Source organism: Balaenoptera musculus, chromosome 3 (assembly GCF_009873245.2).
Source record: "Balaenoptera musculus isolate JJ_BM4_2016_0621 chromosome 3, mBalMus1.pri.v3, whole genome shotgun sequence".
NCBI classification, from domain to species: Eukaryota; Metazoa; Chordata; class Mammalia; order Artiodactyla; family Balaenopteridae; genus Balaenoptera; species Balaenoptera musculus.
Window position 1 is genome coordinate 126513128 of NC_045787.1, and position 72089 is coordinate 126585216.

A 72089-nucleotide genomic window follows, 5' to 3' on the forward strand; every position below is an offset into this window, starting at 1 on the left:
GAAGACACCATTGGACTGGAGGTTCTGGTGCCTGGATGTAGGGCCAGGCTCAGGGCTTGTCTATCTCTGGTAAGGAGGAAACCAGAATTACCTCACAATGGAGGCTGCCCGGCCAATGAGGTGCTGATGAATCGTAGGATGCAGGTGTGGCCCAACAGAGGGTAATCTGGTTGCCGCCTTCCCTGGGTGGGGGTGGAGTGGCTTGGTTTTTAAATTGATGTGTAGTTGATTTACAATATTATATTAGTTCCAGGTGTACAACATAGTGATTCAAAATTTCTATAGATTAGCCTCTAAAGTTATTATAAAATAATGGCCATATTTCCCTGTGCTGTACAGTATATTATTTTATACATAGTAGCTGGTACCTCTTAATCCCCTACCCCTGTCTCATCCCTCCCCTTTCCCCTCTCCCCACTGGTATCCACTAGTTTGTTCCCTGTATCTGTGAGTCTCTTTCCTCACAGTTTGTTACATTCATTCGTTTGTTTTATTTTTTAGATTCCACATATAAGTGATAACATACAGAATTTGTCTTTCTCTGTCTGACTTATTGCACTAAGCATAATACCCTCCAGGTCCATCCATGCTATTGCAAATTGCAAATTTTCATTCTCTTTTATGACTAATAGTCCATTGTATATATATACACCACATCTTCTTTGTCCATTCATCTGCTGATGTGCACTTAGGTTGCTTCCATATCTTGGTATTTGTAAATAATGCTGCTATGAACGTTGGGGTGTATGTATTTTTTCGAATTAGTGTTTTTGTTTTCTTCAGATATATACCCAGGAGTGGAATTGCTGGATCATATGGTAATTCTGCTTTTAGTTTTTTGAGGAAGCTCCGTACTGTCTTCTATAGTGGCTGCACCAATTTACATCCCCACCAACAGTGTACAAAGGTTCCCTTTTCTCCACACCCTCCCAACACTTGATATTTGTGGTCTTATTGATGATAGCCATTCTGACAGGTGTGAGGTGATATCTCATTGTGGTTTTTTAAAAAATATATTTATTTATTTATTTATTTGGTTGCACTGGGTCTTAGTTGCAGCAGGTGGGCTCCTTAATTGTGACTCGTGGGCTCCTTAGTTGTGGTGCGTGAGCTCCTTAATTGTGGCACACAAACTCTTAGTTGTGGCATGCATGTGGGATCTAGTTCCCTGACCAGGGATCGAACCTGGGCTCCCTGCATTGGGAGCGTGGAGTCTTATCCACTGCGCCCCCAGGGAAGTCCCTGATTGTGGTTTTGATTTGCATTTCTCTGATGATTAGCAATGTTGAACATCTTTTCATGTGCCTGCTGGCCATCTGTATGTCTTCTTTGGAAAAATAAAGATGTATATTTTTAATGGCTATTAATTTTTTGCCTTTAAATATCTAATTTTTAATTCTTACTAGAATCCTGGGTTTGCCACTTACTAGCTGTGTGGCATGGCCAAGTCATTTAACCTTTCTGTGCCTTATTTTCCTCATCTGTAAAATGAGTATGATAGTAATACCAATGTCAGAGCATTGTTAGGAAGATTAAATGAATTAACATGTGTACAGCATTTAGAACAGTGCTCAGCATCTGGTAAGCACCAATAAGTTAGTACTGTTGCTAATACATTTTCTAAATGGTTAGCTAGTTTTTCCAACACCATATATTGAATAATCTATCTTTTCCTCATTTTATTTGAAAGGTTTCCCTCATATTAATCAAATTTCTCTGTAGGCTTGGATCTGTTTTTTTGCATTCTCCTTTTCCATTGGTTAGTCTTTTCTAATGCTAGTACCAAATTATTTTAATTATATAGTATATTTAATATCTGATAAGAAAGGGCCACTCTACCTTTTTCATGATTTTATTCCCCCCACCATTAATCCTTCTAGATAACTTTAAGAATCTTCTAACCCCCTCAACACCCCGCTGAAATCTAGTTGGGCATTTTTATTGTGATTAAGTTAGAGTGATAGATTATATTGGGCAAAATGGTCATATTTACAATCTGAGTTTTCCCATCTGAAGCATGCATTATGACTCTATTTATGCAAATCTTAATTTATGACTCAGTAGACTTTTTCTTCACATAGATGCAGCACATTTTAAAAGTTTGTTTCTAGGTGCTTTTGTTTCCTATTGCTACGTGTAGGATTTCTAATAACTCCCCTTTTATTTATTTTTATTATTATTATTATTATTGAATTGAGGTAACTGATTTATAACATTACATGTTTCATGTGTACAATATTAAATTTCTACTTCTCTATACACTACAGTATGTTCACCACCATAAGTTTAGTTTCCATCCTTCAACATACAGTTGACGCCCTTTACCCATTTTGCCCTCCCCCTTCCCTCCCCCTCTGGAAACTACTGCTCTGTTCTCTATATCTATGTGTTTGTTTTTGTCCAGTTTGGTTTGTTCATTTATTTTGTTTTTGTTTATAAGTTTTTAATATTCCACATATAAGTGAAATCATAGGGTATTTGTCTTTGACTTATTTCTTTTTAATTAATTAATTAATTTTTGGCTGTGTTGGGTCTTCATTGCTGTGCCCAGGCTTTCTCTAGTTGCGGAGAGTGGGGGCTACTCTTCGTTGTGGTGCATGAGCTTCTCATTGCGGTGGCTTCTCTTGTTGCGGAGCACAGGCTCTAGGCACGTGGGTTTCAGTAGTTGTGGCACGTGGGCTCCGTAGTTGTGGCTCGCGGGCTCTGGAGTGCAGTTGTGGCTCATGGGCTTAGTTGCTCCACGGCATGTGGGATCTTCCTGGACCAGGGCTTGAACCCTGTCCCTTGCATGGGCAAGCAGATTCTTAACCACTGCGCCACCAGGGAAGTCCCTGTCTGACTTATTTCACTTCACATAATATCCTCAAGTTCCATCCATATTGTCACAAATGGCAAGATTTTATCTTTTTTGGTGGCTTAGTAGTATTCCGTTGTATATATATACCGCTTATTCTTTATCCACTCAGTTTCCATATCTTGGCTCTTGTAAATAGTAACACAGTGAACACAGGGGTTCGTTTATCTTTTCCAATTGGTGTTTTTACGTTATTTGGATAAATGCCCAGAAGTGGGATAGATGGATCATATGGTAGGTCTGTTCTTGGAGAATCTGAAGAATCTTGGAGAATTCTGAAGAATCTGCATACTGTTTTCCATAGTGGCTGCACCAATTTACATTCCCACCAATAGCACACAAGAGTTTCCTTTTCTCTACTTCTTCACCAGCACTTGTTTCTTGTCCTTTTGATAACAGTCATTCTTACCAGTGTGAAGTGATATCTCATTGTGGTTTTGATTTGTATTTTCCTTATAACTAGTGATGTTGAGCATCTTTCCATGTGCCTATTGGTCATTTGTATGTCTTCTTTGGAAAAATGTCTATCCAGCTCCTCTGCCCATTTTTTAAATGGGTTGTTTGGGTTTTGTTGTTGTTGTTGAGTTGTATGAGTTCTTTATATATTTTGGATATTAATCCCTTATTGAATATATCATTTCCAAGTATTTTCTCCCATTCAGTTGGTTGTCTTTTCCTTTTATTGATTGTTTCCTTTGTCGTGCAGAAGCTTTTTAGTTTTATGTAGTCCCATTTATTTATTTATTTATTTTTAAATTTATTATTTATTTATTATTTATTTTTGGCTGTGTTGGGTCTTTGTTTCTGTGTGAGGGCTTTCCCTAGTTGTGGCAAGCGGGGGCCACTCTTCATCGGGGTGCGTGGGCCTCTCACTATCGCGGCCTCTCTTGTTGCGGGGCACAGGCTCCAGACGCGCAGGCTCAGTAGTTGTGGCTCACGGGCCTAGTTGCTCCGAGGCATGTGGGATCTTCCCAGACCAGGGCTCGAACCTGTGTCCCCTGCATTGGAAGGCAGCTTCTCAACCACTGCGCCACCAGGGAAGCCCAGTCCCATTTATTTTTGCTTTTGTTTCCCTTGCCTGAAGAGATGTATCTAGAAAGATATTGCTAAGACTGATGTCAAGGAGTGTACTGCCTATGTTTTCTTCTAGGAGTTTTATGGTTTCATGTCTTATATTCAAGTCTTTAATGCACTTTGAGTTGATTTTTGGGTATGGTGTAAGATAATGGTCTAGTTTCATTTCTTTGCATGTGACTATTTATTGAACACTATTTATTGAAGAGATTATCCTTTCTCTATTGTATGTTTTTTGCTCCTTTGCTGTAAATTAATTGTCGATGTATGTGTGAGTTTATTTCTGGGCTCTCAATTCTGTTTCATTGATCTATGTATCTGTTTTTCTGCCAATACCATGCTGTTTTGATTACTATAGCTTTGTCATATAGTTTGAAATTAGGGAGTGTGATACCTCCAGCTTTGTTCTTTTTTTTCAGGATGGCTTTGGCTATTCAGAGTGTTTTGTGGTTCCATATAAATTTTAGAATTTTTTCCTTTTCTGTGAAAAATGTTGAAATTTTTATAGAGATTGCTTTGAATATGTAGATTGCTTTAGGTAATATGGACATTTTATCAATGTTAATTCTTCCAATCCATGAGCATGGAATATTTTTCCATTTATTTGTGTTTTCAATTTCTTTTAATAATGTGTGATAGTTTTCAACGTACAGGTCTTTCACCTCCTTGGCTAAATTTATTCCTAGGTATTTTATTCTTTTTGTTGAGATTGAAAATGGGATTGTTTTCTTAATTTCGCTTTCTGTTAGCTCTTTGTTAGTGTATACAAATGCAACAGATTTTTGTATATTGGTTTTGTATCCTGCAACTTTACTGTATTTATTATTTCTAATAGTTTTTGGTTGAGCCTTTAGGTTTTCTATATATAAAATCATATCATCTGCTGGGCTTCCCTGGTGGCACAGTGGTTAAGAATCCGCCTGCCAATGCAGGGGACACAGGTTCGGACCCAGTCCGGAAAGATTCCACATGCCGCAGAGCAACTAAGCCCGTGCTCCACAACTACTGAGCCTGCACTCTAGAGCCCGCAAGCCACAACTACTGAACCCTCATGCCACAACTACTGAAGCCTGCACGCCTAGAGCCCACGTTCTGCAACAAGAGAAGCCACCGCAATGAGAAGCCTGCACACCTCAACGAAGAGTAGCCCCCACTCGCCGCAACTAGAGAAAGCCCACGCGCAGCAATGAAGACCCAACACAGCCAAAAATAAATCATAAAAAAAAAATCATGTCATCTGCAATTAGTGACAGTTTTACTTCTTCATTTCCAATTTGGGTGCCTTTTTTCTTGCCTAGTTGCTCTGGTTAGGACTTCCAATCCTCTGTTGAATAAGAGTGGTGTGAGTGCGAGTCCTTGTCTTGTTCCTGATCTTAGAGGGATAGCTTTCAGGTTTTTACCATTGAGTATGATGTTAGCTGTGGGGTTGTCATATACGGCTTTTATTATGTTTAGGTACGTCTCTTCTCTATCCACCTTAATTGAGAATTTTTATCATAAATAGGTGTAGTCTTGTCAAATGCTTTTTCTGCATCTATTGAGATGATCATATGGTTTTTATCCTCCATTTTGTTAATGTGGTGTAGCATGTTGATTGATTTGCAGGCATTCAGCCATCCTTGCATCCCTGGAATAAATCCCACTTGATTATGGTGTATAATCCTTTTGATATATAGTTATTATGTGTCTTGGAGAAGGTCTTTTTGCATTGAAGTAATTAGGTTTTCTCTTTACTTCATGGACTTGTATATCCAATTCCTTCCCCATGTTTGGGAAGTTCTCAGCTATTTTTTCTTTAATAAACTCTCTGCTCCCTTCTCCTCCTGAGATACCCGTTATCCTAATATTACCTTCCCTAAAAGCATCGGAGAGCTCTCATAGAATTTCCTCATTTTAGATATCTTATTTCTCTTTCTTCTTCTACTGGTATCATTACTAGATTTCTATCTTCGAGCTCTCTGACGTTCTCTTCCATAAGGTCTGCTCTATTTCCAGTGCTTTCTAATGCATTTTTCATCTCATTTACTGAGTTCCTCAGCTCCAGAATTTGTTTGGTTCTTTTTCAGAGTTTCAATCCCTTTGGTAAAGTATTCCTTCTGTTCATTAATTTTATTCCTGAGCTCATTTAACTACCTTTCCGTGTTTTCTTGTAGCTCATTGAGTTTCTTCATGACAGCTACTTTGAACTCGCTATCAGTTAAATTGCAATATTCCATCACTTGTCTATGAAGAATTCTCTCTCTCTCTCTCTCTCTCTCTTTTTTTGGTGGTATAATGTTACCATGGTTCTTCATGGGTCTTGATGAATTGTCCCTCTATCAGCACATTTGAAGTTAACGACAGGTTAGAAGTTAGAGTCCTTTCTTTTGTTTTCAGGTAGGTGGCGCCATAACACAAGGTTTTGGTTTCTTACCTGAGCTGCCCCTGGTTACATTTGAGAGTTGGCACTTTCCAGCCTCTGTCTCTGTAAGAGGTGTGGCTCCGTGCCTTTGTTATTGCTTCTTGTGCCTCTGGCGTCCTTGCTGCCTTGCTTCTGCCAGAGCCACTGTTGTCACCCGGATGGTTGGCTCTTCCCTAGCATCTGTGATCCCGAGTTGCAGGCTCTGCTGCCGTGGTGGGAGGGGAACGGTGGGGGGGTGGTGAGCTGGGGTCCTGCAGGTGCCTCTACTGGGTCTGGTGTTGTAAGGTTCAAGGGCTCCCCACTGCAGATGAAGGGGGCAGGCTGGGGTCATGTGTGCCTCAGTGGCTCGAGGGACAGGGTCCCAGGCCCCACTGCCACTGCTGCCCAGTTACCTGTGGCCGCAGGCACAGCTGTGGTCAGGAGGCCGGAGTTGTGTGCTCCACCTCCCCTTCTGCTCTTGGGTTCTCTGAAGCTGCGGCTTAGCTGCCACGGTCAGAGGGCTGGGATTACAGGCACCAACTCTGCTGGTCCCTCAGTTCTGCCTCTTCTATGTGTTTCAGTCTACCCACCTTCAGGTATACAGATGTTTAGAATTCTCTAGTGTCCTGGTGTGTTGGGCAGGGGTGCCTTTGTTGAGTTGTGGATGTTTGGTTGTAGATTGAAGGGGGAGAGAGAGAGGTAGCTCTTCACTCTATGTTGCTGATATCATTCCACTCATTTTTTTTGAGGACAATTAGTATGTAGGAAAGATAATGATTTTGCAGATTATTTTTAAATTTATTTATTTATTTATTTATTTTTGGCTGTGTTGGGTCTTCGTTGCTGCATGCGGGCTTTCTCTAGTTGCATTAAGGGGGGCTACTCTTCATTGTGGTGCGCGGGCGTCTCATTGTGGTGGCTTCTCTTATTGTGGAGCACGGGCTCTAGGCACGTGGGCTTCAGTAGTTGTGGCATGTGGGCTCAGTAGTTATGGCTCACGGGCTCTAGAGCGCAGACTCAGTAGTTGTGGTGCATGGGCTTAGTTGCTCCGCAGCATGTGGGATCTTCCCGGACCAGGGCTCGAACCAGTGTCCCCTGCATTGGCAGGTGGATTCTTAACAACTGTGCCACCAGGGAAGTCCCAAAGATGCTTGTATTTATGTTTATATTTGGTCATGGTTTTTCTGTGTGCTTTGTCAGATTTTGGTAGCAGAATCAGGATATCTTTGTATAAAAAGTAGGGAAGACTTTCTTCTCTCTCTAGGCCTGAAAAGAGTTTAAATAGCATCAGGCAGACATGAAGGGTGGCAAGGACATCCTGCTTTGCTCCTGATTCACCATACAGTCTCCAGAAACCCCCTCCTCGGTTCACAGCTGATTTATTACTTATAAAGGGAGGCTGTGGGGTTTCTAATTTTTAAAAATGTGTAATCCACTGGACACATTTTTCCCATTTTTACTTTAACCACCATCATTCAAAGGTCTCTCCTGGGCTCTACAAAGCAGTGAGGAGTGTTGGTGTGGAAAGTCTTCAGTCCTGAACCCATTTGTCACTACATGTTTGATTGTCAGCAAGTTACTCAGTATCTCTAGGCCTATTTCCTTATCTGAAAATGAGAACAATGACACTACATACCTCATGGTTTCATTGTAAGGATTAAATGAGATAATCACATGCAAAACACTTAAAAAGTGCTCACTGAGGGATGGAATGATTTTCTCTGATGCTTGATTCAAAAGCAAGCTCCCAAAGTTAAAGAATCAGTAGGGGGGTAGGGAGGGGGAAGCCTCTGTGTGTGTGTGTGTGTAAAAACCCAGTATCGAAGAATTAAAAAATTTTAATATCCCCAATGCTCACACAATTCTAATAGTTGTTATCTTTAGTGTTGCTGACAATTACTAATAAGTCTCCCCAGATTGCTTTTATTGCTTATATCCATGTTGCTAAATTTTTATTTTCTTTCCAAGATTTAACTTTAGCCAGACTGCTGTAAATGATAAGATTAACCTGATCATCTTACACAGTAGGGACTTGTCCTTGGAGAATGAGAGTGACCATTTTTTAGTAACAGAGAAAATAATCTTAAACTTAGCAATGTTGGGTGGGGTGACAGTTGAGCCAGGTGGAGGAGACAGGTTCAGAGAGAGGAAGACCACTTTGCCAAGGCTCTGAACCAATCAGTGGAAGTCCTTTGGGTCTTTTACATTTCTGATGTAGAAATGATGACTCAGCTCTCTGGCCAGGTAGGCTGTGGACCACTGCAGAGGCTATGAGTGTCCCATCTCCCAGCAGGTACTCTGCAGACTATGGGATCTGAGTGTGGAGCTTGTGTTCATGAAGTACCTTCTGGAATCCAGCAGGTAGAAAGTAACACACAAAAACAGGAGACCAGGACTTGGGAATTGGGGCAGACACGCCCCTCACCCCTCCGTAACTTCCCTAGGCTGCAAAGGGAGGATGATGGATAAAAATAAGCAGGACAGGGCTTTTTAAAATGGTATCTTAAAACTGAGGCTGAAACAAGCATGGGTCACTTTCCAACACCACAGAGTGTAATAAGAAACATCCTTACCCCCCACTGAACTACAGATCTGCCTACAACATCTCATTTATCTATATGCCTTTCCCCAGTTTTAGTGATTTTAGGGAGAAGGGAGGGAGCCGTCACCACCAAGAAGGGTGAAGTGTTGTGTTGGGTTGAGGGGCCCCTGGCTGTCAGCCAAGGTCAGACATGACAAAAGGCACGGGAATGTCAAGGCAGCAGGACTGAGTGGAAGAAGGGTCAGATTCAGTGTTGGGAGACCCAAGTTCTACTCAAAATCCAGCTCTAATGGTGCCACCGGTGGAAAGTCAGGTGGAAAGACATGCTCAGTACTCCAGAGCAGTTAGTGTCCCCCTGCCCTCAAAAGGACCTATGATGGTATTAACTTAGTTGATGACCTGTCATTATTCCCCAGTGGAGAGCAGACTAGCTGGAGGACGGAGATTCTTTTCTCACTCATTAGTGTATCCCCTTTAGAGTAATGTATCAGTTAGCTTTTGCTGCATAAAAACTTCCGCATCTTATGGCTTAAAACTAAAAGCATTTATTATTTCTCATAATTCTGTGGATCATCTGAGCAATATTTATGGTCCGGGCCAGCTTGACTGGGGCTGTATATAGTCTAGGATACTTCACTCACGTGTCTCGAAGTCGGCAGGCTGGCTGTTCTGGGAGATGGGGCTCAACTGGGATGATTCATTTCTGCTCCACGTGATCTCTCCTCCTCCAGTAGGCTAGCCCTGGCTTCTTCACTTGGTGCTCTTATCTCCACAGAGCATCACGATGAAAGTTCCAATGCATTAGCCATCACGAAACCTCTGCTTGCATCACATTTACTATGTCCCATTGGCCAAAGCAAGTTACAAGGCCAAGACAAGATTCAAGGGGTAGAGATATAGATTTCACTTCTTGATGCGAGCTGCAACGTCACATTGTCAAGAGGAATTTGTCGCCATTTTTGCAAACTATTACAAGAACTTTGAACTATGCTTGGTGCGTGGTAGGTAAGAAAGAATGCTTGTTGCAAGAATCAAGAGGTTAAAGAAAAAAAAAGAATCAAGAGATAAATAATGAAATAATCATTGTCCATCCCCACCCTACCCCCCACCCCCTGCCATTGGCACATCCATTTCTGTGACAGCTGTCCTTTGTTGAGATCTTTGAACTGGGCCAAAACTTTATCCAGTTGTTTAGAAAGTTTATTGCCCTTGACTTAAATATGGTGGTTCCTTTCTGTCTGAGAGTTGCAGCTCACCATGGACCTGTGGATCCTATCCATCTTGACGCTGGAGCTGTGCACACCTTGCTGGATTATGGATTATGTCCCCACTCTTAATCTTTGCTCTTTAAACAGATCTGGAAAAGAGGACACCCTTTGCCTACCAAATCACCATCAGCCTTAGCTGGCGGCACCTCCTTCTGTCAGTTGCTGCCTGTTGGATGCCCCCTGGTGGCTTCCTCTTGCATAGCCCCACTCAAGGTGTGAAATTGATCGTGTGAATTGACAAAAAGCTGGGTGGAATCAAGAGCCTTCAGAGAGAGAGCTCCTTCTGAGAGAGCTCTCAGTAGAGTGGAAAGCTAGGGATGGAAAGAAAATAAATTAAAAAAAAATTTTTAAATTACCATCTAGACCTTGTAGCTGGTGAGTCCGTGCTTGTTTCACTGTGACTTGACCCAGAGAAAGGTAAAGCAGCAAAATATAGATAATGCATATAAAAGAGATTTATATCTTTAAATGTCAGGTGCTGGTGGGTAAGAAGCAGTACCATTTTCACTGAATAAAAATGGTGGAGTTGGAAAAGGTGAGAGGGTCTTCTGACTGGATCAGCTCGTCCAGGGCCTGGTAGGTCCCCATCACAAAGCCCACGAAGCCCAGGATGCTGATCAGGGCATCCTTGATGATGGTGATGGGACTCATGCCCTCTGAGTAGTAGGTGGTGATCTCCAGGAGGGGTGGGATGATGAGGGCCAGCGCACTGCCGCTCAGGGAGCCCACCAGAGAGAGGACCAGGTCCAGGCGGGGGATGAGGATGGCCAAGATGCCTGCAGGAGATGACACGGGATAGATGGCTCTTCCCAGGCTTAGCCAAAATTTTAAAGTTTATTTTAAAAATCTTTTTCTTAAAACATATACCAGTTGTTTCTCATACATTCAGTTACATAAAGAAAAAGTTGAAACTCCTGTAATACCCCCAATCACATTCACTAGAGGTTTATACATTAAAATTTTGGTGTGTCTCCTTTCAATCATTTTCAACCAATTATTGTTCAAATATATACATTCATATTGTTGGGGAGAAAAACCTTCTCTCTTCCCATTTAGGTTCAAGTGTTTGGGGGCCTGCAAATTTAACTGACAATTAGGCAATTAACAGGAGGAAAGACAAAGTTTATTTAGGGCTAGGGAGCCTTCAGATGAATTGGCTCTCCAAACAACGATAGGGGTTTATATACCCACTTCAGAAGGGGAACTGGATGGGGGAGAAATAGCTTCCATGCAAGAACAAGTGGAAGGTATGACATTCTCTGATAATTTAAGTAATTACTCAGTCTGTGATGATGGTTAGTCTTCTTTCTGATTGAAAATCTCCCAGAAAGGGGATTTATGGTGCCTGTATTTTTCAGAAGTTCCTGCTTAATTCAGCAAAGGAAGTTTAGATAAGGTTTTGCGCCCCCTGCGGCTGCTTGTTCTAATGCTTTTAGCCTAAGATAATTTTTATGCCACAGAAGTACATTTCGAACCTCTACATGTTCAATGATTAAGCTCTTACTTAATAAATAACACTAAATAACAGTGCTGGGAACTGTCCAGCTGTTTGGAATGTGTCAATGTACAAAATAGACAAAAAAACCCCTTACCTTCGTGGAACTAACATTAATAAGTAACATGACTGCAAGAACCTCTTACTTGCAAACAATTAGAATGTGAAATTATTTATAGAAAGGGGTCTTCGGTGGGAACAAGATCACAGAGTCCCTTTAAAGGAGTATCTTCTCCAGGTTTTATATACATGTCAGAAAACATCTAACAAAGAAATACTAAAAGTTAAAATAAAGATTTTGAAATTATATATATATATCTATAATATATACATATATGTGATATAATTATATAATTATAATATATAATTATAATATGTAATATATATAATATATAATTATATATTAAAATTTTTATATATAATTATATATTATTTATATATATATATTGTTTTTTTTGTAGGCTGTTTTATAGGCCTGGGCTTTTACATTTTTTATTTTACTTGATGGACAATTTTCCTAGTTACAAAGAAAGCCCAGAAGGCTCCCCCAGGTCTCCTAGGATGGAGTGTGGTATAACAGAACAAAACAGGACTGGAAGGCAGGATTCTGGTTTCTCCCTGTGTGGCCTTGGGTAAGTCTCCACCCGTTTCTCAGCTTTTTTCCTCATCTGCCAAATGGGGATGGTAGCTATCCTTTTAGGTATTATGGTTCATACTCCAAATGGTGTTAAAGTTTTAAATGAGTTAATTCGTGTAAAGCACTCAGAAAAGTTATTTTTGTTATTATTTCATTATTACTTTATTATTATTACTTGTTTGCAGGTAACTGTTTGCATATGTACTGATTGCGGCAATGCATGCAGAAGCTTAAGGAATTGTTATCTTCATATCTGGGGCAAATTCATTGATCTTTCTGGAGTCTCTAATATTCTGAAGGGTAGTGTCCCTGCCTCCTAGGACAAACTGGGAACAAATAACTTCAAAGGAAGAAAATCAGTGTCCCATGATTTATATGGGCTGGTCTAGCACAGCAAGAATCACAATTAAAAGGAGCCTTAGGGACAGCTGGGCCATGGCAAACACAACGCAGGAATCTCTATCATCTTCGCCTCCACTAAAATACTTACAGAAAGGGGCACCCTGGATCATAGGGCCTGAAGCACAAGGAGGGCTGCCGAGGGGGTGAGTGGGGACAGCTGAAGACAACAGGTGAATACCAGCCCATTGGAGGCCAAGGAGCTGCTGCCAATGGGGATGTGACCCTAGGTTTGCCAAATCATTTTATTTTTCCCCCAAACATTAGAAACCTGCATTTGTATGTGAGATCTCTCCCACATTTTTAATGTTGGCCCAAATTTATACAACATTATGAGGGTGAAACAACATACCTCTGACGCCAGATTAGACTCACTGGCCACCATTTTCAACCTCTGTCCTGGAGGTGAAGGGTGATGGGCCTGGACTTGCGTTCAAATCCCACCTCTGGCACTTCCTGCCCAATTACTTATCACTCTCTGCTTCAGCTTTCTCATTACAAAGTAAGGTTTATCACAGTCCTACCTCATAAGAGTTGCTGCAAGGACTGAATAAAATACTATGAAATATGGAACAGAAAGAGCTTAGCACAGTGGCTGGCACGTAGTAGGTGTTTAATAAAAGTCAGTTCTTATTGTGATTATTATTTGATAAGTTGTCACTCCCTCAAGCTGGACACCAGTAAATCTGTCTGATTAGGTACATGTAAGAATTAAGTTGTCCCTAAAGCATAAATGAAATGAATTACTACTTGGAAAGCCTTAGAATGGACCCTGAAACACAGTTAGTATGCAATCAATGCTGGTTATCATGACTATTGTCTACCATCTGGCTGATTCCTGATAGCCCTCAGGAAAACAGCAACGAGGTGCTCTGCCTCCTACTCACATGTCAGGCTGACCATGGAGAAGCGGATGAACAAGTCCAGAGGCAGCGCCCAGCGCTTTGACACCTGGGAGGTGGCGAAGGGAATGATGATTTCTGCAGGGACGTAGAACTGCAGGGCGTAGGTGCACAGGATGCCAATTATGTAGAGGATCTTGACCGACTGGTACAGCCTGCAGGACAAACCAGAGCAGTGCTCTCAAGGTCAACGTGCTCTGACACCTGGCCTCCTTGTTTTTTTGTTTTTGCTTTTTTTTTTTTTTGGCCTCTCTGCAAGGCATGTGGCATCTTAGTTCCCTGACCAGGGATTGAAAGCCCCCTACATTGGAAGTGTGGAGTCTTAACCACTGGACTGCCAGGGAAGTCCCTGGCCTCCTTGTACATTAACCTCTGACCTTGGAACAGTCCCGTAGGCAAATGTTTCCTTGTCTGAAATTGACGGGGAGGGACCTTCTATGAGAGGAAGTCACAGCAGAGCACGCAGTGGAAATAGAGTGAAGCATCACAGATTCAAATGGAAACAGTTCAGAGGGTCATCGCTACATAAAAAGGTATGGGTATATATAACACCTTCATAAACCATCATCACTTGATGCTGAATTTTAGATTTAGGAAAGAGAGGCTCAGGCCCAGTACCTTGCTCAGGGAGATACAAGTGATAAGTGGTGAAGACCAAAAAACCTGGGTCTAAAAGATCTGGTCTTTTGTAATCTCTTTTATTAGGAATTCTCTGGATCCCCCAAATCACCTGGCATATAACAGGCTCTCAACAAATGCTTCCAGGTGGTTGAATGAACTGCAGAATCCCAAATCCTTGAGGGAAGAGGTAGTCTACACAGAGGATTGTGTGAGGGTTGGGGAATAAAAGGAGAGGCAGGGTTACTTGCAGGCCTCAGACTGGGGGCAGGAGAGCATGTGACGGGGGATGCTGAGTTTTATCGATGCCTTTTTTGACCAATGGAGATAAGGCTTTTTTCGTTTAGCCCACTAATGTGGTAGATGCATCTGGCATGTTAAATAAACCTGTATGACTATGTCTGTGTATATTTAGTCCATTCCTTAAAAAGGCAAACGTCCACATTTCTGTGTTTCTTGCTCACAATAGTTCTGCTGCCTGGAACACCCTCTCTATTCCCTTTCCATCTGTGCAAACCCCACCTATTTTTTGAAATTCCCATCTTTTGAGGAGGTACTACATTCCAGATGCTTTTGGGCATGCCCAACTTAATCCACGTGATAACTCTGCTTTTTAGAAGAGGAAACTGAACATTAGAGAAGTTAAATAAACCATCCACGACCATGAGCTAGGAGTTGGTGTAACTGGGTCTTGGATCCAGTGGTGCTGTCGTTGTCCTTGTTTGGACGGAGTCGTCTCATTGGACAGGAAGATTCCCTGTTCTCCCATTCCAATGTACTTTCTTTCCTTGGAAGTCCCCACATCCTCTCTACTATTCTGGAGGGCTTCTTTTTCTGTTCTATGTTGTATTTGTGTACATACACTATCCATTCCCCATTCCCATTGGACCATGGGCTGAGGAAGAGAGTGAAGCACAAAATCATAGTCTACTCACATCAGCACCCTCCACACCATGTGTCTAGACTGGCATCTGCGTGTAATTGGGATGCAGTAAATGCTTGATGAATGATATTGATCAACTTGGGAAAGGAGCCCCATTTAGACAAATTAAGCCTCCAAGTGACCCTTAAAAAGACAGGCACCTGGTAATTAATGACATGCCTCAGTGTGGGAGAAAGTGCTGCACAATGTGATAGGGGTTCATGTCTATTTAAATATTCAGTGTTGAAGTCTGGGTCAGCTAATGGTTGTATGAATTGGTCATTTGATATAAACATTCTCCAGATTCTAATGGTCTTCCCCAATTGGTTCTTGTTTTACTACTTTTTCATCCTAGCTACTCTGCAAGACTTGGTAGTGCAGCCTTAGTAAATGTAATTGGAGCCACCCACCGGCTCCACTCTCTGCCTCTTGCCCTTCTCTGTGCCCCTCCTTTCTCTCCTTAGGTGACCAAGGACTCTGACTTCTCCCCTCTCTTCCTAAATCATGTCCTTCCTCATACTAAGCTATCAAGGCCTCACTCAACATGGGAGGCTGTTGTTGAAGAAGAGCTCCCTGGACAGAGAATCCAGAGCCCAGGGTTCCAGCGTCAGGTCTGCTTCTCCCTGTGGAGACCCTCCAGACCTCAGTTTACCTTCTGCGGAAAGGAGGAGAAAGTAACCTATATATTCCTGTTCCCACTGGCCCTGAGTCCCTACCGCCTGAGAGCGCATAGAGTTACCAGCAGTTGGGCAGGTTAAGGGTTATGCTGGCCTTGATGTCATTTCCGAACCGCAGGTAGCCCAGAGTCCCGATGCTGATGTAGAGGGCAGTAACGATGGACATTCCCAAAGACAGGATGACTGGGAAGCGGCGGGCATCCTTCATCTTGTTTTCCAGAGGCAGAACCTACAGAAACGCCACAATGTAAGAAGAGAGGAGGAGAAAGAGGAACACAAGCATAAAGAAGAAAGGCATGCCACTTCCGGGGGTATGTACACAAAAGAATCGGAAGCAGGAACATGCACAGATATTTGTATACCTACGTTCATAGCAGCATTATTCACAGTAGCCAAAAGTTGGAGGCAACCCGAGTGTCCACCGATGAAGGAACGGATAAACAAAATGTGGTCCATACATACAATGGAACATTATTCAGCCTTTAAAAGAAGGAAATATGCCCCAACATGGATGACTCTTGAAGACATTAAGCTAAATGAAGTAAGCCAGTCACAAAATGACAGATACTATGTGATTCTACTTATGTGAGGTAACTGGAGTAGTCACATTCAGAGTCAGAAAGTAGACTGGTGATTCCCATGGGCTGGGGGGAGGAATAAATGGGGAATTATTGTTTAATGGGTACTCAGTTTTGGTTTTGCAAGATGAAAAGAGATGGATGGTGATGATCTTTGTACAACAATATGAATGTACTCTATGTCACTGAACTGTACACTTAAAACTGGTTAAGATGGTAAATTTTATGTTAGGTATATTTCACCACAATTAAAGAAAAAAAAAAAAGAGGGACTTCCTGGTGGTCCAGTGGGTAAGACTCTGCGCTCCTCACGCAGGGGGCCCGGATACGATCCCTGGTCGGGGAACTAGATCCCACATGCATGCTGCAACTAAGAGTCTGCATGCGGCAACTAAGAAGTCCACATGCCGCAATGAAGATCCTGCGTGCTGCAACTAAGACCCAGCGCAGCCAAAATAAGTGAATAAATAATTAAAAAAAAAAAAAGAGAGAGAAAAGAAAGGAAAGGAAGGCCTGGAGTCACAAGATGATCCCTGGACCGTTCAGAGCTGGAAGCACCCTGCAGGTTGACCAGACCAAGGAGCTCAACTCCCTGGGGCGGCCCGATCTGGCCAGCAGGTGCATTTTGTTTGGCCAGCCTTTCAGACAACTGAATATGAATGCCTTTAAGCACAACATTCTTTCTCCACCTACGAGGCCCACCTCTCCCTCTCACGCTGACATATGCCTGGCTTCTCCACCCACGTTGTCTTCCAAAAGCACTTGAGTTTGAGGCTCCCAATTCTAGTGCACTTGCCCCTCTCTGTACAGATGGGAAGGCCAAGACTCAGGTTATGCAGTGGGCTGGCAGCAGCACTGGGACTAGAGCGCCCTGGCTCCCCAGAGGCACATTTCCCCACATACCATGTTCTCAGGATCCTTCTTCCCCAGATGCATACCTGGCTCTAAGAGAATCCAAACTGAGGCCAGCCTGCCTCTTGGGCCTGTTGGGCATTCCAAGGTCTCTTCTATCTTTGGTAGCAACTCTTTGGCCTCATCTCGTAATTTCCTCCTCAGACTTCTACTGACCGAGGGCCCACCTTCACCTTCCCCTTCCCCTTCTCCTTGATCCAGCCATGTGCTAAGCACACTTCATGCACCATTAGGGTGATCTGTGCCTCAGTTTCCTGATCTGAAAACTTACCTGTTAGAATCTTTTGGAGAATTATATGAGCATTGAAATGGCACACAGTAAGGACTTAGTAAATGTTAACTACAATTATTTTGTAATACTGCGAAGACCACAACTCTATGAAGCTGGTACTTGTGTAATTCTTATTTTATAACAAGGCTCTGAAGATGATATAACTTACACCAAGCTATACAGCTTGGAAGTGGCAGAGGAAGGCTGCAAACCAGGGCTGTCCTCCAAAGTCCAAGTACTTACTTCTACCCGATCTTGCCTAAACTCGCACAGCCCTGGGCTTGTTTATTACTCAGTGAGAACTTAGCACCTATTCCTTTGTATTGTTAAATCCTTCTTTGTCCTGTATGCACCTCCCCTCCCTCCCCATGCAAATGGCAGACGCTTGAGGGGAGTGCGTGTCTGGGACTTTCCACTTTCTTCTGGGTTAGGTGCACATTCCTAGATGCAGCAGGAGCTTGGGAAAATGTCCAGGGGATTAGGTGAAGAGCAATCCAATGTGAGCTCTTCTACCTTGCAATACATTTTTGTTGCATAAATTCCCCAGGCTAAAGATGATCTTTTTACAAGGCCAGGTCATACTAAGTACAGTAAGTTCCCTACATAAGAACAAGTTTCATTCTGAGAGCGCGTTCATAAGTCCAATTTGTTCATAGGTCCAACAAAGTTAGCCTAGGTACCCAACTAACACAATCGGCTATATAGTGCTGTACTATAATAAGTTTATAATACTCTTCACACAAATAATACATAAAAAACACACAAAAAATAAACATTTTTAATCTTACAGTACAGTACCTTGAAAAGTACAGTAGTACAGTACAGTACAACAGCTGGCATACAGGGGCTGGCATCGAGTAAACAGGCAAGAAGAGTTACTGACTGGAGGAGGGACAGGAGGTGGGAGATGTAGAGCTGAAGTATCGTCAGCAATAGGAGACAGAGGGCAAGCTGCACAGTTTCACTCCTTATGTTTGCATCTTTGAAAGTTCCCAACTTGAAGGTTTGTATGTAGGGGATTTACCGTAACTGGCTTTCTCGCTCCGCTCCCCGCGCCTCCCCACAATCAATCAAAGAGATTAAATGGCCATTCACATAAAGTGGGAAGGTCTCTGGCTTGGGAGTGAGTAGTACCAGCTGTAGCAGTTCCCAGCTGGTGACACAGCTCAAGACCCTGCCCTTCTTTGGGGTTAGGCTCCTCTTCTGTAAAATTAGAGACTGGAATAGAAGGTTTCTAAAGGTAATTTGAACTCTGATACTAATAATCATTAGCACATAGTAGATGTTCATAAACACTTACTGAACACGTAGAATCCTCATTTTATAGTTGAAGAATTAAGGTTCAGAGATTAGCCTGTGACTAAACTAAGATTCCAGCACATTCTGCCTCCAAAGTCATTTGCTCAACCACTGTACTCTTCTTTTTGCCATGACTGTTCAAAATTCTAAATATAAAGTGCTTCCGGGTCCATTAAGATGGTGTAAGCACATTGCGCCATATCTCTTTCACTAATTAAAACTAAAAGCCCTGGACAGAATACATAAAGCAACTATCCATGGACTCTGAAAAGTATATAATAGAAGGTGAATTGCTCAAAACCAGTAAAAATGACCATCATGGTAGTGAGTTTCCTGATTTTTTTTCTTCTTGTATCTCCTAGTTTAGACTCAAGGAGAGCCCAAATCCTAGAACTATGTAGTGGATACAGACAGAAAAAACTCAAAAAGAAACCCTCTTTCTGGCCAGTGGGACCTAAAATAGGGGACCCTGTGGGACAGAGAGCATGGAGAGAATCCCTATTATTCTGTTTCCTTTTTTACTCTCCAGGTCATACTCCCTAAGGCAAGTCTCAGTCACAAAGCAGCAATCTGTTGTATCAGGGACTGTGGTGGTTACTTAGGCACCTAAAAATCTGAGACAAGACAAACTCCTTCTCTTGGAGCAGAGGAACAGGGAAAGAGGGCTGTGGGAGTCCAAAAAGTAAAGGGGGAATCAGATTGGCTACATAATTTGTGGGGCCCAGTGCAAAATGACAACGCAAGGCCACTTGGTCAAAGATCAAGAAATTCAAGATGATGAACACAGGGCATTAAACCAAGTGTGAAATCCTTTTAAAGGCAGGGGCTCATGTGACCACACAGGTTACATGCCCATGAAGCCAGACCTGGAAGGAACCCCTATTGCTCTTTTCTTCTCTTTTTACTCTCAGTGCTCACCCTCGAGTTAGGCCCAGTCACAAGAAGTGTATAGGAGTATAGGGAGGCTAAAACCCTGGCTTTGTAGCCAGAGGACCAGAAAAAGAAGCTGCTGGGTGAATGTGCAGCACACTGGTGAGTGTGCAGGAAAACACGGAAAGGAGGGAGCCAGAGAAAGTGATTCCCTTCATCCCTGTGAATGAAGTCTGGGCTTAGCCCTGAGCTGTACATGTATGGAACTGATGTGAAGCATCAAACTAAAGGCTTTGAGAACTATTGTGTAGACAGACCACCGTCTGGCCCCTGGGTAGCATATAAGCAAGGTGAAGCCAAACATCACTTCAAAGTCTTTGAAAACTAATCTCATATTAAAACCAAGGTCTACTGAAGGGAGATCGGGACTTGTAGTTTGAATCTAATCGGATTGACTGCTTGCTAAAGTAAAAAAGTCAACATTCTCCAGAGGATTTTAACAGGCTCCAGAGTCTCATAAAATAATATTCAAAATGTGTAGGATACAGTCTAAAATTAATCAACATACAAAGAGCCAGGAAAATCTCAACACTTCTCAAGGGAAAAGACAACAGATGCCAACCCTAAGATGACTAAAATTATGGAAATATCAGACAAAGACTTTAAAGCAACTGTTATAACCATCCTCTGTGAAGTAAGGGAGAACACTGTTGAAACAAATGGACAGATATAAGTTCTCGGCAACGAAGCTGAAGGAATAAGAACCAAAGAACCAAATGGAAATTTTAGAACTGAAAAACCCCACTGGAGAGGCCCAATGTAAATGACAGAACACAGTCAGTGAACTTGAAAATAGATCAATAGGAACTATTGAATCTGAACATAAAAGAGAAAAAAACGATTTTAAAAAATGAATAGGGCCTCAGAAAATAGTGGGACATATATCAAAGTGTCTAACATTCAGGTCACTGGAGTCCCAGAAGGGGAAGAAAAAGAGATTGGTACAGAAAAAACTTTTTGAAAAAAGAAAACTTCCCAAATTGTAAAAGACATATATTTACAGATTCAAGAAATTAAGTGAATTTCGAACAGGACAAATTCAAAGAAAACTAATCCAGACAATACAATACAACTGCTGAAAACCAAAGATTTTTAGAAAAGTATCTTGAAAGTAACCAGATAAAAAACAACATCACATATAGGGGAACAATGATTCAAATAACTGCAGATTTCTCACCAGAACCATTGAGGGCAAAAGGAAGGGATACCATATTTTCAAAGTGCTAAAAATAGACTGCCAACCTAGAATTCTATATTGTGCAAAAACATCCTTCAGGAATAAAGGCAAAAAATAAAGATATTCTGAGATTAAAAAAAATGAAAAAAATTTGTCACCAGTCTAAAAGAAATAATGATGGAGTTTCTTCCTGTTGAAGGGAATGATGCCAGAGGGAAACTTGTGATTTCAGGAATAAGGAATGAGCAACAGAAATGGTAGTTACCTGGATAGATACATTAGACTATTTTTCCCTTAGTAAGTTTATCAAAAGGGCCATGTGGCACTACTGAAAGCAAAAATTATAACATTTTTCTGATGGTGTTTTGATATATTTAGATGTATTGGGTTGGCCGAAAAGTTTGAGTTTTTCCTTAAAAATCCCGAACGAACTTTTTGGCCAATGCAGTAATACATATGGGCATTACAACAAAAAGGGGGGAAAGAAAAAAAACTCTACAACTATAAGATTTCTATAGTTTACTAGAAATGATAAAATATTAACTGTAAGTAAACTGTGAAAAGTTATATATGTATACTGTAATCCCTAGAGCAACCATGAAAAGTATTATAGAAAGATATACAGATACAGATACAACCTCCGATGGGCAAACTAAAGTAGAATACTAAACAGTATTCAAAGAATCCAAAAGGAGGCAAAAAGAGAAAACGGGAAAGCAAAAGGAAGGGTAGAACAGAAAACAAATAATAAAATGCAGACCTAAGAAACATAATAACTGCATTAACTGCAAATGGTCTCACCACACCAATTAAAGGACAAAGATTGTGGTTGCCAGGGCTGGGAGCAGAGGGGAATGGAGACTGACTGCTTAATGGGCATAGGGTCTCTTTTTGGGATGATGAAAATGTTTCGGAATTAGATAGTGGTGATGAATGCACAATATTGTGAAGGCAATGAAAACCACTGAATTATATATTTTAAAATGGTTAAAATGGTGAATTTTATCTCGATAGAAAAATTAAAAGGATGGAAAAAAATGTATCACACAAATACTAATTAGGACAAAGTTGGAGCTCTAATATTACATGATTTTAAGGTAAAGCTTGTGTTATCAAGATATTTTGGTATTCGTGAAAGGAAAGACACATTGATCAATGAATCAGTATAGGAAGTCCAGAAACTGACCCATATTCATATATCGATTAGCTTTTTACAAAGATGCAAAGGTAATTCAATGGAGAGTAGACAGTCTTTTCAACAAATGATGAAGGAATAATTGGCATCCTTAAAAAAATTGAACTTCAACCTATAAACACTTTTAACAAAAATTAACTCAGAATGTATCATAGATCTAAATGTACAATGAAAACAAAACATTTAGAAGAAAATACGGGAGAAAAGTCTTTGTGACTTTGGAGTAGGCAAAGTGTTTTAGATAAAACACCAAAAGTAGGAGCCATAAATGAAAAATTTTGATATGTTGAACTTCATCAAAATTAAAACTTTTTCTCTATGAAAGACAATGTTAAGAGAATGAAAAGACAAGCTACAGACTAGAGAAAATATTTGCAAATTACACATCTAATAAAGGATTTGCATTTGGCATATATAAAGAATTTTTAAAACTCAGCAATGAAAGACAACAACTCAGTTCTTTAAAAATTCGCAGATTTGGGGCTTCCCTGGTGGCGCAGTGGTTGAGAGTCTGCCTGCCGGTGCAGGGGACACGGGTTCGAGCCCTGGTCTGGGAAGATCCCACATGCCGTGGAGCACCTAGGCCCGTGAGCCACAATTACTGAGCCTGCGCGTCTGGAGCCTGTGCTCCGCAGCAAGAGAGGCCGCGATAGTGAGAGGCCCGCGCACCGCGATGAAGAGTGGCCCCCACTTGCGGCAACTAGAGAAAGCCCTCGCACAGAAGCGAAGACCCAACACACCCAAAAATAAATTTAAAAAAAAAAATTAGCAGATTTGAACACTTATACCAAAGACGATACACAGATGTCATATAAGCCCATAAAAAGATGCTCAAAATCATTGGTCATTAGTAAAATACAAATTAAATCACAATCAAATAGCACTACACACCTATTAGAATGGCTAAAATTTAAAAAAACACTAAAAACACAGATAAGAACTAGCAAAGATGCAAAGGAATTCTAACACTCATACATCCAGTGGGAATGCAAAATGGTATAGCAATTCTGGAAAACTGTTGGGCAATTTTCTATAAAGTTAAACATACATTAACATGTCACCTAACAAACCTACTCCTGGAGAAATGAAAACGTATGTTCACACAAAACCCTGTACACAAATGCTTACAGTAGCATTACTCATAATCGTCAGAAACTAGAAACAACCTAAATGTCCTTAAACAGGTGATGGTTAAACAAACCGTGGTACTGCTCACACAGTGGATGCTCAGCGGTAGAAAGCAGCAAGCTCCTGATGCATGCAACCACGTGGATGGCCGTACATGCAGCTAAGTGAAAGAAGCCAAGCTTAAGAGGTTACATACCGTATGATCCCATGTGGATGGCATTCTGGAAAAAGTGAAACAATAGAGACAGAGAACAGAAGGCGGATGCCAGGGGTTAGTGGGAGTGGGGGGAAGTTGACTACAAGAAGGGCAGCACAAGGGAGCTTTTTATGGTGGGGGAATTGTTCTGTGTTCTGATTGTGGTGCATCTATGACTCTGCACTTCTCAAAACTTAAAGGGATGTACACCAAATAAAAGTGAATTGTACTGTATATAAATTAAAAGTAAACTTAAAAAGCATAGAGGTACAAGAGGTACAAACTACTACTTGCAAAATAAATGAGTCACAGGTATGAAATGTACAGTACAGGGAAAACAGTCAATAACTATGTAATATCTTTGTATTGTGACATTTATCGTAACTAGACTTACCATGGTGATCATTTTGAAAGCCATAGAAATATTGAATTACTATGTTGTAAGTAACAGGAACTAACATAGTGCTGTAGGTCAATTATAAATATAATTAACACTATTCTATATATGAAAATTAAGTAAATCCTGAGTTTTCATCACAAGGAAAAAAATTTTTTTCTATTTCTTTAATTATGTATCTGTATGAGATCATGGATGTTCACTAAACTTACTGTGATAATCATTTCATGACATATGTAAGTCAGCTCATTATGCTGTACACCTTAAACTTATACAGTGTTGTAAGTCAATTATACCTCAATAAAACTGGAAGAAAAAAATTATACACAGCACTATCCTTCCTCAAGTGTGGCAGTAGAGACTATATAATAATCCATTGCAAATAAACTGTACTTTTCAGTTTAAAACTCCTTTATGTTTCATAAAAGTCCTGTAATTTAAGTTGTACACCTCCATTTATCTTGATTTTTAAAGATTAATAAATACATGTTGATATGAAGATAAATGTTTAACAAATGTACTGGGACAGGAATAAAACTCTCCTGACTGCTCTAACCTCTCTGCTATAACCTACTTTCTCCTGCTGGTCCAAAGTGAGGTCAGAGGTTAGTTTCTCCAGCTGACCCAAGTGAGGTCAGGGGTTAGTTTCTCCCGTGCACACAGAACCCAGAGCTCCCAGCTCCTGTTCAGAAGGCCACCCACAGCACCTTGCAAAGTCTACCCCAATTGAAACCTTACCACACCAATGCTTTCAAATGAAAAAACGGCTGTTCCAAAGAAGAGCGAGTAGGTCTTCCAATTTGCTACCAGTGGCAAGTGGCTGGGGTCTGGAATTCCCTATGGGGGAGAGAAATGTGGTAAAGACATTTTCTCTCAAAGCATGTTTGGGCTCCCTTAAGAGAAGAGTATTCTGAGAGTAAAGCTGAATTATAAAAAAAATTGAATATCAAGAAATTCAGAAAACTTCAAAAGGAAGTAGGCAACAATCAGAGTTGATTTTAACACTTCCCAATACCAAAGAGCCAGAGGAAAGAAAGATTAAGGTATTATCAAAGTACTGAAGGATCAGGGATCTCACAGAGGGAGTCTGGTTTATCAGAATCCTCCAGAAGAAAATCTTACACACCACAGTTTAGTACTAGCCTAAAGTGCCCAAGAACACTTTGAATGTACCAGTGGTTATAGATGTTGGAAATTACTGTGACTATAGTTACAGTGATATTCTAGGGAGCCCAAAGTAATTAGTTAAATATGAAAGTCCCCTTTTCTTCTTCAATGAGCTGTAAATAGAAGGAGAAGAAAGTGTGTGGAATAAATATTTTATGTACCCTGTGACCTAGTATGTGAAAATAATGACAGAACAATTTCTCTAACTGAGCAACCTCTGGAATAGTCCAAAAATAAATCAGAGGTAGCTATTTCATTGGGGAATTCAATTTTGTAGAATCTATCAATATTGCCTTAAGACTTATCTGTGGTTATCCTAAAATATTTGGCTAATCTGTTATTTTTACTAAATTCCATGGACAAAATAACGTTTTTTTCTTGTGACTTCTGAAAGAGGAAAACATCTTGAAAGGTATTAGGCATGCCAAGGGTCTTCTGGATTTAAATTTCTATGTAGCCTTGTCCATTATAAAATGAAAATTAGAAAGGAGAGAAAAGTGGGAAACTGAGGGAAAATGAATATCCATACTCAACTTCAAAGATGTGTGATTTACACCATGATAGATTTGTTTGTGGTCTTTCAAGACTTTCTATTTATACCTCTGTGACTAAATATTAGGTGTTGTTGTTGTTTTCTCTTGAGTCCCCTAGGGGTAATTTTGCAATTACTTGGAATTATAGCTTAGAGGATGTAAGACTAGTTCAATAAGGTTTAGCTGTGGTAGAAAATCCTGCTTTTTATCTGCCTTTTGCTGCTATCCAGCCATTACAGGAATGGTCTATAGTTAACCAATCAAGATATTTTCCTTGCAAAGCATAATTTTTTTCTAAAACCAGGATTTGACATAAAACGAGTATTGGAGAAGGAACATCAAAGAGAAGATACCCAGAAAAATGAGAGTGCACAGAGACATCTTTGTGGAAGAAATGCTACAGTAAAGTGGGTTCTAAGCTGACGAGGGGAGTGCATACCTATCTACCCTCAGGGCTGGCCCCAGGTGTCAGTCTGTCATTGATAAAAGGCTCTGCCCACTAGAGGAGTGAGGAGTGTGGTGTGCTAACCTGGATGATGGACTGGGCGATGATGATCAAGCTGACCAGCATGGTGATGTTGGCCAACAGGGAGAAGATGGTCAGAACCCTGAGGTTCCGGATGAGGACTATCAGCACCAGGAGGGGCAGGAAGGCGAGCATGTAGAGTCGAGAGTCCACGGTGGGCGTCAGGATCACTGTCCCGTTGTAATGGCAGTTGTTGGTTGTGCTATTAACCGCTTCCACTACCTGGGAGAGGAATGGGAAAAGCAAGGGGAGATTCGATGAATCTTCTGGCCACATGATTAGCTCAGTGCCTGGCCCATAATCAGACTCCCTCACAAAGAGCTAGCATGTCTCACGTGCCAGGGTCTCAGAGTGAGTGAGAGTGACTTTAGGACTTCTTACTGCACATCTTCTGCACCATACTTCCTCAACAGAAGCTGCAGAAATAACTTTAATAAAAAACAAACTTAATAAACATAAATACCTAAACTTAGAGTGGCTATTTGTTAGCTTTTGGCAACGCAGAATCCATTCCTCCTGAGTTTGATTTATTTTTGGTGCATTCTCTCCCACATGAATACAACCTTGGTGGACTGTAAATCACAATCATGTGGCAGAGCCAAAGCACTGCCTTTGACTCAAGCAGAGGCACTCACATCTCTCCCTGGAATATGAATCTAAATAACAAGCAAAATGACACAAGGCAGACCTAGAAAAGGGTAAACAGTAATTATGAGAGGGAATCCCTGAGAAGACTGCTCATCAGTTCTATCGACATCCCCCTAGCTGCCCTGGTTCCTGTTCCTGTCCTTTTCTGAGACCCATTTTTTTTTTTTTTTTAGTTTTCTCTGTCATTTTGGAAGTTAGCTAATATTCTTCCACTAAACTCATTCTCTGCTTAAGTTCCACTGAATCTGTTTCTTTTGCTTATAACCAAAAAAGCTCATCACTTACTGTTTCTTAATTGGACCAACACTGACATTTTGAGTGAGAGAACTCTTCCTTGTGAGCATTTGACCATTCATTGCAGGACATTTAGCATCTCTGGACGCCACCCAGTAAAAGGTATTAGCATCCCCCCGTCATTGCGACAAACAAGGAACACCCCCTGCACACTGTACAAATACCTCCCAGCAAAGTGGGGGTAGGAGGGAGGGTACCACCCTCCTTTGGAATCAGCATGACTTAATGGCTACAGTCTTATTGTGCAAGCAACACAGTCCACTGCAGAACAATTAGAAACTAGATTTAAGCAAGAAGAAAATGTAAAATCAATGATAATCTCAGTACCTATGGGTAGCCATGGTAATGCCTTGCAATATATTCATCTGTACATTTTCTATGCAGTATCACAAATTACATGTATTACACACATCCTTTTTATTTTACAAGACTGAAATTATAGTATACACTCTTATTTTGAAATCTCCTTTCCGGGACTTCCCTGGTGGTGCAGTGGTTAAGTATCTGCCTGCCAATGCAGGGGACATGGGTTCGATCCCTGGTCCGGGAAGATACCACATGCCATAGAGCAACTAAGCCCGTGTGCCACAAATACTGAGCCTGCGCTCTAAAGCCTGCGAGCCACAACTACTGAGCCCGTGTGCCACAACTACTGAAGTCTGTGCGCCTAGAGCCCTGCTCTGCCACAAGAGAAGCCTCCACAATGAGAAGCCTGCGCACTGCAATGAAGAGTAGCCCCCCGCTCACTGCAACTTGAGAAAGCCCATGCACAGCAACGAAAACCCAACACAGCCAAAAATAAATAAATTAATTAATTAAAAAAAAAAGAAATCTCCTTTTCATTTAACACATCATGAATACTTAAATAAATCATTAAGTCTTGTTATTTTCTGATTCCTCACTACAGTAGGAAAAATACTTGGAACATTAGCCAGGTATTCAAGGCCTTCCATAAATGGACCCATTCAACTGTGAAAGCTCTTCCTCTCCCAAGGCCCACACCTTCTTCTACAACCACTTGTATTGTCTCTCCTGAGCAAGTCCTGTACATTCCTGCCTTCAGGTGTTTATTCCTCCTCCCACCTTGGCTGCCACTACTTCTCCAACCTGCCCTTCAATGCCCAGCTCAGGTGCATCTCCTCAAGGGAGCCTTCTCTTGCTCCAATGATCTCTCCTGCTCCCATACATTTCTGCCCCTTAGCTCACAATTAAGCATCCCCAACCTCAGGGTGTTAGTGGAGTTCTGACCCAACACCAACATATTATATTGATATTTAGCTTTTTATATGTCTTAGAGCACATCCCACTTAGTCTGAAAACTCCTTGAGATAATGCTTAGCTTGTCTCTAGACAGATGATTGATAAAGTTCTGCTAATGTCAGATTGATTTCCAAGCAGCAATCTGGCAATTAAGAGCCTTCAAATCAAATTCCTTGACCCAGTAATTTTACTTAAAAAATACATATACTAAAGTAATAAAGGGTTGTACAAAGACTTGTACAGATTATAGTAGAAAAACAGATTATAGTAGAAAAACAGAAAATATCAGATGATAAAAGACTAAGTCATCTGTACGATGGAAAATTCTAAAACTATTAAAAATTACACTAAAAAATTGAAGGACATTGAAAAATGCTAATCAGTTAATACTCATTTAAAACAATCCATGAGTGGTTGGATTAAGAATAATTTTGTTTTATTTTGAGAAGCAGTATAGCATAGTGTTTAAAAACTTGAGCTGTGATGTTAAAAAGGCCTGTGTTTTTAACCTTTGTTCTGTGACCATATTTACATACATTATAGAGTTCATAACATCAGTTTTCTCATCTGCAAGATGGGAATAACCATAGTACCTACTCTGATAAGACCATGGAGAGAATTAAATGAGGGAAAGCTTATAAAATGATCAGCACTGTACCTGACACATAATAGAAGCTAATTCTGAATTCTCACTATTTTTTTCCTTCTTTTAAATTTTTTTTTTACATTTCCAAATTTCTGGTAGTACTATAAACAGAAAAAGAGCCCTGAAGAATAGTTTTCTTTTTTAAGCTTATTGATTAAGGATAGCCTCTGTTATTACCCACATTACTTTGCTCAAATTGCTCCAAGATAACTATTGGGTTAGATCAGAAGAATTTCTCGGGGACAAAAAACTGTTAAACCAAGGAGATTAAACAGCTAAAGGTAGATAAAGATGGCCCAGAGATTAGGTATCATTCAAAAAGACCTATATCAGTTTAAGAAGAGTTAAGGATGATTACGTACCAAGGCAGGACGATTGACAAAATCCAAGGTTACTTCCAGCTCAATTTTAAAGACCAACCTTGAGGACAGGTCCAGTTTTAGAGACAACTCTTGGACAAAGGGTACTGTGGATAAAGTAATCACTTACAGAAATCTGCAGATATGTGAACTGGGGGAAGCCTGGGTTCTTTGATAACACTCAGTTTAACTTTCTTCATTGTATGATGAGGACACTAGGGCCCAAAGAGAAGAAGCTATTTGTTGAACAACTAGAAAAAGAGGACCCTCCTTTTCCATGTTCTTTTCCCTCCCACCTTCTCTAGAAGACTCTACCTGTTTTAAATTATCAGCCAGAAACACAATGTACACGCAGCAGAAGCCCATCTGGGTGACTATAAGAAAGAAGCTCACCATACGCCTGAGGAGAGAGAGAAAAATAAAAAAAACTTGTTATAAAAGAAGAGCTGGCTTGTCATTTCCGTTTCTGTTCCCAGGGGTTGGTGACCCTCGACCAGCACCCTCGGTCCTGCTACCACAATCAACAATGGGGCAGTAGAAGGGACGTAACAATAGTTCTTTGAAAAACATGTTTCTCAACCACCTCCACACTCTCAACTCAGCAGTGGTAAAATTCTTCATCCTCAGGAACCTTGCCCCATACCCAGCTCTGTGTTGATACTAATTGATGTAAGGCAGTAGGCACAACTTATTAGCAATCATTAAAATTTTTTCCTACCATGTACCAGACACCGTATTAGGCACTGAAGATACACAGACAAATAACACGTGTTCTTTTCCTCTAGTGGTTTAGAGACTAGTGGGTGAGATGGATAAAAAATAATATGGCGGGACTTCCCTGGTGGCGCAGTGGTTAAGAATCCACCTGCCAATGCAGGGGACATGGGTTCGATTCCTGGTCCGGGAAGATCCCACATGCCGTGGAGCAACTAATCCCACGTGCCACAACTACTGAGCCTGTGCTCTAGAGCCTGTGAGCCACAACTACTGAAGCCTGCACACCTAGAGCCCGTGCTCTGCAACAAGAGAAGCCACCGCAATGAGAAGCCCGTGCACTGCAACAAAGAGTAGCTCCCGCTCGCCGCAACTAGAGAAAGCCCGCATGCAGCAACGAAGACCCAGTGCTGCCAGAAATAAATTAATTAAAAAAATAATAATATGGCACTAAGGGCCATGGTAAAAAGGGCATTTTACCCGAATTAAAGAGCAGACAGCCTTCTTAGAAAAAACCAATACCTGAGCGGGAGTCCCCTGGGAAGAGGAAGAAAGAGAGTGAGAGAAGAAAAAAAGGAATAAAGAGGAGGGGCAGATGGCGAAGAAGTAGTGAGGAAAAAGCATTTCAGCAGAGGGATTAGGCAGATTTCTCTAGCTGCCATGTGGAGAGTCCACTGGAGGGGGCAAGACTGAGGATGGGAAGACCAGATAATGGAGGTGAAAGATGGCAGCCACCTGGACAAAGACGTAGCTGTTAGGGTGAGAGAACTGAAAGCATTTTAAGAGATACTAGGGAACTAGAACTTACAGAACCTGGTGACCACCTACATCTAGGGGAAGGAAAAAGGAAATGACTTAAGGTGAGTGACAAGTTTTTGGCTTGGACAACAAAATGAACTGGGAAACTCAGAAGGAAGAACAGGTTTTAGGGGAAGGGGAAGAAATGGCACATTCAGTACCTGAATTGTTGAGCTTGAGGTTCCTACAGGAGACATTGAGGAGACAACCACATACTGGGGTCTGGAAATGTTGATTTGTCAGTGATGGATAAAGCCTTGAGAAGGCAAATTAGTGTTGGAAAGTGTGCAGAGTGAGAAGAGAAGGCAGCGTTCCAAACCCTAGAGAACACCAACATTTAAAGGGAGGATAGAAACGAAGAAGCCTGCAGAGTAATGACCAGAGAGGTAGGTAGGAAACTAGGATGAAAAAGGGTTTAATAGAAGCCAAGTGAAGAGAGAATGTTTGAAGAAGAAAACAGTCAATTGTACCCACTGCTGCTGAGAGGTTCTCCAGGGCAAAGAAGGTGCAACAGGGAGGTCTTTTAGGACACTGGTGGAAAGGACTTCAGTAGAAGTACAGGACAGGAAAGCCAGGTGACCCATGAAGGAGGTGTGAATGGGGTGTATGGATGTAAAATTAGAGGGTGGGCTATTCTTTCATAAAGCTAGAGTGTGAGTTCCAGTCTTGAAGGTGCCCATTTTGTTCATCGTTGTAAACCCACTGCCTAAAGCACTTCCTGACACACTGCAGGTATTCAGTATATATCTGTTGAATAATCAGATAATGAATATGAGATAGAGGACGATATAAGGTCCAGGAGGCTTTATTAATTTATTTTATTGTTTTAAGATGGAGATACATGAACACATTTCAGTGTTGAGAGGAAGAGCCCATAGTTCAAAAAAGAAGTTCAAGTTATAGGAGAGGAGACAATTAGTGGAGTGAAATTCCTAAATAGAGCAGGAAGATCTACCTTACATGCCCAACAATAAGTAGAAGGATCTGACGGGTTGCGACAGGCAAAAGCCACCTCTTGAGTCACACAATTGGGAAAATACTGGAAGTCATCCCATAGCCTTACTAGTCTGCTCATAGGCTGAATTTATTAATTCAGTATGTGAATGGGCTTTGGGTCAAGAGACATGCCAGACCCATGATGCTCGTGGGCAAGGCACACCTCAGGCAGTGCAGTTTGGGGTATCACAGTTCAAGAGAGACTTTGATAATCTAGAGGTGAGTAGAAAAGAGTAGACAGACAGGGTGGGGAGAGGTGGGAAAACAAAGACAAAAGAGTAGATTTAGTCCCAAGTACCAGGAGACAGGCGTTGACTGTTTCCATCATCTCCAAAAGCAAAAAAGTGGAGGTTGCAGGAGGTAGACTTCAGCTCACCAAGGAACCCTCAACGTCTTGGTCTTTTTCTCTCTTTTCTTCTCACTATATACTCTCTCCCTAAGAGACCTCTTCTGTCCCCTGGCATCATAGCTGATGACTTCAGTGTCTCCTGCATGAAGACAGGTTCAAACCTATACATATAACTACCCACTTGACATCTCTGCTTGAATATGCAAAACACAAGTCATCAGAAGCCTGAGTCAACCTTGACTCTTTCTTTCCTCTCCCCACAACCCTGGGATCCAAATCATGACCAAATTCACTTTTCTCCATCCCCACTGCCACCAGCTTGGACCCAGCCATCACTGTCACCTGCCTGGACATTGTCAACAGCCTCTTCATGGGTCTAACTCTATTCTTGCTCCCTTACAATTTCTTCTCCTTACAGAAGCCAGACAGATCTTCAGACAATGCGAATATGATTAAAACAGGAAAGCCGCTGATTAAAACCCTCCAATGGTTTCCTGGTTGCTTTTAAGAAAAGAACAAGACCTTGAAGAGGGTCTAAAATGTACACCTTGTTTGGGCCCTTGGATCCTTCTTCAGCATCATCTCCCTATCTGCCCTCAAGCTACCTGGTCGTTCTTTACCCTGAAACTGTCACATACTCCCTCTTGCTTCAGGACCTTCATAGCTTGCTCCTCTTCCTGGAAGGCCCTTCAGGCTCCTGCCCACTTTTCCCTAGGTAATTCCTCATTCCTAAGAATGCCTTCCTTCAGAACTCATCTCAACTGTTCCATCCTAGGAAGCGTACCTGAACCTACGTACATCTCCTTACCTGCTTGGTAGCAACTAGTGCTTCTTTCCTTCATGGTACTTATCCCAGTGGCTATTAAGTAACTGTGTCCTAAACTGTTTAAGGTCTGTGTTTCCCATTGGACTATGGATTCTGCACGGGCAAAGCTTTGTTTGCCTTGTTGCCCACAGTATTTCTAGGGCCTGGTACATAGTCGCAACTAGATAAATGTGGTTTAATAAAAAAGTGAATGATATTCAAGTTGCATAGCAAAGGAATGAGAACCCTGTATATACAAGGAGCGGGGCTGGATCAGGAAGACTGCCATTGAATCCCTTTCATGTGAAGTCCAGTGTTCTGTGTTACACGAGCCAACTTTCCAGGGAAGAGAGCATCCCTGACAGCTGCACGTCCTCCCTACTTTGGGCAAAGCAAGACCAAGGTACCTTCCCCAGTGGGCGTGGTTCCGGAGCCAGGTGCTGGGGCTGCCTTCTAGTCCGTGCATCACCGTGTCCCCGTAGTCCATAAAGGGCTTGTTCAGTCTGCAGGAGAGACTGCATACAGTTACCAAGAGGCAGTTTAAATTAAGATAATATACTGAAAAGTCAGGAGACGCATAGCAAGACAGAACCCAGCTAGAATGGAAAGAACACTGGGGCAGAAACCCAAGTTCTAGTTCAGGTTTTGACACCTGGTGGTATTTCCTTGGTGGCTTGTTTTCCTTACATGTCAAGTGGGACGGTGACTATATAACATGGGTAATAATACACACCTTGCATGGGTACAGTAGTTCTCATATCCTTGATCCCACTGGATCCTCATGACAATTCTCTGAGGCAGGGTTAGGCATGGATTGTTTATGCCCAATTTATAGATGAGCCAAACAGATAAGCACAATGGCCTGATTGAGATCACCTAATGAGTCATGTGGTAGAGCTTCATTTAGCTCCCTGCCCCAAATGCTTTTCTCTTTTTCTTGGCCTTGTTGGAAGAAATTAAGAAGTGAACTCTTGTTATATGTGGGATGCTTCTGGGATGTCCCTGAGAACCAAGTACCAAAGGAAGTGACAAGAGGACGGTGTTTTCCTCACCTGTGGCAGAAGCGCTGGGCGCACCTGACCAGGATGTGCATACAGTGGCAGGAGATGAAGCCCATGGCCAGCAAACTGAGAGGGCCCATCTGGAGGAAGGGCCAAGGGGCAAGGGAAGAGAGAAGAGAATGAACTTGTGAATAACTCGGCCAGGAGAGATTTGGTAGTGCAGATATTATTCCGAACTCCAAGAATTTTCTAGCAAACTGGTTTGCAAACCCTTTTTAGCAGTAACAGCGATTCTTTCTTTTCTTTTTTCTTTCTTGAAGTATACTTGACTTACAATGTTATCTATTCTTGCAAATATGCTCTCAAGTCGTACTCCGGGAAAGTGCAAAAGGCAGTCACAGTGGGGTACGGTGGAAGGAGTAAGGGCTCAGAACTGTGGTCCTCAGTGGCCTCTGAGGTGCCCCTGGGAGCTAGTGCTCTACAGAGCACAGCTGGAAAACCAGTCATAGTCCAACCCTTGCATTCCACAGGGGAGGAAGCTGAGGCCTGCACAGTGGACAACTGGCTTGCTGAGGCCACTCAAAGCCTGTGGCAGGGCCAGAACTCAAACCTAGGCTAGATATCTAGACTCCAAGTCTGGACCAAGCTGCCTTTCAGAAAGATTGCTCACTGTAGGCCACTATAAACCTTTAGAGGCTGTCCTTGTACCTCCTTGCTACCATCCAGTTGTATTGGCCCCACCTGTGGCAGCCCCTCTTACCAGGATGCCTGCATTCTTCGTAGCCAGGGGTAGTCCCAGGATCCCTGTGCCTAGGTTACCTTTCACCAGGTGAACCAAGGTCTGGAATGCTCTAAAGGAGAGGAAAAAGACATGAGCATGTGGGTGTGCAGAGGTGAGGAGATCCAACAGGCATTCTGTCCCAGCGTGCCCACACCAGAGTTGAGCTGGATAGGTGGGCTCCTGGTTGTCTCTTAGTCTCCACGGCCTTTGCTGGCACTCTGGGTCTCATGTAGGGTGACCAACCATCCCAGTTTGCCCAGAACTGTCCTGGTTTTATCAGCTAACACTCAATATATGCCATTAGAACACTTACTATATAACAGACATTATGCTAAGGATTACATGTATTATTCTCATTTAATCCTCTTGTCAAGACAAGGAAGTAGGTTATTGCCCTTATTTTGCAGATGAGGAAACTGAGGAATAGAGATTTTTAAAAATGACTTATCTAAGGATATATTGCGGAGCCAGAATTTGAACCCAGAACTGCCTCAGAGTCTTTGTTCTTCATCCCACTTCTACTGGACTGCCTCCCGGAAAGGAGCCCAGAGAGATGGGTTAAAGGGACAGCCCCATTTCATAATTGAGGGAAGTAAGGCTCAGAGAGGGCAGCAAACAGCCCAAGGTCATAATACTGGTAGCAGATATAGGACTGAACTCAGAGAAAAGGAGAAAGGGCAGGCAGCAAAGAGAAATCATTGTGACTTCTGAATGAAGAGGCCAAATGACTTGGTCCCCAGATGGGGTCTGTTGGGACAGGGTTATTTAGGGTTTGGGCTCCAGAGGGATTTTTTTTTCCCTCAGGCCAGGACATCAAACTGGGGAATGGCAAGTCTCCTCCTACCTCCGGCAAAAACAAAACACAACACTCAGACTTTTAAGACAGATGTGAAGGTGGTCCAGAAGACAAGGTCTAAGCCACCCGGGGTGAAGTTCTAGGGAGGTATCCTCTCTGGCGGTGAGTTAACAAAACAACCTATTTTTACACCTCTTTGTACCTGGACGAGGTTAAACTAAGATGAGTATCGGGTTAACATTTATAACTTGAGAAACCTTGGAAATTCCCCAGGAGAGCCTTCCAAGTGAAGAGACTTACTGTGAAGAACAGCAGAGGTATTATGGAAGGAGCCTGGTCTCTGGGGTTGGACAAACCAGGGATTAAAACCCAAGGCTGCACTTCCCTGGTGGTCCAGTGGTTAAGACTCCACGCCTCTACTTCGGGAGCATGGGTTTGATCTACTACTTAACTAGCTGTGTTATCTTGGGCAACATGTCCACTTTGCTGAGCCTCTATGAATGTTAGGAGGAATATTTTTGGAAGAACTGCCCCAAACATTCAGGGATTAATATAAATGTTCTTTATATTAATCCCTGAATCCTCTAGCTTCCTGAGGATCTGCCATTTGTTAAGGGTTAAAGGGAAAAACTGTGGGAGAAAGAGGGTGGAGAGTCTCTGCGTCCCCTTCTCTCTCCCTGTAGGTGTCAACATCGCTGATTGAGCACTGCACCTCACGGCCCTCCAATCCAATGATGGGCTTGTTTTGCAACTAGGGTCAAAGGGTCACTTGGAAATTTCTAACTAAAGGACTTAGGACATCAGAATTTAACTTTGGGTGACTAAGACAACTTAATAATGTGGTGAGTTGTGCAAAGCACTGGGCTGGGAGGCAGGAGATCTGGGTTCTAGCCTTAACTCCTTTGGTGACTTCGGAACGTCACTGTAGTCACAGTAGTCGGCTTACGGGCACTAAGCTTGGGGGCTTCCTGCACAAATCGCCTTTGCAGCCACCCTGGGGAGGAGCCAACTGTTATTTCACAGGGGAGAAATTAGAGTACTAAGTTCTATCACTTGCTCAGGCTGGTAAGTAGCTGAAGTGGGAATTCAAACCCCGGTGAGCTAACTCCATAGGTACCATGCTTACCCAACCTGTTTATTACCTCCCTCCAAGCCAGGAGCTAGTTCTGACTTGCTTTCTTCTCTGATTCTTAAGTAGCTAAAATTGCCATCAAACCATATCTTATTGGGTTGGCCAAAAAGTTCGTTTGGGTTTTTCCATAAGATGTCACTATTCCAACCCAACCGTTCAGGACTGGTTCCCTCAAGGCCTCCGATGGAGAAATAGCCCACCTCAGCAGTGGATGCCCCAAGGCCTGGAGATCTCACCCTCAGGATCCTGAATTCTTAGCAACCCTGGGGGACTAGCCCTGGGGCAAGTGAACCCGGTCACAACGTCAGTCATTGTGTCCATCCCTGAATGGTCCTGCAGGGTGGCAGTGGGAGGAGCTTTGCCTGCCTCTTTCTCCCTCTTTGCTGCACACTCTCCCCCAACCCACACAACACTCAACCTTTCAGATGTAACTGCCACAGGCAACCTCCTTAAATTCACACTGCCAACAATGTGTCCCCATTTTGCATATGGGGAAAACTGAGGCTTTGAGAAAGAAGGAGCAGACTCACACCTTGGATGCAAGTGACCTTTCTACTACACCGACAGGGTCAACATTTTCTTCATAGAGCTGTGGAACCTGACCACCACGCCAGCCAGTCGCCCCACCCATTTTTCCTCAGTGAACTAGCCATGCTGCTTTAATGGTGGAGGCGAAGGGAGCTGGAGCTTGGCTTCCCTGCCGAAACTCTTTCAGTACACCCCTCCTTATCACGGTTTGAAAGCCTCACGAGTGAACCCCCCCTCTTCCCCCCAAACACACCCCAGGGAGGTGGAAGAAACTAGACTCTTCTACATACTGTGCTTTTGATGTTGTCACTGCAGTTGTCAATGGAAGTAGAGGCCCGGGTAACCGCAGGAAGGAGGCAATGCTTGGTTGTCTGTGGTTTTAGCTCGTGTCACCTTCTCCACCAAGAAGCTGGGGATTCTGCCCCCCTCCCGGACATTATCAGGACTGGCCAGGAGCAAAACTGACTCTAAGGCTATACTTCAATTAAAAACAAACAAACAAACAGACAGACAGACTCCAGGGCCAGCACTGGAGTCCAGCCCCCATCCTGCCAATGAGCCAGTGCGTGGCCTGGGGTAACTTGCCTTAGTTTCCCCACCTGCACATGTTGGGGGCTAGATCACTCTATCCTAAGGGCTTTCTGACAGTCTCCCCTCCTGCCCCTTTAAGTTCTCAAGTTGACTCAGTCTCTGACTGCACCTTTTGCAGCTTTGGTTTCCCCAAGGTTGCATGATGGGCTGGGGGTCAGACACACCCCCCTCAGGTTTTTTTGCCACTGCAAGCTTCCAGGCTGGAAGGCAGAACTGGGGATGGCAGAAAAGAGCACTCACGTTATGCCCTTGGTCGTCTCCGAGTCCGGCGACTCAGAAGGGCTTCCATCCAAGAAACCGGAATCCTTGTCCTGCAACTTCTTGGCACTTTCGTAAGAGGACTTGAGGTCCAGTTTGAGGTCAACAGCTCCCTGGGGACCACCGGCACTCTTTGTCATGGGCATGGCTGTTCACAAAGAGAGGGCTCCCGGTGATGGTGGGGTCTGCACTGAGCAGGAAGGTGTCCAGTCAGGTGCAAACCCCAGCTCAGCGGCTTGTGCCTTAGCAGGCGCTGGCCAAGTGGGAACGAGGCCCCACCCACCTCCGCTGGAGGGTGTGCCTCCTGCCCCGAAGAAGCCCAGTGGAAGAGGAGCAATGCCCAGGAGGAGGAGGAGAGGAGGGCAGGGGACTGGGGAGGGAGTCATCCCCGCTTACCTAGCAACAGTAACGGCAACAGCGACTATGACACTGATCATTTTGATAACTACTATTTATTAATCACTTCACTAAGGGATAGATGCTCTTCTAAGTGCTTTACCTACATTTTCTCACTTAGTCCTATAAATTAACTAATGAGGAAATCAGGCTCTGAACTAAAGGGACCTGCCTAAGGTCACATAGCTAAAAAAGTGACCGAGTAGGGACGAGAGCCCAACGCGTCAGGCTTTTTAGCCAATAACCTATTTCTACATCCAAGAGAATATCTATCCCGCCCCGCCACCTCCGTTGGGGCAGGGGCTCCGCTTCTCACTGGCTGCATGCCTGCTCTAAGGCATCCTTCTGGGAGCTCCCCTTTCTTAAGCTGGAAAAAAAGGAGCACTTACTCACCTCGAACTGCTTCTTAGCTTCTGTGAGGCTCCAGGGAGAGAGGAGTCGGGATTCTTTTGGAAAGGGGCGGAGAGGCAGATTGTTCAACCCCTAGCCTAGCGCTGGCCTCAGGAGAGGGTGTGAGTTGCCTAAGGTCACATGTGGCAGTCAGGACAGAACTCTGCAGCTAAAGAAGGCTTTGGAGGTTTCTCTAGTGTTCCGTTCTCTGTCATTATCTCTGCTTCAGTGACAGATGAATGGGCCAAAATTTCCTCCTCCCTCAAAATTATAGCATTTACTCAAGCCATACCATTCCCCACGTCATCATCTCATGTGCCATGAGCTTTATTTAAATGGTCTCACAGCTAACTGGTAGCATTCGAGACAGATTTGTCTGGGCCCCTCCCTCACATGGGACCCTTTCCAAGGTCTTACATGCAATTTTGAATTTGTAATTTTGTGTTCTTTTTCTTAAAGAGGCTCTCTCCACCCGTTACTGCTACCCCCAATCCCCTTCCCAGTGGTATAAGCTTCAGACTCCACAAAGCCTGTCTACCTCTCTGGGTAGCACTGTTATTTTGTTTTTACAGATGTGGAAACTGAGGCTCAGGGAAGTAAAGAATAGCTTGCCCGAGGCCACAGCAAATCCTCTGCAGAGCCCAAACTCTACCCTAGTCAGATCTTTCTATCTCTGAAGGCTGAGGCTTTGACCATTACACTGACCTATTGGTTTGAATCCTTGCCCCACTCTTCAAGTTTCTTGCTCTGAATCAACTGAAACACTCACTGTGGTTTGAGAAACATCCTCTATTCCCTTGCCCAGCACCATTTAAGTGGCAGTATTCCTGGCCTGTGGGGTGGCAGAGATTCCATAATGTGATGCTAATCTCAGATCTCATCCACCGATAGATCTTTTTTCTTGTTCTGGCAACAAGATCAGTAAATAAGATTGTCTTGAGATGTTCAGAAATAAGAGTAGTTCTTGGGACTTCCCTGGTGGTCCAGTGGTTTGGACTTGGCGCTTTCACTGCGGTGGTGGCCCCAGGTTCAATCTCTGGTCAGAGAACTAAGATCCCACAAGCTATGCGGTGCGGCCAAAAAAAAAGAAAAAAAAGACTAGTTCTTGCTTTCCTCTCCAGGTTTGGAGAAGAACCCTGAGTTAATCTTCAAGCCTTTGGGAACAGGGCTGCTGGAATATCAGAATTTGGCTGGGGCCCTTCCCAGATATCATCACCTATAAGAAAACCTGCAGGGCACTGCCTGCAGACTTCCAACTTGTTGTACCACCTGTCAGCAGGCAAGAGGGATTCTTCCAGGATGAGAGCCTCCAAAATAATCCCTTCTAACACTGGTCCAGGCATCTGTAGCTCTGGGTTCCACTACAGCTCTACCATACAGCTACTGTGATCCTGGGAAAGGTATTGCTCCCCTTTCCCCCTTGGTGAAATAGGTGCTAGATTATAGAGGACCTCCGAGGGACTGAGGACCCCAGGGCCTGTGTTTTTCATTCCCACTGGATGCTGAGATGCAGGTCCAGCTCCTCTTGGGTTGGGGCACATACAACTTATGTGAGGACAGCCTAAACTGCCTGACCTCTCCATAGAAGGTGGAACAAATGGGATTTAAGTAATGAGAATCATTTATGACCCTTTAGAGTAAACAGAGAACCTTGTGTTTTTTATTCTTTCATCGCAGTTTGGAAAGTTGATGTGTTATCAGAATCATCTGGGGAGATAATAAAGCACACAGAGACCCAGACTTATTGAAGTAGGGAGAATTCCGGCCTTTTTATTTTTACCAAGTTCCCCAGGTGGTTCTGATACTGGCCAGAGTTTGAGTTCCACTACTCTATGGACTAGGAAGAATTGCCCCTCTTTAGTAAATTAGAGAACTGAGGCAAACAGCTGGGGAATGCTTTGCCTGAGGTTGTATTGAGTTGGCCAAAAAGTTCGGATTTCTGTAAGATGTTACGGAAAAAGCTGAACGAACTTTTTGGCCAACCCAATATAATCTGGTGGAAATGAACACAAGTACTCTTTTGGGCTGGAAGTTAGGGACTTCAAAAACAACAATGAAACCAACACTCAGGTGGAATTTATTACCCCATCCTTGTTTCCTCAGGCACCTTTTCATAGCCTGTGGTTGTTTACTATGGCTCTCCTGTTGCCTAGATAAAAATGATAATACACTCACATGTGCCTAGCTCTAGACTAAGTGTGTTACATAAGGTAGGCACTCTTATTATCCTCATTAGATGAGGAAACCGAGGCTCAGAAAAGTTTACTTCACTTGCCTAAAGGCAGGGCTCTGATTTGAATCCAAGCCTCTGAAGCTGTAGTTTAGTTATTCCCATGTTCCCTTATATCCCTAGTGCATAGTAGAAACTCCAGAATTTGAACAAAACAAAACAAAACAAAAAAACCCCTCCCATGTACATAGTTTATGTGGTTCAAGACTTTGGGGTTTCATGCATCAATCAAACTTCCAAATGAATTTTAGGGCCTGCCATTCCACTTCTGCAAGGACTAGGCCATTAGCCACTGCAGTCGTCCACTGACAGTGCACCCTGAAGGAAATTCAGGAAGCATTCTGTGCTTTGACTGGCTCTAGATAGTTAAGATGCATATCTAAAGAATAATTTCAATGAACTCAGATGCTTGCATCTTCCCATACAAAGAAAAGCACTAAAATTGTTAGCTTGAGATGTGTGTTCTTTGTGATTATCTTTTGATGTTTGACTATGTTTTTTTTTGTTTTTCCAGCAGAAGAACTCATATATCCTGGCGCCTCCCTTATCTCTTTGGATAAGATACCTCAGAGGTATCTGAGAGGCTGTCTATTGGGCTATAGTCCTCAGTAAGGTCCCTGAATAAAACTTAACTCGCAACTTTTACGTTGTGCATTTTTCTTTCAGTCAACAGTTTTGGTGACCATGAAAGGATTCAGAGAAGACTTTTCTCCTTTGAACTCTATGAGGATACAGAGTCTTGGTACTAGCAGAGGCCCCTTGTGCCTGTCTGCCTCCTCAGTGATTCCAGATGAATTTGGGTGAGTCTCTCCTGGGTCTTGGATCTCCTGTTATTGGCTGATGATCATAAGTTTTATTTGTTGGTGGATAAACTCCTCCCTGTGAGGAGTAGGTCTTCCTTGAACTTAGTTTCAAGAAGAGGTACCTGGGTTGCCCCAGTTGAAAAACACTGAGTGGGTTTAGACTGAGTGATTAGGTAGGAGACTGGCCTGTTATTTTCCCTTGAATTGGCTGCTTTAATTGGGTTTGTCAGAATAAAAGTGAAAGTGTTACATGAGCGTTTTCAGCTCTGAAGGAGAAAAGGGACATCTCCTCCCGGCCAGCAATGGCTTTCTCAGACAACTGAGAAACTTGCAGGAGTGGTGGAGGCCAGTCCTCATACCAGGTAGCAGTCCCATAGGGAAACCCAGGTATTTAATTAAAAAAACTTGCTCCTCTGGGGAACCACGTATAAGAGCTGGCCACTCAGTGATCTGAGCAACCGCAGCGGTCTTAGATTGCCAGAGGGAAAAGCCAAGACATGTAAGAGAGCTGAAACGACTCTAGGGTGACACCTAGAGGAGTTAAGCTCACAGACAGCACCTTGGCCCACCACACAATCGTCAGTAGCAGTTTTATCCTGACAAACCAACCCAGAATGGGAAACAAAGCTTTCAAAATAAAAAAAAAAAAGGAGCAACAGATTGCCAACCTCCAACTAACACCCCAGCCTGGTTCATGTATGTTACCTGTGAAAATTATACTTACAAATGCTTACTTAATTGGGGAAAATATACTAAAGGAAACCTCAACCTAAAATGGCCAAATTGGGGTTCTTTTGACGTTCCAAAATTAATTTTTGTGTGTGTGTGTCTACAGTTAAAGAGCAGACTGAATGGAATGCTTATTTTGATTGGTATTTAAAAACTTCTGGAAGAGGAAATGATAAAGTAACTTCTTTGTGGGAAACCAACCAAAAAATTGCTTGAAACAACATCAGAATTTTTAAAAAGCTGCTAATGTTAACCCTGCCTCACTCTCTGCTCCTCTCTCATATCCTCTTTCATATGAACTGCCTGACCCAGATGCTATCTCTCTCTCTCTTTCATCACCTTTGCCTCCTGCTGCTTCCTCTTTCCCCAGTAAAGGAGAAACTTGCATTTCTCTCCCCATGCCTTTAAGATGTAAATGTTCTAACTGATCTTTTTAGGTATTTTGTTCTGTGTTTCGAGAGCTTGGTCTCTGCCATCCAGAAGGTACACATACATTTGGCAGTCAGTCAAATAGACTGGGATTCCGAGCAGTCTCTTTGTGCCAATTTTCAGGGAAATTTATCAGAAGGGGTCCCAGCCCATAAGGAACCTCTGTCATCTCAGCCTTTGTTGCATCGCCTCTACAATGCAGGCCTTTACTTTCTTAGACTACTTTGGGGAGTAAACTTTCTGGATCTTGTGAAGGCTGCATCTGTAACAGGGAAGAGCCAATTCTGAATCCATGTTGGATCTGTTTCTTTTACTTTAACCTTTGCTTTTCATTGTTTTTGTTATTATAATCACTGTCTAAGGCTGTAAGCATCCTGCCACAGGGTACCAAAGTGTCTTTGCTCAGCTCACAGAGAGACATTTTGACCCTACCCACCTGTGAATGGCTGCAGAAAAGAAGAAATTAACAGATCTCCTCCTATTTTGCAAGATAAATGGCCTTTTTACTTTACTTCCTCACCTCTTCTCCCTCTCTGTTCTATAAAAGAAACTGGCATCCAGACCCTGATAAGATGGTTTTGGGGGACCCTAGTCCGCCATCTTCTCGGTCTGCCGGCTTTCCAAATAAAGGCGCTATTCCTTGCCTCAACACCTCGTCTCCCGATGTATTGGCCTGTCGTGTGGCGAGCAGTGAGCCTGGACTCGGTAACACATCCTCTGAATTCTCTCTTGAGGATGACTCTTGTGTCGTCTTGGTTTGAGTTGCTATTAAAATACTACTCATCAACAGCCAGACGATGGATCCTTTAAGTTGGAGAAACTTCTAAATTGGTAAATTTTTAGAGAGTTCTCTTATAAATAGCTGTTTTATTGGTACCACGGAAAGACCAAATTAGAAGGTGGATACAGGGCTTTCCTGGTGGCGCAGTGGTTGAGAATCTGCCTGCCAATGCAGGGGACATGGGTTCGAGCCCTGGTCTGGGAAGATCCCACATGCCGCGGAGCAACTAGGCCCGTGAGCCACAATTACTGAGCCTGCGTGTCTGGAGCTTGTGCTCCGCAACAAGAGAGGCCGCGATAATGAGAGGCCCGCGCACCGCGATGAAGAGTGGCCCCCACTTGCCGCAACTAGAGAAAGCCCTCGCACAGAAATGAAGAACCAACACAGCCATAAATAAATAAATAAATAAATAAACCCAAAGTTTAAAAAAAAAAAAAAGAAGGTGGATACAAAAAATATAACAGCTAATCTTAAGAACACCCTTAATTTAAAACAAATTAAACAAACAAAAAATGGTTTAGGAAGCCTTATTTGTGGTCTTGGCTTCCCTTCAATGGGTCTTAGAGATGCTAATAAAAATATTAGATTAATTAATGTTAATTAGGTTGATTAACAAAGAAGAAGCTGAGGAGAAAGTCAAGAGACTTCTCCCCAACAAGGTGGAAATTTTAAAAGTACCTTGCCCAACAGGACGGAAATCTTTAGATGGTTATTAAGAAGTGGGATAAATAAAATGAATTGATGGGATTAAAACAAAGGTTTTGATACAACACCACCTAAAGTTGGATGAGCCAAAGAGACCCTATTAGCATTACCCCCTAACATTAAAGGGACCCAAACAAGTCTGCTCTATTTACCCCAGTTCAAAAAAAATGTATAAGGCTGGAAGAAAATTATACTGAGATACCTGAGCAGCAATTGCTTGGGGCAACAGTTAGATCAATTAATCAAGTTAAAAGATTGACAAAAGGGCCTGAGTCCCTTGGCTCAACCCATCACTGTGGACCCTAAAGCCTTTTACACAAAAATGGATAAAATGGCCAGGGGATAAAAATGAAAGTTTCTGAGACTCCTTGTAAGACCAAGGCTTGTTAATGGGTCCTAACGGAAGCTAAAGTTAAAGGTATAAGAGTTAATAGAATTGAGATGAAAGTTGATAAAAATTGATGGGCTTTATATAAGATGGTTACACCTCTTTTGCCTAATTATATTGTGGGATAGACATTATGTCTCACTGGGGAATACTTGCACAGTATTCCTGGTACTAGAAGACAAGGCGTATAAATCTGCCCCCCAATCAATATTAATTAAAATACTAAAAGAAACCAATAGAGTTACCAGAGCCCACACAATATGAAGTAAAAACTGGGGGCTAATATTCAGGGGATAGTAAAAGCAATAATGGAGACTTTTTTTCCCCTAGGGTAAATTGCTCTGGGTTTAACTTGTGCGCTCAGAAAGAGGGCCTTTGCTGAATGCTTTGTGCAAACTTCTGGAAACATAATAAATTGAATCCTAAAGTTCTAGAACATAGAACCCTTGATTTTCAGTTTAGTTGGAAATCTACTTGCTGATATTAAAAAAAAAATCAAATTAAGGAAAATGTAGTCTAGCAAATCAATCTTCTGATATAATTTAGGTGGCAGACCAGTTCTTTGGGGGAATTAAAAGCAGGTATCTTTGTCTTGCAAATCTCTACAAATCAGAAATGTAAATATAGCCCACAATGACCTGAGACTGAGCCTAATTAGCTCAATCAGATAGAACCTGAAACCAAAGGGGGAAAAAGAAGGTTTTAAAACTCAAACTGCTAGAAAGGCTCTCTCACCCAAAATCTTAATTCACAGTCTCCATAAAGATTTATTAAGAACAAATACAAACCTTAGGAGTCTTCTCCACAGGACTTCCCTGGTGGTGCAGTACATGAGACTCCGCGCTCCCAATGCAGGGGGCCTGGGTTCAATCCCTGGTTGGAGAAATAGATCCTGCGTGCATGCCGCAGGATGCTCTAAGCCTGCAGGCCGCAACTGAGTCCACATGCCACAACTAAGAGTCTGCATGCCAAAACTAAAGATCCCGCATGCCACAGTGAAGATCCTGTGTGCCACAACGAAGACCTGGAGCAGCCAAAGTAAATAAATAAAAATAAAATAAAATAAAAAAGTCTTCTCCACAAATAGTAAAAAAGCCTTAGTCATCTGAGCAAATAAATTTAACTTATTCCAATGGTTATTTATAAACTAGTAAGTTTATACTGTATCATTAACACCTGATTCATGACTAAGATTTAAAATGAAGCTATGAGATCTCTGGTAATGTCTGTTTATATTCTGTGTGTCCATTATACATGTGATATGTCTCTACCTTCAGATAGTATTATCAAGTCAAATTTATAAAAGAGCTCTATTTAACTGACTTAAAAGTAAGTGCTTACAAATTAAATATTTCTAAATGTAACAGAAACTAACCCAAATGAATTTCAAGTTCACATGATCTAGGAAATATTCAATATTAAATTAATATTTGTTATTAGAGTTTGTTGGTTTAATTAATACAGGTTTACTAAAAGTCAAAGGTTATATCAAAAGGTTATATTATCTCTCTTATAAAATTCACCAGTAAGGACTTCCCTGGTGGTGCAGTGGTTAAGAATTCGCCTGCCAGTGCAGGGGACACGGGTTTGAGCCCTGGTCTGGGAAGATCCCACATGCCATGGAGCAACTAAGCTCGCGAGCCACAACTACTGAGCCTGCACGCCTAGAGCCTGTGCTCCACAACAAGAGAAACCACCGCAATGAGAAGCCCACGCACTGCAATGAAGAGTAGCCCCTGCACCGCAACTAGAGAAAGGCTGCGTGCAGCAGTAAAGACCCAATGCCGTCAAAAACAAAATATTAATTAATTAATTGATCAATCAATTAAAATAAATAAATAAATAAATAAAATTCACCAGTAAGAAAATAGCTTAAAATGATGGCTGACTTGGTCTAATGTCTCATAAACGTTTCATGGGTAATCTAAACATAATTGTTGGGAACAAGTGAATTAAATAGATATAAATGGGGTAAGAGCTTTCAGGTGATCTCTTTAAGAATACTTACATGTTATGGTATGTGTACTTAAAATTAATTTCTCCAGATTTTTGGTAACTTGAAACCTGAGAGTTTTGCTAAGTTAAGTTAAATGATGGAAGTTCATTAAATATCTAGATCATTCCCAAGTAAGATACTGAAACATTAATTATTGAACATAAGCTTCCTTTTAAAGAGAAGCTAAAGATATTTAGGACTGAAATTTAAGCACCAGGGTGCTACACTGAAATTTTTCTATAAAAATAGCACATTTAAAAAAATCATAAATGATATTTATAAGTTTACCAATCTATAGAACACTAATGTAAATGACAGTTCATAATTGCTTACTTCTTGGTTTTCACTAGAAATTAAGTGAAAATAAGGAAAACACCTTTATATGAAAGGAAAAGGTATATGGGATGGAAATGCATTTTGCTAAGAGAAAAGAAAGTAATTTTGTCCTGGAGAGAGACAAAGAAAGGGAAAACACAGGACAAAATCTCAAAGTGAAAAAGAAAGTTTTAGAAGGTTTGTGGGAAAGGCAACCCGAGAAAAGTTTTGTACAGGGTCAAGACTGGCTAATATTGGCCTCTCGCCTTCTGAGATGGCCCACACTCTGTCTATGGAGTGTGTATCTCCCTGAATAAGGCTTCTTTCACTTTGGCTCACCCTTGAATTCTTTCCTGTGCTGAGCCAAGAACCCACACTCAGCAGCCGTCCTAGGGATTCGCCTGAGACCTGGGATGTGACCACCCTCTCATGCCCCACTTTCTTTTCTGCACTAATTTTGTGATCTAAGCCTGGCTGCAATGCTTGCCCTTGAACAGTTCTCAGTAACTAATGATCTTAAGGGAACAAAGGAATGCATGAACAGAGAAATGGCAGTCAAACAATCGTGTGGTGGTAAAGCAGAGTCTTAGTTCCTCCCAAAGGATATACATAACAATACATCTTTGAGTTCTGCAGGAAATGAGGGCCCCCCACCCACGTGGAGGACAGAATGATGATGTGGACCCTCTTGACTTCAATCAACTAAAGCTTGCACTCTGTCAACCTTTGCCCCAATTCTATGCTGGATTTTCCTCTGCTCAAGCCCCCTCATGAATATGCATGTACCCTTAACTTAAAATGTCCCCAGTTTTGCTGTTTGGGGAGACACTGCTGTGGGAAAGATCCTCAGTGTTCTCCTTACTTGCTGCAAGAAATAATACTTCCTTCTCTCGGAAAAAAAAAAAAAGACTGGCTAATAGTAAAATTTAATTGAGCAAATAAATTTTAATATTAAAAGTAAGCTGGTACAAAAACTAGAATTCAGTTTTCTCTCTATGTTAAGAGAACAAAGTTTTCTTAGAATACTGATCTACTTTTGGTAACATATTGTAAAGTTTCTTTACCGGTTAAGCAATCTGGTATAACTTTCTATGGTTGTCTTTAAAATCTTTTATTGTCACTTTGGTTGAATGAATAAGTATTATTTCACAGTGACCTGAGATCTTATCTGACCAAGTGTTTTAAAACCTTTTGTTATCTTTGATAAAATTTCCCAAGTCAAATTCTAAATGAAGTTTTTTTGACCTCTAGCTAATTTAGGGATGTTTGTTTCAAAGGACCCTGAAACATCCCAAAAAGAGATATTAAACTAATTAGGTTTATTTGGTAAGCTTAATTACATGGGAAACATTGTCAAATAGGTGGTAATAAACCTTCTTAGGTTATATTGTATGGGTAAATGTCATTAATATAGATACCCAAAAATTATACAGAATGCCAAAAAATCTGGTATGTCCTGTTATAATGTTCAGTCATAATTCTAGTTATCTTAAAATGTTGTATGTCACAGAAATAACTAAGTTTCTTTGTTAATTGCATGTAGTCAGATCTTTAACCATGCCATTTTAAGTCTTGTGTCATTTATAGATAGTCATTGTTTTACTCTGATGCTTCAAGAAGATCTTCAAGAATATTCATAAAAGGGACTTTTTGACAAATAAGGTTTCTGACTTTTAGATCATATCACTAAACTTAGTAAGGAATTACAAAACTCTAATGAGAAACCTGATGGCTTCTTCCAGATCAACAGGAATTAATTGCATGGGACTGAATGAACTTATAAATAATTTTATGACTTTTTGTCTGAAACATCACAGGCTTTTAATCTTTATTTTCTAGAAAACCTTTCCTCTTACTCTAACTATGACCCACAACAAGTTGATAAAGTATACCTTTGCAAACAAAGATGAAATATTTATTTTTCTCTCTGCCTGATCCATCCAGAATTTGGCCTCTCCAGCTGGCTCCCCTTCGGATTTGACAGCTTATTATGATCCAGATTACAACTGGTTATACTAATCATTGTTTTAAATTGTTTTCTCAGGACTTCTCTGGTGGTGCAGTGGTTAAGAATCTGCCTGCCAATTCAGGGGGCATAGGTTCAATCCCTGGTCCTGGAAGAACCCACATGCTGTGGAGCAACTAAGCCCATGTGCCACAACTACTGAGCCTGTGCTCTAGAGCCCGCAAGCCACAACTACTGAAGCCCACACTCCCTAGAGCCCACGCGCTGCAACTACTGAGCCCACGCGCCGCAACTACTGAAGCCCGCGCACTCTAGGGCCCGTGCTACACAACAAGAGAAGCCACCACAATGAGAAGTCCGTGCACCACAACGAAGAGCAGCCCCTGCTCCCCGCAACTAGAGAAAGCCCGCGTGCAGCAACAAAGACACAACACAGCCAAAAAATAAATTAAAAAATTGAAAAAAAAATAAATTGTTCTCTTTGTTTTCAAAATGTTTGCTCTGTGTCTCTTTCTGCTGTACTATGACTTATTAATGTTACTAGATATATTACTTATATCCTGTCTATTTTATGAGTGTTTTTGCATTGCCCAATGTGTAACCAGGCCGCTGACAAAATCAATGATGGCTAAACATCTTGAGACAATTGATCACATATATAACTCTATATAAAATAATTGTCATAGTGCAACTCTAGGTATGGGAAGAAGCAACAAGATAAAATATTTCCTGGATAATAACAGACTAGTAAAGACAGGAGATTCAGAGAATTTTGGGTTATCAACAGGCCTAATCCCAAAAATAGCACATTGAGTGGCTTATCAACATAATCCTCGTCTGACCTAGGAATGAGATTTCCTAGACAAATGGGACAAATTGGTCATGAAATTGGCCCCAAACTTTGGTCAAATTTATTACTTACAAAGGGCACTGTAAACAAAGAATGTTGCCTGCCATTCCAGTTCTGCAAGGATCAGGCCATTAGCCACTGTAATTGCCCACTGACAGTGAGCTCTGAGGTGAATCCAGGAAGAATTCTGTGCTTTGGATACTGGCCCTAGACAGACAGTTAAGATGCAAATCTAAAGAATAATTTCAATGAACTCAGATGCTTGTATCTTCCCATACAAAGAAAAGCACTAAAATCACTGACTTGAGATGTGTGTTCTTTGTGATTAGCAGTAGTCTTTCGATGTTTGACTACATTTTTTTTTCCAGCAAAAAAACTCATCCTATACATGCTGCCTCCTCCTCCCTTAGCTCTTTGGAGCAGTTCCTCTGAGGGAAGTGAGAGGCTGTCTCCCGGGCTATTGTCTGCAGTAAGGTCCCCAAATAAAACTTAACTTGCAGTTTTTACATTGTGCTTTTTTCTTTCAGTCGACATATTGAACACCACATTCTCATTTTTCTCTGTTAAGGTCCTTAAAAATATCACTGTCATTTCTTAAAAGAAAGAACATTCCAACCCTCCAAAGCTGAGGGATGCATCATAGCATAAAGAACAATGTTTTTAATGCTAAGAGCATTCCTCCCCTTTTTGGCGGGTCAAAGCTCTGTGCCTTGGGTTCCTCATCGTGAAATGCTGATGAGGGCATCTGTAGTTTTCTAGGCAGGAAGGAGGATTCAATGGGAAAAGAGACAAGTACAGGGCCAGGGTCACAGTCAGTGTGCCTGGATGGAGTTATTTTTATCATACCACTTTATTACTAGAGGGAACTAGAAAGGTCAACTCATTGAGTTGTACTGTCTCACCAACTGGGGAACTGAGACTCAAGAGGGGAAGGGACAGAGTGAGTTAAGAGTAGTGTGCCATGGCAGGACCAAGACTATAGCCCAGGCCAGGTGTTGCTTTCACCACTTCCCTGGCACCTTGAAATGCAGTACAAACAGGAAGTTTAATTCATTCATTCAACAAATATTTACCAAATCTCTGCCATGTGCCGAGTGCTATGGTAGGACTGGGAAGAAGGAGAACCAACAAAACAATTGCCTGTGTCTTAGTTAGAGATGCGTGACAAAATACCACAGGCTGGGTGGCTTAAACACAGACATTTATTTTATCACAGTTCTGGCAGCTGGAAGTCCCAGATCTAGGTCTGGCAGGGTTGGCTCCTGGTGAGAGCTCTCTTCCTGGCTTGTGGATGGCTGCCTTCTCCCTATGTCCTCACATGGTCTTCCGTGGTGTGTGTGTGTGTGTGTGTGTGTGTGTGTGTGTCTGGGTCTGTGTGTGTCTGTGTGAGAGAGAGACAGAGACAGAGAAAGGCCTAGTCAATGATATCTTGAGTTTTCACATAAATATTATATCAGGGCTAATCTCCAAAAGTCCACCGGACTTACCATAGCATTTATAAAATTAAAACCCATCCCTCAGAACCCCCAAGTGGCCTAATGATGTATTCATGTATGCAGGTATGGGCTCAGACACATTTCCAAGTGACTGAACTTCTTGGGGTGGGGGGATGGGGGCTGGGATGGGGAGAAGGCCAGCGGCTTCAGCAAGTGGCTTCTCCTGATGAACAGGAATGGGGACACAATGGGGCCTCTCTTGGCCTGGTGCAGGTGTCAACTCTGCTCATACTATCTAGTATGAGTTTCATGCAGCTAAGTTTGTTTTCAGCAGAAGCTAGTGATAAAGATGATAATGATGATGAAAATAATAATAATACCATAATCAGAACTACTATTTATTGAGCATTTCCTATGTGCCAGGTACTTAACACTCCTTATGTTACTTAATGTTCACAGCAGACTTTCATCCTCACCCCCTCTGCCCTCATCCAAGCCAGCATCATCTCTCACTTGGAAGACAGCAAGAGCTTCCTAACAAGTTTCTTTGCCTCCCTCTTCCTTGCCTAAAATCTACGTCCTCACGGTGGCTAGTGACGATGCCTCTCCCTTGCCCAAAACCTCCCCCTGAGAATACAACCTGGACTCCTGACCGTGGCTCACAGGCCCTGCAGGCTCTAGCCCCTGCCACCCTTCCCACCTCATCCTGTTCATCCCTCTCCCTAGAACACTGCACCCCAGCCACACTGACCTCCTGTTTGTTCCAGCAAAGTCTGTCCTTTCCTGCCTGGGTGTCTATGCACTGCTCCCTGCACCTGCATTGTTTATCCCCTGCATTTTGCCTTGCTGGTCTTAGTTCAAATTTCTTCTCCTCCGTGGGCCTCCCCCGACCACACTACCTAAAGCCAGCCTCCTCTACATGCCTAGTTACTCTCAGTCACATACCCCGCTGTTTTCCCTCATGTTGCTTCTCCTGGTTTGTAATCATCTTGCCTTTATGTACTTGCTTCCCCATTGTTGCTTATCTCCTGTCACTAGAATTGAACTTCATGAAAGTGGGAAGGCCTTGGTCACCTCCATGTCTCCAGTGCTTAGGCCTGGCCCATGGTAGGCTCTCAAAAATATTTGATGAACGAATGTACTATTGTTCCCATTTAACAGATGAGGAATAAATGTCAGAGAGGTAAAGTGTTTGCCTTGCCTACACTAGTTTCCTTTGGCTGCTGTAAGAAATTGCCACAAACTTAGTGGCTTAAAACATTACAGACCTGTCCTCTTACAGTTCTGGATGCCAGAAGCCTAAAATCAGTTTCAGTGGGCTAAAGTCATGGTCAAGCAGGACCATGTTCCCCCCAGACACTATGGAGAGAGTCTGTATGCTTGATTTTCCAGCTTCTAGAGCTCCATTCCTTGCAGTCCTTGGCTCATGACCCTTTCCTTGGTCTTCATGTAGTGTCTCCTTTCTCTGTTTCCATCTAATGGTTTTCTTCTCTTTTGTCTGTAGTCAAATCTCCCTCTGACTCTCTCTCATCAGGATAACTGTGATTACATTTAGTGCCTACCTGGATAATCCAGGCTAATCTTCCCATCTCAAGATTCTTAATTTAATCACATCTGCACAGCCCAATATAAAGTAACATTCACAGATTCTGGTGATTTGGCCATTTTTTCACCATATCACTGTTACATAACCGTTCATCCAACCCAGATCTGTCTGAGTTCAGAAGCAAGCTGTTGGCCATTAGGCTGCGGTGTTTGCATACAAGCATTTCTCTTCCCTGGCTGGGTTAGATTACCTAGCACACAACTGTGCACAGTATTACTGCTTATTTAGTGCTCATCAGATAAATGTAACAGTCCCCCTTGGGGCATCAGATCTTTTCGCATTCAGGGAGGACTAAAGACCCAGATGTGGCTCCTGGGCCAACCTACTTTCCTTTATATTTACCCAAAGAGGAGACCACTGATGGCTCTGGCTTAATCAGGCTTCTTCCTTAGTTCCTTATCTACTACTCGATGATTTCACGGGTTTTCGGTCCCTTCCCGCTTCCCTTTCTGCTTCTTCCCCCCCTACACATCTCCTTTTTTCCTTCCTTCTTTTTTTAAAAAAAGTATTTATTTTCATTTTATTATTTATTTTTATTTTATTATTTATTTTTTGGCTGTTTCGGGACTTAGTTGCGGCACGCGGGATCTTTCGTTGTGGCACATGGGCTTCTCTCTAGTTGTGGTGTGCGAGCTCCAGAGCGTGTGGGCTCAGTAGTTGCAGCGCGTGGGCTTAGTTGCCCCACGGCATGTGGGATCTTAGTTCCCCGACCAGGGATCGAACTCACGTCCCCTGCATTGGAAGGTGGATTCTTAACCACTGGACCACCAGGGAAGTCCCGTTTCCTTCTTTCTTTTTTACCTGTTAGATATCACAGATTTGTAGTACTTGCACGCCGCACAGATTAGTCTTTTCATTCTACAGATTGTGAAACTGAGGCTCAGAGAGGGGCAGTGAACATACACAAAGATGCACTGTGTTTGGGATAAAGCCAGGAATAGGACCCAAAATATGGTTTCCAGTTTAGAAAATGTGTACCAAAAGCTGACATTGTCTTTTAAGATTTTTTTATTATTAATCAATTTTATTTTTTTAGAGCAGCTTTAGGTTCACAGCAAAACTGAGCAGAAGGTAGAGTGTTCTCATATACCTCCTGACCCCTATCACTCAGTCTCCAGCCTCCCCTACTATCAACATCCCCCACCCAAGTGGTACATTTGCTACAAGTGATGAACCTACGTTGACACATCATCATCACCCTAGAATCATAGTTCACATTAGGGTTTACTCTTGGTGTTTTATATTCTACGGGTTTGGACAAATGTAGAATGACACATATCCACCATTATATCATTAGACACAGTAGTTTCTCTGCCCTAAAAATCTTCCATGCTCTCCCTCCCTCCCTCCTAAACCCTGGCAACCACTGATCTTTTAAAATCTCTCCATAGTTTTGCCTTTTCCAGAGTGTCTTGTAATTGGACTCATACAGTATGCATCCTTTTCAGGTTGACCTCTTTCCCTCAGCAATATTCATTTAAGGCTCCTCCATGTCTTTTCATGGCTTGATAGCCCATTTCTTTTTAGTGCTGAATAATACTGCACTGTCTGGATGTACTATGGTTTATTTATTCATACACCTACTGAAGGACATTTTGGTTGCTTCCAAGTTTTGGCCATTATGAACACTGTTGTGGTAAACATTCGAGTGGGTGTTTTTGTGTGGACATAAGTTTTCAACTCATTTGGGTAAATACTGATGTCCTCATTCTATTAGATCAGGTTTGCAGAACAACTACTCCAGAGGAAATGATCTCCTACCTGGACAAGTCCCTATGCTTCTCTGTGTTTCATGTATGCAAAATCACACGAGCTAAAATGACCCTGGAGATCACAGAATCCAACCTCCTCATTTTACAGAAGGGGAAACTGAGGCCCACGGAGATTGACCTTGCCCTGTCCCTGGGGCCCTGGGGGGTTAGGTCCCTCTGCTGGGGTTAGGAGTTGTTGGACTGGGTTCTACTCTGGTTGGAGGACAGGAAGGAGAGATGCCTGCAGGGCTCTTCTCCCTCTCTCCCAGTAGCTCCAGAAACAGTCCTGACATTAACTGCTATTGGTTAGCACACATGCCTAAACCAGTCATTGCAACTCCGATGGTACAGCATTGGGTTATATGTTCACCCCTGAGTGGGAGGCAGAGCCAGCCTCATCAGAACTGTGTAGATGGGGATGGCAGAAGTGGTTTTCCAAAGGAGAATTAGGGAACGATTACCAGGAGAAGGGATGATGGATGCTGGGCAGCAGAAACAGATGTTCATCACATAGGAGAAATGAAACTTGAACATTAGGAGCTGTATTGCAAGGGACAGCATGGCAAGACCTATCTACTGACCAAAGACAAGCATATTAAAAACAATGACGAAGCACTAGAAGTTAATCTGATGATGTTTGTCAAAATTTTCATTAACACATTACCCTCAACTCAGCAACTCCATTTCTAGGAATCTATCCTATACAAGTGCTTGTACACCTATACACCATGGTGTTCACTACAGTGTTATCTGCACCATTAAGAGATTGGAGACAATGTGCATGTACACTGAGGGGAAAATGATTAAATAAATTATTGTAATTCTATTGAGTAAAATGTTGCTGTACTTGTTAAAGAGACTCAAATATATCTGTATATGCTGATGTGGAAGCATGTTCAGGAAATACTATTGTGAAATATGAAATGCTCAACATATTAAGTATAATATCTCATTTTTCTAAAAATAAGAAAGAAACCACATATACACACAACCACAGACTAACACTCAAACACAGAAAATACACACACAAACACACACACTGCTATGGTCTGAACGTTTGTATCCCTCTGAAATTCATATACTGAAATCCTAATGCCCAGTGTGATGATACTAGGAGATAAGGCCTTTAGGAGATGATTCGGTTATGAGGGTAGAGACTTCATGAATGAGATTAATGCATTTATAAAAGTAGCTTGAGGAGGCTTCCCCGGTGGCGCAGTGGTTAAGAATCCGCCTGCCAATGCAGCGGACACAAGTTCGAGCCCTGGTCCAGGAAGATCCCACATGCCGCGGAGCAACCTAAGCCCGTGCGCCACAACTACTGAGCCTGCGCTCTAGAACCCACGAGCCACAACTACTGAAGCCTGCTCGCGGCTAGAGCCTGTGCTCCGCAACAAGAGAAGCCACCACAATGAGAAGCCCGCGCACCACAATGAAGAGTAGCCCCAGGCTTCCCTGGTGGCGCAGTGGTTGAGAATCTGCCTGCCAGTGCAGGGGACACGGGTTCGATCCCTGGTCTGGGAAGATCCCACATGCCGCGGAGCAACTAGGCCCATGAGCCACAATTACTGAGCCTGCGCGTCTGGAGCCCGTGCTCCACAACAAGAGAGGCCGCGATAATGAGAGGCCCATGCACCGCGATGAAGAGTGGCCCCCACTTGCCACAACTAGAGGAAGCCCTCGCACAGAAATGAAGACCCAACACAGTCATAAATAAATAAATATATAAATAAACCCAAAAAAGAAAAAAAAAAGTAAAAAAAAAAAGAGTAGCCCCCACTCGCCACAACCAGAGAAAGCCCGCACGTAGCAACGAAGACCCAACGCAGCCAGAAACAATAAAAAAAAAAAAAAAGTAGCTTGAGAGACTTCCCTTGCCCTTTCCACCATGTGAAGACACATTGAGAAATCTGCAACCCAGAAGAGGGTCCTCACCTGACCAAGCTACCACCCTGATCTTGGGCTTCCAGCCTCTAGAATTGTGAGAAATAAAATTCTGTTATTTATAAGCTACCTAGTCTGTGGTATTTCATGTAGCAGCGTGAATGGACAAAGACACACACATGTTATATCCATGTTCGTATATGCTCAAAAAAGGTCTGGAAGAATTTACAATAGTTCCTCCTACACTGTAGAAGTATAAGTGGAGACCTATGGGTGGAAGCAGGGGTTGGAATTTTAAGTTTTAATTTAAATGTTTTGATTTTTAAAGACATATATGCTGTTTTTGCAACAAAAATTGAACATTTTAAAGGGGTATGATAAGAATAAGGGGGGTGGTACAGGCCAATATCTTTGATGAATATAGATGTAAAATTCTCAATAAAATACTAGCAAACTGAATCCAACAACACATAAAAAAGATCATACACCTGACCAAGTTAGATTCATCCCAGGGTCACAAGGATGGTTCAACATACACAAATCAATCAATGTGATGCATCACATCAATAAAAGAAAAGACAAAACCACATGATCATCTTGATACATGCAGAAAAAGCATTTGATGAAATTCAACATCCATTCATGATAAAAACTCTTACCAAAGTGGGTATAGAGGGAACACATCTAAACATAATAAAAGCTATTTATGACAAACCCACAGCCAGTATAATACTCAATGGTGAAAAACTGAAAGCCTTCCTGCTAAAATCTGGAACAAGACAAGGATGCCCACTCTCACCTCTTCTATTCAACATAGTATTTGAAGTCCTAGCCACAGCAATCAGACAAGAAAAAGAAATAAAAGATAAATCAGAAGAGAAGAGGTAAAATTGTCATTATACGCAGATGACATGATACTATATATAGAGAACCCTAAAGACTCCACACAAAAACTACTAGAACTGATAAATGAATTCAGCAAGGTAGCAGAATACAAGATTAAAATACAGAAATATGTTGCATTTCTTTACGCTAACAGTGAAATATCAGAAAGGGAATGTAAAAAAACAATCCCTTTTAAGATCTCATCAAAAAAAAAAAAAAAAAAAGAAATAAACCTGACCAAGGAGGTGAAAGACTTATATGCTGAGAATTATAAAACATTAATAAAGGAAATTGAAGATGATTCAAAGAAATGAAAAGAGATCCCATGTGCTTGGATTGGAAGAATTAATATTGTTAAAATGGCCACACTGCACAAAGAAATCTAAACATTTAATTCAATCCCTATCAAATTACCCATGACAGAACTGGAACAAATAATCTCAAAATTTACATGGAACAATAAAAGACCTAGAATTGCCAAAGCAATCCTGAGGAAAAAGAACAAAGCAGGAGGCATAAAAAGCTACAGTAATCAAAACAGTGTAGTATTGATACAAAAACAGACAGGTGGATCAGTGGAACAGAATAGAGAGCCCAGAAATAAACCCACACACCTACAGTCATTTAATCTTTGCCAAATAAGGCAAGAATATACAATGGAGAAAACACGTTCTCTTCAGCAAGTGGTGTTGGGAAAGCTGGACAGCCACATGTTAATAAATCAATGAAGTTAGAACACACCCTCACACCATATGCAAAAATAAACTCAAAATGGCTTAAAGACTTACATATAAGACATAATACCATAAAACTCTTAGAAGAGAACATAGGCAAAACATTCTCTGACATAAATCGTACCAATGTTTTCTTAAGTTAGTCTCCCAAGCTGATAGAAATAAAAGCAAACATAAACAAATGGAACCTAATCAAACTTACAAGCTTTTGCACAGCAAAGGAAACCATAAACAAAACGAAAAGATAACCTACAGACTGGGGGAAAATACTTGCAAATGATGCAACCAACAAGGGCTTAATCTCCAAACTTACAAACAGCCCACATAACTCAATAACAAAAAAACAAACAACCTAATCAAAAAATGGACAGAACACCTAAATAGACATTTCTCCAAAGAAGACATACAGATGGCCAACAGGCACATTTGGAACACGGTCTGACACTCAATAATCAGGTATTGAAGGAATGAGTGGACTCAGAAGCTTTGAGGAACTCTCTTCTGTCATGTTGCCAATCCATCAAGAAGTGTAATACCAGACAGAGACAGCCATCATGCCTTGCAAACTGCTTCAGCAGAAAATGTGTGGGAAAGCACAGTGCCTACCCCATAGCAAACGTTTGCTGCATAAGTGAAGGAGGCAATGGAAGTTTTCTACATTCATGAAGAAGACTTTTCCCAGAAGGTTTTTGCCCCCTCCCTCAAATGTCAAATACTCACAAGCGTATAACTGACCTATGTGAATACAAATCAGGTACAGACAGACAAGGAAATCCAAATAGCTAATAAACATATGAAGAGATGGTCAACTTTATGGAAACAATGAAATGAATTTTCTTTTTCTTACCAGTCAGATTGGTAAAGATAAAAAGTAAAACACAAAGGAAGTTTAACAATAGCAGGTGTTGGCAAAGGTGTGGGGAAAGAAGTCCTGTCATACTCTGTCAGAAATATAAATTTGTAGAGCCACTCTGGAGGACAATTTGGCAGTAACTATTTTTTTCATTCGCTCTTTCAGAAATTCGGGTGTCAAAGGTTGAGTTACTCATATTGTCAGGAAACACTTTTCCTGTCATCATGGGTCCATGCAAGGCTCCTATCTGGGTTTACTCATTTATCTTACCCCTTTATTTAAACCAGTGGTTTGAACTGGGGGCAGTTTTGTACCTCTCACAAACATTTGGCAATGTCTACAGATACTTTTGCTTATCACAACTGCTATTAGCATCTAGTGGGTAGAGGTCAGGGATGCTGCTAAACATCCTACAATGCACATGACAGTTCCCATAACAAAGAATTATACATCCCAAAACATCAACAGTGATGAACTACAGAAATGCTGATTTACACCAATCCTTTCCCCACCATAAGCAATGATTCTGATCTATTTAGAGTATATTGTCTTGTATTTACTCGTTTAATGTGTGTATTGTTGCTTTGTTGCTGTGTATGCTTAATGTAAATGGTATTATGTTAAAATCTCATTCTGTTTCCTGCTTTTTAAATTTAGCCTCTATTTTTATACTTCATCCATGCTTCTAGGTTTATAGATATTGTTAAAACTAAGAAGGGATGTGCCCTTGGGACATCCCTGGTGGCAAAGTGGTTAAGAATCCACCTGTCAATGCAGGGGACACGAGTTCAGTCCTTAGTCTGGGAAGATCCCACAAGCTGCAGAGCAACTAAGCCCGTGCACCACAACTACTGAGCCCACGTGCCACAACTACTGAAGCCTGCGCGCCTAGAGCCCGTGTTCCGTGACAAGAGAAGCTACCACAATGAGAAGCCCGTGCACCACAATGAAGAGTAGCCCCTGCTCGCTGCAACTAGAGAAAGCCCGCACACAGCAATGAAGACCCCATGCAGCCAAAAATAAATAAATTAAAAAAAAAAAAAAGAATGGATGTGCCCATTGGCCCAGCTACTCCACTCCTTGCTATCCACCGTGAAGAAACCTTCCTATGTTTCCTAAGAATGCATATGCAATAATATTCTTTGTAGCATCATTTGTAATAGCAGAATATTGGAAACAAGTTAAATGGTATAGAAATAAAAGATTGGTTAAATAGATTACAATATGACATCTGTACTTTCTTACTCAATATAAACTTTCCTGAGGCCAGTATCTGATTTAAATTGCTTCTAAGTGGTGAGCTGTCCTGTGTATTGTAGGATGTTAAGCAGCGTCTCTGGCCTCTACCCACTAGATGCCAGTAGCACTATAAAACCTAGTTGTGATCATCAGACAACGTCTCCAGACGTTGTCAAATGTTCCCCTGTGGAAGGGGGTAGGGAATGCCTCCAGTTGAGAACCACTGGTGTAAATAAAAAAGGAAGATAAACAAATTCAAGGAGGGACTTTTCATGGATCAATGATGATCTTTCCTTATATTGGTATAGAACTTTGGAGTTTTTCTATAATCTGGTTTTCTAAAAACCATATTCAATGTATAAAAATTAAAAATATACATAAGCAAATAGGAAGTGAACATATACACAATTCTACCACCTAAAGATCAATTGTTATCCCCTCTTCTAGACACACAAAACATACACACTCTCACACACATTCATTTTTTCAAGTAACATTGCATGATACATATTTCCCTACTACCTGCCTTTCTCACTTAATACGTCATTAGCAGTTTTTGATGTTACATTATAGCATTTTAAAGCCTAATAGGGAAACAGAACAGAAATTTATCCCATTTTAGAGATGAGGTCATTGAGGCTTAGTGAGGATAAAAAAATCTCTAGTTAATAATAATAATAATAATAATCTGTTTTATTATCAGCTCCAACTATCAACAAAGATTTAGAAAAAGATGTTCAAGAGGCTAGGGCAAAGTCTTGTTCTCTTATCCCTTCCTTTTGTGAAAAGGAATTAAGACTCTATATCCAACAACATTACATAACACTTTAGAGAAGACAAGTGCATGCTGATCTTCTTGGTTTTTCTTCTTCTGATCAGTGGCTATGTTACTCCTGGTGTATGTGGAGGTGGAGAACAGGAGAGAGGAGATCCTGCTTTTATTGTGACTGTGGCACAATGAACAGGGACTCCCTCTAGTGCTGCTTTAACATCATCATCCTACTTGAAGGAAGACAGCTTCTTCCCTTTGGCCTCAGCTGCCTTGTGAGTTGGTAAATTCCCGTCTTTGGTGTTTAAGCTCTTAAGTTCAACTCTAAAATATTATGAATTTTTTTGAACCCTAGCTTCCAAGATTCCAAGATGACAAGCTTCTAGAATTCTGAGATTCTGTGACTCTAGTGGAGAATCTCAAGGTCGTTATCCTGGTTGTCCTCTACATAAGGCTGTTCTCACAGCAAATTCAACCTCAAGACTGTTCCCCACCATCCCAGAAGGCAAATGAATTAAGAACATGACTATTTCTGAGTACTTCAAGGCATTTCTGAAGTTGATTTAGAGAAAATATGTGAACGAATAGAGAATTCAGTGGAGAGATGGAAACTAAAAAATTTATCAAATTGAATACGATAAAAATTTAAAAAATCATCAAATTGAAACGCTGGTAATAAAAAATACTGTGAATAATTTTTGATAGGAAATGAAGAATTCTTTCGACAGGGATTATCTTTATCTAGATGCAATAAAGCCATTGAAAGAATCTGTGAACTTGAAGATAGGTCAATAAAAATTACCCAAATTGAAATACAAAGAGAAAAAAGAGTGGAAAAATAAGAAAATCCAACAGCTATAAGACAATATAAATCTGTCTCACATATAAGTTATTGGAATCCCAGAGGGAGAAGAAAGAATGTGGCAAAAGAAATATTTGAAGAAATAAAGGCCAAGAATTTTCAGAAAATAATGAAAGATATAAAACTACAGACCAAGAAGTTCACAGAAAAACACCAGAACAGAATAGGATAAACACCAGCACACACACAAACACACACACACACACACACAATATACCACACATGCACACTCACCTAGACATATCATATTCAAACTACCGAAAACCAAAAACAAAGAGCAAAACCTGAAGGCAGCCAGGGAAAACATTTACACACAGAGAAACAAATACAAGAACTGCAGCATCCTCATCAGAAATCATGCAACCAGAAGACAAGGAAGTGATATCTTTAAAGTGCTGACACAACAACACTGTCAACCCAGAATTCTATACCCAGAGAAAATATTTTTCAAAAATGAAGGAGAAATAAAGATTTTTTTTAAAAGACAAGCAAAAAACTAACATATTCATTACCAGTAGATCTGTGCTACAAAAAGTGTTAAAGGAAGTTATTCAGGAAGAAGGAATATGATAACAGTTATCTACAAGAAGAAACAAAGATCTTTGGAAATGGTTAAAAGAAAGGTGAATATAAAAGTTTTTAAACTTATTTTTAATTGCTCTTAAAGAGATTTGATTATCTCAAGCAGGGATCATCAAACTCTAGTCTGTGGGCTGGATGCCTATTTTTATGTTTTTTTGGGTTTTTTTAGATTAAAAAAATTTATTTTTATTTTTAAAAATTAATTAATTAATTAACTTATTTATTTATTTTTGGCTGTGTTGGGTCTTCATTGCTGCACATGGGCTTTCTCTAGTTGTGGTGAGCAGGGGCTTCTCTTCGTTGTGGTGTGTGGGCTTCTCATTGCGGTGGCTTCTCTTATTGCGGAGCATGGGCTCTAGGCACACAGGCTTCAGTAGTTGTGGCACACGGGCTTAGTTGCTCCGTGGCATGTGGGATCTTCCTGGACCAGGGATCGAACCCGTGTCCCCTGAATTGGCAGGTGGACTCTTAACCACTGTGCCACCAGGGAAGTCCCTTTTATGAGTAAAGTTTACTGGAACACAGTGATTCTCATAACTTATGTATTGTCTTTGGCTGCTTCTTTTATTGAAGTATAGTTGCTGTACAATATTATATAAGTTACAGGTGTACAATATAGTGGTTCACAATTTTTAAAGGTTATACTCTATTTATAGTTATTATAAAATATTGGCTATATTCCCCATGTTGTACAATATATTCTTGTAGCTTATTTTATACCTAGTAGTTTGTACCTCTCAATCCCCTACCCCTATATACCCCTCCCCACTTCCCTCTCCCCACTGGTAACCACTAGTTTGTTCTCTATATCTGTGAGTCTGCTTCCTTTTTGTTATATTAACTAGTTTGCTGTATTTTATGTGTGTGATATATATACATCACATCTTCTTTATCCATTCAACTGTTTATGGACACTTAGGTTGCTTCCATATTTTGGCAACTGTAAATAATGCTGCTATGAACATTGGGGTACATGTATTTTTTTCTAATTAGTGCTTTTGTTTTTTTTTGGATATACACCTGGGAGTGGAATTCCTGGGTCATATGGTAGTTCTATTTTTAGTTTTTTGAGAAACCTCCATACCGTTTTCCACAGTGGCTGCACCAATTTACATTCCCACCAGCAATGTACGAGGGTTCCCTTTTCCCTGCATCCTCTATGGCTACTTCTGAGTTATAATGGCAGGGTTAAGTAGTTGCAATAGAGCCTGTATGGACTGAAAGGTTAAAATACTTGCTATCTGGCCCTTTAATAACGAGTTTGACAACCCCTGGTTTAAAGCAAAAATAGCAGCAATGTATCATGGGTTTATAGCATACATAAAAATAAACATATGACAAAAATGGCTCAAAGATGGAAGAGAGGACTTGGTAGTATACTATTGTAAGGTTCTTATACTACACATGAAATGGTATATTATTATTTGAAAGTAATCAGTGATTAATTAAAGATGTATATTATAAACCATAGGGCAACTACTAAAAGAGGTATACATAATAAGACAGACTCTTAATAAATACTCAATGAATCCAAGAGGAAACAGAAAGAAGAAATGGCAAAGAACAGATGAAACAAATAGAAAACAATTAACAGAATGTTAGATTTTAGTCCAACCATATCAATAATCACATTAAATATAAATGGTCTAAACACACAAATTAAAAGACAGAGATAGTCAAACTGGATATAAAAACAAGATCCAACTAAATGCTCCCTACAAGTAGCCCACTTAAACTATAAAGACGTAAGTCTGCTAAAATTAAGGGATAAAATGTATTTCATGCAAACACTAATTTAAAGAAACCTGGAGTGACTATTAATATTAGACAAAGTAGACACTGGAACAAGGAATATTGTCAGAGATAAAGAGAGACATTTTATAGTGATTAAGTGGTCAATTCATCAAGACAAATCTAAATGATGTAAATGCATATGCATCTAACAACAAAGCTTCAAAATATATGAAGCAAAAATGGATAGATTTGAAAGAAGAAATAGACAAATTCACAAGTATATTTGTAGACTTCAATACTCCCCTTCCAGTAATCAATAGAATAGATGGAAAATCAGTAAGGATATATAAGACCTGAACAACACTATCAATCAACTTGGCCTACTTAATGTTTATAGTATGTTCCATCTAACAGCAGTAGAATACACATTCTTTTCAAGTGCACAAGCACACACCAAGATAAACTATATCCTGGGCCATAAAACAAACCCACAAATTTACAAGAATTGAAATCATAGAAAAAGAATGTTCTCTGACAAAAATGGAATTAAAGTAGAAATCAATTAACAGAAAGATATCTGGAAACCCACCAAATATTTGAAAATTAACACATTTCTAAATAACCCACGCGTGAAAGAGAGAGTTGTAATGATAATTAGAAAATATTTTGAATTGAGTGAAAAGAAAGCACAACATGTCAAAATGTGTGGGATGCAGTTAAAGCAGGGTTTAGAGCAGCACTGTCCAATAGAAATATAATGTGAGTCACGAAAGCAAGTCATATATGTAATTTTAATTTGTCTAGTATCCACTTTGAAAGAAGCAAAAAGAAAACAGGTAGAATTAATTTTAAATACTTCACTGGACACAATATATCCAAAATATTACTATTTCATGTGTAACAATATAAAAATTATTAATGAGATATCTTACACTTTGGTAATGAATTTTCAAAATCTGGTGTTTATTTTACACTATGGCACATCTAAATTCAAACTAGTCACATTTCAAATCCTTAATAACCACATGTGGCTACTGTATTAATGCAGGCTTACAGAACACTTTATAGCATTAAACGCTTATATAAGAAAAGAAGATAAGTCTCTGATCAATGATCTAAGCTCCCATGTTAAGAAAATAGAAAAAAAAATTAGCTCAAAGTAAGCTGAAGGAAAGAAATAATACACATAAGAGGAGAAATCCATGGAATTGAAAACAGAAAAACAATCAATGAAACCAAAATTTAGTTGCTTCAAAAAAATCAATAAAAGTGATTTTATCTATCCAGACTGATCATGTTTGCATACAATTCCAGAAAGTTGATAGATCATTGTTCAGGTTCTCAGATTAAGCCTTTTAAAAATAGAGGGCTGGTTGTTGAACTTACTTTCCATCCTGATCTAGAACTTTCACTGTTTTTAGTGCTTGAAGATATTATGATCATTTCTTTAAGTTGACTAACGTCAAATCTGATTCTCCTGGTTACTCACAGTTACTGTTACCTGGGGACATCTGTCATCTGCATGGTGATGTTCACTTTCTATGTACATCTCTTGCTATTAACACTACCCACTCTCCATCAATTCCCTCTTCTTTTGGTGCAGAACCCCATTTTTTTTTTTTAGAACCCCATTTTTGATTTGCAGTACCACCCCTCTCTCATTGCATGGGCATCTTGGTGGCATTGTCAATCAGAATGCCCCAACCTTCCTTGCCCAGTGGATGAGCATGTGCAACTGGACTCTCTCTCCATAGAGTCTGCATCTTGAGCAGGGAGCCCAAGGACAGAAAACAGGTGGAGGAAATTTATCCTAGGGACAGAGTCTCTTCATTCCTCTGACTTTAATCTTAAGCTCCACCTGGTTTCTGTCTTTTTCAAGATCTTCTTCTTTTGCTTTTCCTTTGACTCTGTGAGTTACCCCCAAACCCCTTTGTTTTAGCTTAAGTTGGCCAGAGTTGTATTCTGTTGCTTGCCACCAAAGAACCTAACCGATGAGGTCCTCTTAGCCTCAGCTTAATTCTACAAAGATATGCTCTGCCTGGAGTTTCCCTAGGGAGGTCCTGGTGGCCTGACTACTGGAAATTTCTGGGGCCTGGTGGAGAGATAGGAAAGAAGCAAGGCTGTCTGCCTTTTACTCACATGTCAGACAGATCATGGCAGTACATATGCCCAGGTCTACCACGAAGGTCCAGAGCTTCAGTATCTGGGAAACAGCGAAGTGCACGATGATCTCTGAGGGGACACAGAACTGTGGGGGGTTGGTGGGGTAAATATCATCCAAGGAGAGGAGCTTGACAGACTCGTACAACCTGTGAAGGCAAAGGGAATCAGGAAAGATCCATTTGCAGATACCAGCAGCACCTGGAGGACCCGTTGAGGAATAGCAGGGAAACCAGAGCATGAGGCAGAAATTGGGAATTGTCAAAATTGTCTTGAATAATCCCTTAAACACCCTAAAATACAGCAATGTGTTTAGAGGCCATATAGTAGAAAATATTATAGACATACCTCTAGGCACAAGAGTCTCACCCTATGAAGGGCATGAAGGGACCAAGACCTAACAGAGAAGATGTGGATCCACATTTCCCATCTCAACTCCTTCAGAAACATCTGTTCAATGAATGCGGTGATGGGTGAAACTGCCTGCACCTCAAAAATAACTCCCTGTCTCATAATTGAATCTGCATGAGATCAGAGAGCATATAATGTGTATGTTGGAAAAAATGGATTGAGTTTCAGAAGACCTGAATTCTAACTCAGCCTCTACCACTATCTAGATGACTTTACTTCCCCTGAACTTCATTTGCCTCATCTGTAAAATGGGGATAAACTCTGTACATGCTAAAAAGTAGGGGCTGGAAATGATGGTCATTCAAAGTGTATGATCATGAAATGCTCACAACATGGAACTCATTTTTATCAAGAGTAGAAAAAATACATTGCTTTTTAGTGGACAAAAGACAGAGAAAAGATTAGTGATTACGTTACTGTAATGCTCAAAAAGTCTTTAATGGTATCTCATTGACTATAGGAAAGAGTTCCAAACTTGAGCCTGGGATTCAAAGCCCATTGTATTTCAAGTCTAATTCCCACTATCTCATCTCACAATACAGGTAGTCCCTCTCTCTGTCTCCACCTTACGTGCTCAACACTGCAACCAGACTAGACAATCAGAGGCATTCCCTGAGCATGAGATACACCTTTACAATCAATGTCTTTGCACATGCTGTTCCCTCTGCTAATAATGCCCTTTCCCTCCATTTGTAACCTGTTACACTCCTGTTCATGGTTCAAGTCTCAGAGGCTTCTGTGATGCCTCTCTGTTCCCTGGTCAGGATTAATTGTCCTTCTTTTGAGTTCCCTTCTGAGGACACTTGGTCCTCACCCAGGTTACAGAGCGTCTCATGTGGACTGTGAATTGGTTGTGTGTGTGTAGTCAACCTTTCCATGAGGCTAGGGAATGTGGCCAAGTCATGTCAGGATCCCTTGACTTGGTCCTTATCTATGATAAGGACAAACGAGATCATGTAAACTACTTAGTACATGGGAAACACGCAATAAATACTTACTATTCTTTCTTCTCCTTTTTATTAACGACGAGTATGAATTACTCAGAAAACTAAGTGATCATGATTACATTTTTCTAAACATTATTCATATATTAGATTAAGAACGTGAATTTCTGTTCTTTAGGACCATTAACTTACAGTAGCCAAAACTCAAGTTAGGGGGTCATACACAAGAAAAAATGTATCCTGGTTTAGATTTTCCTTTTTTTTTAAAGAAAGAAGAATGATGTGTATGGGATTGCATTTTTTGGGGAGATAATATTAATAATAACTAAAATTTATTGAGCCACTTCTATATGACAGGCACTGTGCTAAGCTATTTACTTGGGTTTATATAGATTATTTCTGACTACAACCCCATGAAGCAAATACTGTTATTATTTTTTTAATTGAAGTAAAGATGATTTACAATGTTATATTAGTTTCAAGTGTACAACAGTGATTTGATATTTTTACAGATTACACTACATTTAAAGTTATTATAAAATATTGGCTATAATCCCTGTGTTGTACATTACATCCTTGTATCTTATTTATTTTAAACATAGTAGTTTGTACCTCTTAATCCCGTACTCCTATATTGCCCTTCCCTCTTCCCTCTCTCCACTGATAACCACTAGTTTTTTCTCTGTATCTGTGAGCCTGTTTCTGTTTTGTTATTGTCATTCGTTTTATTTTTTAGATTCCATATATAAGTAAAAACATACGGTATTTGTCTTTCTTTGTCTAACTTACTTCACATAATACCCTCCAGATTCATCCATGTTAAGCAGGTACTGTTATTATCCCATTTTACAGGTGAAGAAGCTGAGTCTTTGACAGGTTAAGTAATATTACCAAGGTCATGCAGGTAGCAAGTGGGAGCATGGACCTAGCTTTAGGTCTGACTGGCTTCAGAAACCACACCCTTAATCATTTCACAAGGGCTCAGAGAGACAGCCTCTCTATGCGGCAGAGTTCTCTGTTACCCACACTCTCCTTGTCAGTGATGTGAAAGATGCAAGACAAGTTGGAGTATTTCATGACCATCAGGATTTTGACCAGAGCAGTATGAATCCACATGGACTTCCCTGTGGGCCTGGCAAAATTAATAGCAATCACCACCCAATCACATGTGTAGAGTTTATAAAGTACCTTCATAACCTTACCTCTCGGGATCCTCACACCAACTCCTGGCCCCAGGCAGAAGGCTCTCAGCTGTAGCTCACCATTTGAAGCTTCCTGCATCTGCCTTTAAGAACGGAACACTTTCAGTTGTATGCATCCCATGCACAGACACAAGAGAACGTTCCCAGTGAGGATGTTAATGTAAGGGCATAAAGCGGGGAGCAGAATGCAAGAGAGGGTCCATGTGCCTGAGACCCTGAGCGCTTTTGGAAAGTCAAGATGGTGAGAAAAAGGGAGAAGCTGCTAGCTACCCTATAGTGATATCCTACTTAACCACCCTTTTCAATGAGTCTCACACCTTGCCTGAGGCTTACTGAGAAGTTGTAAGAATGAATATTAAATGATCTGTGGTCCCCAGATTTGGCTATAATTATTATATGCTCTAATAGACCTCAGTTGGATTAACTGACCCAGCAACCATTACTCCTTCAGTTAACAGGAGTCACTCTGTCACCACTCTCAGTTCACTAGGTTCAGGGTCCCCCCGTCCACTCCAGCAAGGGATGTGATCCAGGCCCGGCCAATCAGCGTATTTTATCTACTGGCCATAGGACTGGTTCAGAATGAACATGTGACCCTAGTGGAAGGATCAGAATTAATCCCAAGGATTTAATGGACCTTGTGAAATAGAGAAACTCTTTACACTGGGGCTGATGAAAGAAAGGTCTGTAACTGAGGGGTGCCGGCAGTTATATGCCACAGTATACTGTATGGGAAGAGTGTACTTGAACGAAGTCCATGCAGAAAAACAAGCTTGAGTGATGGAGAGAGACTGAGTCCTGGGGATACCACTTGAGTAGCTGGATCCAGCCATGCCTGAAGTTAGATACATGCATGGACTTTTCTCGTTGTTTTAAAACTTAGGCCAGTTTAGATTGGATTTCAGTCACTTATAAAGGAGAGAAACCTGACTAAATACCAATCAAAGTTGGTGGGGCTCTTAAGAATCATTTAGTTTAATCCCTTTGTTTGGTAGATGGGGAAAATGAGAGGAGAAATATCTTGCCCAAAACACAGGAGAAGTAATGGCCATGTTGGACAAGAATCCAGGTCTCTTGAGTTATCCACTCCACGTCTTTCCATGGTTTCCTGGCATCTCTTCTCTGTGCGGAAGACTTAATTCTCACTCATGTCTTTGCTACTCCCCTCTGATGAGGGGAAGCCAGCCCCACCCTGCACATCATCCTTCTGGCTCTGAGGTCTGAACTCACTCACCAGCAGTTGGGGAAGTTGAGGGTGTTGCTTACCTGGGTGGTGGCCCCAAACTTGAGGTGGCCCGAGGCCCGGAACCTTATGTACAGGGTGGTGATCACCAACATCCCCACATGTAGGATGAGTGGAAACTGGGCACGGTCCCGTATCTTGTTTTCCAAAGGCAAAACCTGCAAATGGAGGGGCCGTAATTACTCAGTGGTCTCCATTTATGTAGAGACCCCATTTACCCGCTGTTTATCCTTCTAAATTAATTCATTTCAGCCATCAAAAAGCTTGATAGAGAAAAAAACCAAAAAAACAAAAAAACAGGGAGTTCCCTGGTTGCCTAGTGGTTAGGATTCCAGGCTTTCACTGCTGCGGCCCGGGTTCAATCCCTGGTCAGGGAACTGAGATCCAGCAAGCTGTGGAGTGCGGCCAAAAAAAAAAAAGAGAGAGAAAAAAAAACCAAACTCCAATACGTGGCACCACTAGGTTCAAGAAACCACTGAATTACAACAACAACAATTACTAAAAGGACATTAGGGGTCTACCAGTCCAGCCACCCGTAGTTGAGTATCCTCTTCCACCCTCAGGGAAGGCTCTACTTCTGAGCAGCTCTGTGGCCAATGGGTGATGATGATGATTATGATGATGATGATGATGGCTGTTACAGAAAATTACTGTTAAAATGTATAAGCTGGTATCTTTGCGGGACTTGTGCTTCTGGGCTCAGACCACCCAGGCGAGAACCATCCCTAATTTTAGGTCTGGAAAGTGACCTAGCAGCACAGGTGTGCAGGCTGCAATATAATTTTGAATTCCTTTCGTGTGGGGGGAGAGGGGAGAGGCTCTTACACACCAGAATATGCAGCAGCTCCTGTCCAAAGGATGGAAAAGGAACGCAGATTAAACAGGCATCAGGACTGTAGAAACCTGTTTCCCTATTTGTGGTATGAGTTAGTTGTCTAGAAAACTCTCTACGTGCTCCTCCTTTATTCCAGCTCCAGCTGTCTGTGATCTATAATTCTGTGTCTCAGAGTGGGAATGTGAGGGCATTAGCTCCGAATAATGATTCAGGCAGCCTTGCTCCTCGTGTGTGTGTGTGTGTGTGTGTGTGTGTGTGTGTGTGTGTGTGTGTAGAGAGAGAGAGAGGGAGCAGTGGGGGAGTTGGTGGTGGGGAGACCCAGAGACAGTCCTGTTAAAGGAGAACTAAAAAGGAAACTGTTTGAAGATAAAAGAGGAAGACCAGAAGGAGCAATTTAGAGGGGGAATTTGGTCTGGAAGCTGAGAGATGAGCGCTTAAGCCTTGCCTTTAGAGTTACCCTATGCTCTTCGACAAGCTACATTGCTTCTAGCCCTTGTTTTCATTATCTGTGAGTGGATGTGAGTACATACATTTAGTGCTGATTTTTTCCAATAATTTTTCTCATTATGGATTAAAATAGCTCTAGCACTCAAACGTGTCAGTTAAGAGCATACCAAAGTAAATAGATTTTTAATATGGTGTTTAATAGGTTGTTTAAATAGGTTGACTTGTTGGCAGGGATTGTCATAGAAATCTTCACTTCTCCCATTTTATAGATGGATAAAATGAGGCCCACTGAAAGGAAAACAGTTGTTCAACATCCCACATCTTTCTGTCAGATAGCTTTCTCTGGCATGTTAGAGGATGAGGGAGGTGGATGGCCAGAGATGCTCAGCCCTCTCATCTGATGCCTTCACTCTACAGATGGGGAGTGTGAGGCTCAGAGAGACTACCAGTGATCATATTAATAAGGTTCCTCATCTAATTCTGATATTACGAGCAGCCAAG

General features: G+C 41.5%; 1 protein-coding gene across 1 annotated transcript; it reads right to left on the bottom strand.

Annotated features, from left to right (window-relative positions):
• Nucleotides 1-9379: 9379 nt before the first annotated feature.
• LOC118893467 (proton-coupled amino acid transporter 2-like) lies at nucleotides 9380-38304 on the bottom strand. The gene is made up of 10 exons (XM_036849057.1): nucleotides 38016-38304; nucleotides 34708-34798; nucleotides 33999-34087; nucleotides 33354-33449; nucleotides 29600-29684; nucleotides 26081-26299; nucleotides 24590-24688; nucleotides 15831-15997; nucleotides 13537-13706; nucleotides 9380-10894 (listed from the first exon to the last, which is right to left on the bottom strand). The coding sequence occupies exons 1-10, from the start codon at nucleotides 38177-38179 to the stop codon at nucleotides 10623-10625; spliced, it is 1452 nt and encodes a 483-aa protein (XP_036704952.1). The 5' UTR covers nucleotides 38180-38304; the 3' UTR covers nucleotides 9380-10622.
• Between the last annotated feature and the right edge of the window lie 33785 nt (nucleotides 38305-72089).

What these genes read in the sequence shown, in the direction of transcription:
- LOC118893467 (XM_036849057.1), bottom strand. Translation starts at nt 38,179, where the DNA reads ATGCCCATGACAAAGAGTGCCGGTGGTCCCCAGGGAGCTGTTGACCTC. An exon ending in GCCCAGCGCTTCTGCCACAG is followed by an intron (nt 33,450 to 33,998) that starts GTGAGGAAAACA and finishes TCTCTCCTGCAG; the next exon opens with ACTGAACAAGCCCTTTATGG. An exon ending in TGGCTGATAATTTAAAACAG is followed by an intron (nt 26,300 to 29,599) that starts GTAGAGTCTTCT and finishes TTCCTCTCCCAG; the next exon opens with GTAGTGGAAGCGGTTAATAG.